The sequence below is a fragment of the Centrocercus urophasianus genome, unplaced genomic scaffold (assembly GCF_019232065.1).
Source record: "Centrocercus urophasianus isolate 14NV4802_14NV808 unplaced genomic scaffold, USGS_Curo_1.0 seq_15, whole genome shotgun sequence".
NCBI classification, from domain to species: domain Eukaryota; kingdom Metazoa; phylum Chordata; class Aves; order Galliformes; family Phasianidae; genus Centrocercus; species Centrocercus urophasianus.
The window spans coordinates 6,904,995-6,977,083 of record NW_024884697.1 but is presented as its reverse complement, the minus strand read 5'-3'; the positions used below and the strand labels follow the sequence as shown (position 1 = coordinate 6,977,083).

Genomic DNA, 72,089 nt, shown 5'->3' with positions numbered 1-72,089 from the left:
ACCATTTGCTTTCTGAGCTGCAAGAGCTCACTGCTGGCTCATGTTAAGCTTTTCATCTATCAAGACCCCCAGGTCCTTCTCTTCGGGGCTGCTCTCAAGGACCACTCCTTCCAGTCTGTAATATCCTCTAGATCTCTTCTAGTGTAACCATTTCTTCCCATCCTTGTCACAGAATCACAGAACTGTTGAGCTTGGCAGGGACATCTGATTCGAACTGGTCCATCCTCTGTTCAAGCAGGGTGCCTAGGACCATGTCCAGATGGATTCAGATCTGCAAGGAAGAGTCTTCACAGCCTCTCTGGGCAACCTGTGCCAGTGCTCTGTCACCAACACAGCACTTTCTGGTGTTCACAATGAGCCTCTTGTGTTCCTGTTTGTGCCCATGGCCTCTTGTCTTGCCACTGATCACCATGGAGAAAAGCCTGGCTCTATTGTGTCTCTTGTGTACTGAGATCAGATCTGGACACAGCACTCAAGAGGTGGCTTCACAAGTGCTGAGCAGAGGGAGGAAAGATCGCTTCTCTTGACCTGCCATTGATACTTTGCTCTGTGCAGCCAAGAATACCATTACCCTTCTTAGCAGCAGAGGCATACTGTTCATCTTGCTAGACGACTCTTCAGCCACAATTCCCCAGGTCTGTTCTTCTGTATGTGGCTGCTACGACCCAAGTGCAGACCTACCATTCTGTTTATCTAGATCTCAGTTCAGAGCCTTTCCTACCCTCAAGCAGATGAGCAGTCCTACACATCTTCAAACTTACTGTGGATACATTCAACTTCATCTAGATCTTTAATAAAAATATTAAACAAAACTGGCCGCAGTCCTGCTCTTCTTGTAAATTGGAATCATGTATTACTTGTAACATAATATCCAAATCTTTGATAAAGGAGTTGTTGAAAAGGAGGGAAGGGCAAGTGAGCTGTGACCTTCTCCATTCTCCCGAGGGATTTCTCTGTTCACATTTTTCATCCTGGATTTCCTCAGTTTTTCCTTTCCCTTATGAAATGCCACACATAAATGGTAAATCACTGTCAAAAAAGACAGAAGACCTAAAGGGAAAAGATCCTAATTTGATCAGTCCAAAGTTGTGCAAGAAGGGAAGAGATATGATCAACAACTTCAGGCCGTGCAGATAAGAATAATGCAGTAGGTGACTGGCAAAATAGGGCTAATATAGCTGAAATTTGCAAAGGTCTTATTGCAGAAAAGTAGAGATCATTAACTTGACTTTCTAAACAAAAGGAGATGAGGTGGGCTGTGGTCATCTATTCAAAAACTAGCACTACAAGTGGAGGAATTGTTTAACAGAAAATAAATTTGGTTTCTTAATTTTGAGGTGATATATGTACTTTTACAATGTATGTCTATGCTAGTGAATACAACAAAGACAAGGGATGAGCCCGAGTGCTAACCCACAACACACTCAAATCAGTGGTAGGAATAGTTGAAATTTTTCAGGTGGACCAAGTAACACTCTTGCAGACAATACCCAAGTATGATTCAGGAGTTTGCTTAGGCAAATACACCATTCTGTTGTGACCATATTGTAGATGGGGGAAGAGAGTTTAGCTGAAATGTCATATATCAGCTCATATTAGGATCACAGAATGGTTTGTGGCTTATTTTGCTTACTAGTAAATATGCAACCACAAAAGTTGGAGGTAATCCACCAAACTCCAGAGGGAGGTAATATTACAGACAACATACAGTTGTATTTCTAATACTTCCTGCTGCCTAGATCTCCCCAGAAACTACATTTACTCAGTTACTTTTCTGAAGCTTATTTTAATCTTTTTCTTTATTATTGCTGTTTCAAAGAAAACTTTGGTCTTTATAGAAGCAGGATGGATTCTATTCTGAGAGCAAATCTGAGCTCTTTTTGGTTCTAGCCTTAGTGTAATGCCAAGGAGGAATAAAAATAGGCAGGATATCATTGTACAGTAGAGTAAACAAACAGATTAGAGAGCAGAATATTTAATTGCTTTATATCCCTCCATTGTTACCTTTCTCAAACAAGTGGAAGCTGAGGACAGAAAGAAAAGCTCAAGATCAAAAAAAGAGAAACATTAAAATTAGCCATCCTAAACCTCAGCTAAACATGATGCTTATTGAAGAATTAGTAAAAAAATAAAAGAGATTTACCCATTTTCCTCTAGTCTGGATGAAAAATGGTAAGAAGGGATGTTAAGATGTGGTGGAGATGCCTCCGTAGTAAATTTAATTTCAGCTAATTTTGTCTTTGGTTTAAAATAACATTATAAATATAAATGTAAAAAAAAATGAAATATTTTGGACTTCTGTGGGAGGAGACAAGGTTTCATTTTTCACTTCCTATTATGGGAAATACCCATGTGAAATTACAACCTCTATATAAATCTACAGTAAAGTATCTGAGATCACTTTTAAATTTTAATTAAAAAAAAAAGTTGAAAGTTCAGTTTTCTGTGGTGAACTCATTAACTCCAGTGAGGATTTTTTTTCTTCAGGATTTAACAGAATCTAGTTCCTTGGGTCACCTCTGGGAATGGATAAACAGCAACTTTGGGACAATTATCTGTATGTGTTATCTGTATGTGACTAACAACTATTGTATGATGAAACCTTATGTCTCATATTTTAAAAAAGTGTACGTATAATCAGCAAAGCAAATCAATCTGCTGTAATTATGGAAATGAACTCTAGTTGATTTAGCAGTTCCAGCATTATGCATATCCCACTCTGGTTTGTAGAAGGAAAAAGTTCTTTTGCCATTAGATACTGGTCTTGTTCAATGAAAATCAAATACTAAACAGCTTGAATGTATCATGAAAAAAATATTGCCAAATATTAAGCACAAAAAGTCAGCCTATATAATAAAGAGGAGTTGTGGATTTAAATGTGGGTCTGTCACTTTCACTGAGGAATACCAAAAGAAGAAAAAAGAAAAATATATATTTCAGTTTTGTTCTCTAGCCACTAAGTATAGCATAAAATATCTTCAGGAAACTAACTCTTGAACCTGCAAACCTCCAGTCTTGTGTAATCAAATGGAAAAAAAATATACATCTGTGGTAGAAAGGCTATTACTTATGAGTGTGGATGAGCTAGCCAATAGGTTCTTTAACTGAAGAATGATAAGAGATGAGATGGGGAATTTTCAGTCTTTTACACTGAAGGTTTTTCTCCTTTTTGTTTAAATGATGGAAAAAATGTATTTGATATATTATCTAGAACCAACATTTTATTTATAAATTCCTCCCTAATTCCAACAAAGATTAAAAAAAAAAAAAATCAGTTGGAGAGAGGTGTTTCTATGATGCAAGTCACCTTTTCTGCTAAAACTGAGATTTCTCTTATCAAATGGTTCATGGAGGAGGTACTTCTGGAGGACAGAAAAAGCTCAGTGGCATAGATCCAGCTCTGAGATTTGGAAAAAATTAAAGTGGAATGAAGACTTGAGCCAAGCTTTGTTGTACAGTCAATCTTTTCAGAACTGCAGGGAGAAGCCAGCAGCTTGCATGCACCCATTATAATCTAAGATTTAGAAACCCAGTGTGTGACTCTAAAGCAACAATCTGGAGGAACTGTCATCTCTGAAATGCAAGGAGCACACTTGAGCAAGTTCTGCATTCTATTACACATTGCTTGTTTTAATTAACATACATCTTTTTAGAAGTGGGTAGAAAATGTAGTATGACAGTTTTATTGCATTTGGGATTATATCAAGGGTTTAGTACATGAAAGGCCAAATGCTATTAACTGTACATTTCCATTTTAGATAGCTTACAGGATAGATTTGTTCAGACATTTTGTCTTTGGGAAATGCCACCTGTTACCTACTCCAGGTACACAAGCTCTGTAGGGAGTGCTACTCATCCAACACTAGCTGATATGCATCACTGCTACAAAAACAGTTTGTGTAATAATCAATTGATGTAGAAAAATGTCATAGTTTCGCCAGATGACTCCTCTTATGTTATCCAAAGATAGAATATGTTGACTGTATCAGTGTTTTTAATTACGAGTCAATGGAAATTGCGTTATTTCATCTCCATATATTCTTTGCAGATCAGCTTGACTTTCCAAGGGCCTCTGATTATTCTTGCAATAGTGGTTCTTCCTTAGTGGGATAATCCGAGGTTTAGAATTTCTGTTGGATTTGGCATGATTTTTTACTTTGCACAGTCTAGCCAGAGCTACTATTTTGACTTTTCTGTACCTCTTTCAAACATTTATGTATTGTATATTACCCTTGGAAAAGCATGTGAAAATATCAAACATGCCTGTACTTTTATTTTTTGCTACATGCATTTCTTGTAATAGTGTAAAAGTTAATGATGACAAACTTATTATAAAATGGGGAAGTTAAGATATACTCATGTAATACAATTTGTAACATTGCTAACTGCCATTAACTGATTCGTTTGGCCCTCTTACAGTATTGAACATGCTTTTAAGAAGCTGGTTTTTTTTCTACATAGGAATTGTTTGGAAAGACATTCTGTGGTACAGCATGACTTGAATTCCTGTGTTGATTTCCTTTCTGGTCTTACTAAATTAAATGACTACCTGCATATTAACTTTACTGGAGCCAGGATTTCACTCTGAATCTTTTGCATAGGTAAGGGAATCATACAGCCTGGTACATGAGCCTGATGCTCCACTCATGCTGCCAAATCATATAGAGAGACTAAGTTACATTAGTAAACCTATATGAGTTGCTGTTTTCTTTTGCTTCTTCTAAGCATCTTGTCCAAATTTTCTAAAAATTATTAGAGAAGTTTTGGAGGAAGTTTTGGCAGTTTTGGAGGAATTTATCCCATAAATCATATAATGTGAACAGTTGCTTTTTTGAGATGATCTATCCACTTCATTGACTAAGAGAAAAGTGTAAATGAACAGTGCAGCACACCTAAATTTGAAGTGGGTAAAATTTGATAACAAAAAAAGTATGTTGTAGCCAATAGGGAAAATTTTCAGCATAAAAATTAACACAGTTGGCTTTGCATGACCTAGTAGCTGTATGTAGAGCCTTGTGAACCTTTAGTAAGCAATTATAACTACAAATGCACAAGACAGTGTTACTACTGCCTCTGAAGGACTCTGACACAGGTCTTTGTAAGGGCAATATATTAGTAAAAAACTGAAAGGAAGTATTGGCGCTGCATGAAGTCTTCATAGGATGGTGATTTTTATTTTTGTAATAATCCACTGCTGTCATAGACTATAACTCCAACACAGTAAGTTCTCCACATGCAAAATAAATAAATAAATAAATAAGCAGTCTCTAATTTCAAGACACAGGACATATCTAAGCCTCCTGAACCATCCATTTAGTTGCCAGTCTGGTCCGTTTACCTTCTTTACAGTTTACTTTGAGTGGAGGATAAAGGTGTTGTTGGCTGTATAGATTTTTCTGTAAGTTCATTCCCACTTGCTTTTTTATCATAGCATCACACCAAAATATGCTGTATCATTGGACCAAAATTCTAGCTTATCTTAGTGGGAGAAGTGAAAGAAAATGCAGCATTTTAATCACCCTGCATGCCCATCTACCACATTACTGCATTTGTGCCCATTAAAAGCACTTAATATGCCACACAAAAGAATCCTTTTTGAGTTAGGAGATAGCTGCATCATGGTAATTGTATTTCATTTATGTGAAAGATGAAGGACCTCAGATAAGTTGCTGTACCAAAAACTGTTCTGGTATTATAGAGCACGGTTTATAAAAAGAATTTGAAAATAATGTGAAGTTCATGGAAAAAGAGGAGAAATATGAAGGCCCTTGCCTGAAAGCAAAAAAGTAGTGAAGAAAATCACTGGATGAGTGCAGAGTTAACATTTAAGTATTAATGGAGGAAGAAGTCCATAAACCTGGAAAAGATCATGAAATTGAATACAAGCAGCTTCTGTTAAACTTGGTAAAGAAGGAAAACTTAGTGACAGGATGAAAAGGAAATGTTTACAGTAAAAGCATAGGAATGATGTGCAGTGTTCCGAACAGATCTCTGCACAGCAAGTTGCAAGTCTGCAGGCCAAAGGAAAGGATGTCGTAATAATCCAAACATCCAGTCCTTCATCTTAAGGGAATTCAAGCTGAATAAATGAATAGAAAAATCATATTTTAACCTTCACAAAGAGAATATAAGTGAATTTAAGACAAAAAACTTTGTATAAATTTTGGATTTGCTGCCTTAAAGATCAGTAGGACCAATGTGCTGGGCTGGTGCAAAGTGACTGAGGTCCACTGAATCTAAAAGTAAGGTAAGGTAGGGTAGGGTGGGGTAGGGTGGGGTAGGGTAGGGTAGTGTGGGGTAGTTCAGTTAGAAGATCATCAAGTTCAACTGCCTGAGCTCTTCAGGGCTAAACGAAAATTAAAACATATTATTAAGAATACTATCAAAATGCTTTGTGAACACTGACAGACCTGGGGAAGCCTGTTGCAGTGTTTGATCACCCACACAGCAAATACATTTTTCCTAATACCCACTTTTACTCTCCTGTGGCACAGCTGTTTTTACATGTTCAATCATCTGTTACCATCAAGAAGAGACAAGCACCTGAGTAATGAAGTCACACCTCAGCCTTCTTTCCTTCAAATTAGATAACCCAATTGTTTGCAGCCTCTCCTCACAGGACATGTCTTTTGACCTTTTAATGACATTGTTGCCATCCTCTGGTTGCATTCAACTTTTCAGATCTTTGGGGGAGGAAAGGGGGGACAGTGTGTGCGCCTGCTGAGGTACAGAGTGCATTTTTGTTCCCTGCTGTTTCTATTCTGCTCAAACAGGCTTGAAATTTGTAAAAGTAACAGTACCTTAACAAACTTTTCATATTCTGGAGCCCAGAACTGCTCACAATTTTGAGATGATGCTGCACCAACATCAAATGTAGGGGAATAATAACATCTTTTGACTGTCTGCCCATTCTGCATTTAATACACCCCAAAATGCAGTTTGTTCTCTTGGCTGCCGGGGCACACTGTTGGCTCATCCTGAGCTGCTGTCACCAGCACTCTCAGGTCCCTTCCTGCTGAGCTGCTCTCAGCTGCTCATCTTTAGTCTGTGCATGTGCCCAGTATTACTCCATATCAGATGCAGCACTCAGCATTTAACTTTGTTCAGCTCCATGCCGGTGATGATTGCCCAGGCCTCCAATTTGTCTAGATACTTCAGAAAGGATTAACAGGTATCCTTCCTGGTTATTAAAATCATCTCCCATTTTAGTATCATCAGAAAACTTGCTAAGGATGCATTCCTCTCCTGCATCCAGATTACTGATAAAAATATTGAACAGGATTGGCCCTAGAATTAAACCCTGGAGAACACCACTGTTGACTGGCTGCCAGCCTGATGTCTCATTTACTGCAACACTTTGAGCTCTGCCATTCATCCAGTTCATCATCCAGTGTAGAATGAGCCTGTTTATCACACACTGGGACAGTTTGCTATGAGAAACAGTATCAAAGACCTTACTGAAATCCAGAAATATTGCATCCACTACCTTCCCTTCATCCTGCAAATGTGCGATTTTATCACAGAAGATCAAATTACTAAGGCAGAACTTTCTCTTAATGAACCCATGTTGACTGTAAGTGATAACAATTTGTCCTTTAATTACCTGGTGATAACCCCAAACACCACATATGGGCTTGATTCATCTCAAGCTGTCTTACTCTTAGTAGACAGCAGAAAAAAGGAAAGGACCAAGAAAAATGCTGACCAGTAGAGATTCAAAACATATTAGGAAAGTCCTAAGGACTCTCCCTTCCCACTCAACCACCCCAAAATGTAGTTCAGCCCTTCATTTATCTGCTGGTTTCTCATCTACTTTGCTTTACACTCGCTTAATGTTAATCTCATTCACTCCATTGTTTTGCTGCACAGCCCTGTTTCACTTTCCTGATGGCTAAGGTTTACTTGAGCACATCCCTTGGGGGTTGGGAGAATCTGTTGAGTGAGAATTTAATTGTAAGGCAGAATTACATTGCTTCTTGTCAGTATTTTTTAGACTCAACATTGTAACTTCACAAGTTTAATGAGCTACTTTGAAGAAAACATAATGAAGAAATATGCATTTATGTCTCTGTTTTTTTTTGAAGGAACTTCAAAAGAGGAAGCAAAGGATGAAAAGGGAAAAGCAAGGACGATATTTTGAACAGGTAGGGCTTAACTTCTGATCAAAGCCCCTTTCCCAGTAAGCACTAAGTTATGCTAGTTTGTGTTGGACCTTTGTTAGTATATCCCCCTCACTTGCACTTCTGTGAAACTAGTCTTAGGTACACTTAAATTTCCTAGCAAATACTCTGCAAAAAGTAGCCCTTGATAAGCAGACATCTGAAGTGGCAGAGTAGTTGTTTCAACATGCCCTCCAAGCCTGCAAGTTTACTGGGAGAGGGCTCTTACAGAATGAATGAGAAAAGTGGATAGGAATGGTAGGAAGGGTATTCTTAACAGCAAGTGCTCCTTTTAATTCTCTTGACTACACAGTCTGGTCTGCAACTTCTTCATGTGTGCTCTATTCCTCCCACACCTGATGCTTCTTTTGCATTTTCTTGCAATGAATTGTTAATCCTTCGTTGCCAAACTACTTTCAGTGGAATTCTTTGGTATTTTTCTAAAATGTTCTCCTTCGAAGTTCCCTGCAAAAATGCAGAAATGGTAAGTTATCAACTCAAATACAGACCAGAAGACACTGCACCAGAAGGTCATTTCATTTATTATGATTTTATAAATTTAAACTGAAGAAATTAGAATGACTTACAAATAGAAATAGACAGACAGCAGCTCTGGATGTAGACAGAATCTAAGCCTGGATTTGGTAACTCATAGTCTGCCCACAGATATTGAAACTAAAATATTCCAAGCACTGAGGAAAATTCCTCTCTTCTGAAGCAAAATGAAAGTGTGGTGTTTTCTTTGTTTCGTTCTGTTTTGTTTTCATTTTCTCACAAGAAATTAAAGATGCTGAAAATAAAACTTTTCACACTGGGATGAAGGTAAGGAATGGTAAATAACTGCAGATATTTATATCTCACTGAAGGATAAGAGAAATGAGCTCAGATAGCTGAGTTTTCTACTGCAAAGGAAGAATTTGAATCCATATCTTTTAGACAATGGGTGTTTGCTGTAACCACTGACATCCTGGTAACTTGGAGACAAGCATGTCTGTTCCCAGTTTTGACCAAAATTTGTGGACTGCATCCAAGAAGACTTTTCTAACGAAAGATTTATCAGAACCAGCATGCTCCTTTGAAAAGCATTAATGAATTGGAATTTCCTGATGAAAACATTTCACCAAAAAACGATTTAAAAAATCCTGAACTAGCTATACTCTTCATTTCAGCTAGATTTGGATCTGATCCTTAATTACTAGAAAATATTTCCTTCCTCTGCAGAGTTAACTAACAGAAGTTCTTTCAGTGAGAAAAGACAGACAAGTCATTAATTTCTTTTTAAGGGAAAGATCTGTAGAAACTATAAAGAAAAATCCTGTGCAGACAAGTGAGACTAGAATTTTGACTGTCACATAAATAAGAATAGTAGCAATCAGATAACTAAATTAGATAATTTAAAAAAATAACAAAATATGCTTGTGAGTATGGATTGTGCAAATATTTTAAAATGAACAAGAAACTTGAGAAGTTTAATCACTGTTTTAATTTTATACTTGAGATCATTTCCAATATTGTTTTTCTTTTAAAGCAAGACTGATGTCATTTAAGAAACATGAAGGCTGCAAATGTTTGCAAATCTTAATTTTCACAGTATCATTTAAGGAAATGAAAACATCTCAAATTCATGAGGTGCTTTAAAAGACTTCATATGCATCAAAACTCTTGTAAAGAAAAATCTTGTTCTGAGGATTCATTGAATTCAGTTTGATTATTGAATCAGTTTGATTATCGTCTGTTTCTGAAAAACATGAAATAAATCTAATGAAGAATGTAGGAACCTACTAGCGTTTAACACAGTGATTGTCCTCAATTTTTTAATATCTTTCTAAGTATGAACCTAAAATCCAAAGCCTGGAATTTGTTCCGTACTACAGACGTGAACAGGCAGCAAGAAGTGACACAAAATCCCAATAGGAGAAATGGAGATATTAACAGAAAATGCAAACACAAGTGTTTCAGAGACTGTTTGCACTGTACCTCTCATGAACAGGGTGCTCTGGCCACAGAAAGAGAAATCTCCATCTAATCCAGTTTGGGAAATTCTCTGTTAAGCACAAGCACTTTCATGTGCTCCTTGCAAGGCTTCCTTTCTCAGATGACAAGCGATAGGACATGATGTAGGTGGATATCACAAAGAATTTCTTCACAAAATGTTATTTAGACATTGGGATAGTCTGCTCTTTATGCGATGGAGTCCTGGTGATATTTAAAACACATGGATGTGGTTTTAGGGACACTGGTTAATACCAGACTTTAGGTTGATGGTTGAACTTGATGATCTTAAAGATCCTTTCCATCTTAAATTATTCTGAGATTCTCTTGTATGATTTTATACTTCTGTGTTGGTGTGAGAATTTTTAGAGGTAATTGTATATTTCATTAAATAAATAGCATCTTAATAATTTTTTAAACTAGTATGACAATGTTATAAACTATGCTTTCCATTTCAAGATTAACTGCAGACAGTAAATAGTTTAGGGAATTCACAAAGTGTAGCTCAAGCAAGCCAAAAGGGTGGATGCTCATGCTGCAAGGTATTTGCCTGTTATCACACACCATTCTAAGAAAAATGAGCATTATAAAAATCAATATATAACATATTATGTAAATTAGGACCTTATGGTGGTTTAGTAGTGGTGGTGTACCTCAAGATACATTCATTAACTGGGAATAATCAAGTAGGCATTTTTCCAGAGAATCTTTTGGTGGTTCAGACTACATTTACATTCAATATTTATTATCAAATGCAGTGAAAACACCCAGTTCAATTTAGATTAAGTGAATGTTTTCTGAGATGCAGTGACTTGTGAAAATTGGGGGCTGTCACTGTGGATATGTAACTGATCATAATCCCAGTCTGATTGATGCCTATCAAAAATGAACATAATGGCAATCAAGGGAAATGAGTGGAAGGCTTGTACCTCAGTGTTTGACATGTTTGCCACTCTGGGGGTATTGGGTATTGTGAGAGACACTTGTAAGAGTGTCTCAGCCATAAGAAACAGGCTTAAACATGTGGAATGAGTTCAGAAAAGAGTCAGAAACGTAATTAAAAGTTTAAAAAAATATGTCTGAGAGTGACAGGATTAGACAAGTAAATGAAGTTATTTTATCTGGGAAAAAGAAAAAAAAGATAATTTGTCTGAAACACTGACATAGTGCACAGGAAAGTGATAACAATTCTATGAAGGTTTTTGATTATTTGTTTGTATTTTTTGGTCTAGTAGAAAAAAAATATATTGATATACTTTGTTGAGATATATCTATAATGCTAACAATAGGCAGCTGTGTGCTATTATCTGTTCCAGGAGGTCATATGCTTGAGACCATTGGATGCTGCACTGGATTCAGCATATCTATGGAAGAAGAAAATATTCATGATGATGGACAAGTTTTTATTTACTAACTTCATAGTTAGGCTGAATTTTGATGGAGTACCTGAATCAGTGTTCTGAAGATTCATCAAACTGCATTGCATGAAAAGTTTGTTCACAAAAACTCATGTTACAATTGATAGAGGCTTGAAGGTTATAGTGAATGCAAGACTGGTCTTGTAGCAAATGCATTTAATTCTTTCATGAAAGGGGCAATAAATTACAAGAATCTGAAAGGGAGCCTTGTAATTCTCCATGCGTGAAGGTTAGGAATGTTTCAAATTGAAAATGTAAAAATTCAAAAGCTGTTTGCACTGACCATTAGAGCATGCTATCAATCCCTGACCAGTGGCATGGAAAGGAAAAGAAATAGGTAAACACCAGATGGGTAATAGGGTTTTGGAAAAATACAGAATAATTGAACTGTCATTAATCTTGAAGTTCACAAACATTTTTTCTTGTTAATTTGCTTGTTTTCTGTTGTTGCTGTTGCTATTTCCTTTATCTCTTTCACCCCGGACCTAAATATGTAATTACTGAAATGAACGGTAGATTGGGAAAAATCTAAAAGTATGAATCAGAAGAGATATACATTGATCCAAATCTTGTCCTGGGAAACCCAGACATACAACTGGACAGAAGGCAGAGAAATGCTCAGAGCAGCCCAGAAATAAATAAATAAATAAATAAATAAATAAATAAATAAATAAACCCTGCCAGCTAGGGAAGAGGTAAGGTTAGACTAGTCTAAGACACTGATTCACAGCACCTCTCTGGAATCATTTTTCAGAAGACTCACAAAGTTTTTAAAGCTGTATTCCACTGTTAAATAGCCAGGGAATTGATGGTACCAATTCTGGACTTTGATCAACTCCAGGCAGTAGTGGATTTTGGGGTTTTCTTCCTCCCAGTTGGTGCAGACTGTAAAGCTTATTCCCAGAAGTCAAATAGGAGCTGTCACCTGCCATACAAACATCAGTGCAAAGAGCCCTGGACATGCAGAGTTCAACACAAAACAGATACTGTCAAGATCATCTTTGTACAGACAGGCAGGAAGGAAAAGCAAACACATTCTGCTTATACTAATTTACAAGTTATGTTTCTATAAGCTTTCTCCAAATATTATGTAGATGGAAAAGTAGACCTCATGCTGCTGTAAATCAGTAGTTGTGCTGTGGTGGCAGGAGAAAACAGTTAAGGGATTCAGTTTTCTTCCAAGAAAAATTATACTTTTCAAATTCGTCTGAATCAGAGCCAAAGGTATATTCCTTATCTGGCTGCAGTAAGAGTTCTTTCAAGCAAGGATATTTGACAGACACACTATGCTCAGACGAGGTCTACACCACCAGGAGGTGGAGGGGAAATGAATTACTGGAATGTAGGTGCCTAAATCACTTGGATTAAGAGACTCTAAGGGATGTAGGCACCCACTGTCTACTTCATTTTAATGTGATCTTGGCTTCTGCAGCCTTGCAACCTAGGAGTTCTCTGAAATTTCTCTTCATAAATTGCAGTTCATATTTTTATGAAGGAAACCACCAATGAACTTCACATCTGGGAATTCTACCACACATATCCTGAGTTGGAAACTACTGAGGAGAAATTAGGGTGTTTAATTCAAGATGCACTGCAAAAGTTGCTGCTACACAACAACATCGCTGTTGTAACATCAACAGTTATTGTATTTGCAATATTTGTGATTTTAAAAAAAGTTTCAGGAAAAAAAGACTTTTTTGTTTGTGCCAAACAAAACATATGCCTGAAATGAATGATGGCACAAATCAATGGACTAAGTTGTGCTTAGAACTTCTTTTACTTCTTTCTCACTAACTCCCAGAGTAAAGTGGTAACCAGAACAACTCCTCATCTCTGCTGCTTTCTCCCCTGAATGCTTCAGTTTTCACTGTTTCATGGAGTCTAGCTTTTGAACATGATGGTTCTACCTCAAACAAGCAGTGTTAAAAGCTACATATAGAATTTAAGCAGTATCTTCACCAGATCTCTGGCTATGAAAAGTGAAAATGCACTGAGCCTGAGTTAAGAAACACGATTATGTGTTGAAGAATCTTAACCCTTTCAGTGCAGATGCTTCATGACCATCTCTCAGATAATTATAGATATGTTCAGCTGAATTCTGGTGACAGTTCCCAATCCATGAAGATGCCTGCAATTAATTTCTGACTGTTCAGTTACACCTTGCTCTGATTTGATGCCTGGTATCTTCTTTAAAATGATACTATCCAGGCTTGTTAACTGCATATTGTAGCCTCTCACCATAAAAGAGAAGTTTTGTTGTTTGTTTTAACACAGGAGAAGTTGATTCTGTTGCCTATTGAAAACTCTTTGTGGGGACTTGAGTCCACATGTCTAATGGGATCTTAACTAGGAAGTATAAAGTATCTTGGTATGATGTTTGACAGATTCTCCTCTGAAAGATCACCCACTTTGCACAGACTTATTTTGTAAAAAGGAAAAGAGAGCAAGAGACAGAGAGGAATGTGCCCAGGACTCTGTAGTACCCAGGTAAGACAAACCCAAAAATCTCTTTCCGGGATCTACTCCAATGAATATTTAATCATTCTATGCAGAGTGTGAAAGATGGCACGAGAAAGATTTAGGCTTCCAGCCTAGAAAAATCTGGCACATTCCTACAATGTGGTAAATACTGAGCAATGAAATCTTTGAAGTCAGGTCTCCTCTCTCCCAGAGGAGTGTTTCAATTGCAAGGCTCCTGAAGAGAAGCAGAGTTCCTCTTCCTTACCTTCGTCATCCTGTAGAGAGAAAATAAAGAGGCTAAGTTTGCCTCACTGGAGCCCAAGAACAAGCTAAGTGTTCTCCTGCCTATCTTGTGAATCCTGGTGGGATTTTAGATAGAACTGAAAATCCCCAGAGTTCAGGCTAACAGGACATGTGCTGAGCAAAACACGCTTAGAGGACTAAAGACTTAACCTGTGGAAACTGGAATATATTGATATGATATTTGCTAACTGTATCAATTCTGTTGTTTGTAAGAAATACCTTTTTGTACACTCCCAGTGGAACACTAACAAACTTTGATCCTTCTGCATCCTGTTTATGGCATTTCAGATAATTCAATTTCTGCTCATTTTCTGTTTATTCCTCAAAAAAGTTCTGCTGAAATTCTTTTTGCTGACTAATTACTAGACCAAAGAAGGCTTGTTTACAAAATGGAAAGCTTCCCCGAAAACACTTTTGTTAGTGTTAATGCATGTATGCACTTTTAAACAAATAATCTTAAATTTTGGACAGTATACTCAGTGCTTATTTTGTCCCATTTTGTACTAGAGTTTTAATTAATTGCCTAAGATAGTATTTTTCTAAATTAAGAATATTTTTGGAGAATCATAATGTTAAAACTGAGGAAAAGATTAAAATTTGCATCGATTTCTTTTTTAACTACCAGAACAGCTGACTGCGGGAATGCAAAGGGAGTTAATAGGCATGCACATTCACGTTTTAGCTTTGAGAAAAACAAGGTATTGTTGTTACACTCCCAAGTTTGGTGGCTTTGGAAATTAAATGGAATTTAACAGCAAATATCTTCCCATCATTCTTAAATGCCGTTTAAGAATTGATTTTCCTTTTTGCTCCCAATAGGAAAAATATGCAATTATGGTATGTATAAAAACTGCTTGAGTAGGTTGGATACAAATATAATGAACTGAAGACATGAAAAAAAAGACAAGAAAAAACCTCCTTGGTATCAGCATGTGGAAGTTTATCTAAAAAAAATGTGACTGGTTACACTAGTCTTCTTCAGATCTTTAATAGAAAATGCGTACGCTTTCGATTAAGAAGTTCTGCTAAGTTACTTCCAGACTTTTTCTCATGATAATTTTAAATATTTCCTTATGGCCAAAGAGGGAAACAACTAGGAACTGGGAAACAGTGAATGTTATGTCATACACCTTTTCTGTCTCTGCTAAACAGTTCTAGAACTGGCTACAGTGGATTTCTTAGGGACAACAAGCAAACAAACACAAAACTCAATTTCTCATGTTTAATGTTAAAAAAAGAAAAGATATGCTTGTGTATTTTTGAAGTTCCTTGTGACATATTCAAGGGAGTCTCCTCTTGTAAGCCTAATACACATAGTATTTGTTTATAGTTGGGAACCAGAGCAGGCTGGAAGCACTTTCTCACTTTGAGATGATTACTTTGCACTCTAGATCTTCCAGCTATTGTAACTACAAATCCTCTTGAAGATTCCATACAAGATAACTGTAGCCCCAGCCAACCTCCCTGGGCAGGAGATGTATGAAGATACAGCGAGGTAAACTCAATCAAATCTCTTTTTGACTGGAAGAACAATTCATGTCTTCTCAAATCATGGACTGGGCTTATGGACAACATCTCTAAATTCTCTTTCTACGTGTTTTAAGTCTTCTTTATTTGAGGACCAAACACTCAATGTGAATTAGTCTATTCTACTAATGCTTAAATCTCAGTGGTGCAAAGTTCAGTTACTCAATGTAGGCATCCAACACAAATGAGCAGTCCCAAGATATCATAGATATTTGTTTGCACAGGGCCAACAAGCATAAAACAGGAGTTATGGAAGATACGTAACATTCTAGAGTAACATTTGCAGGTTAATAGAAGTATCTCACAATGCCTTAAAGTTATATCAGTTTCTTATTCAGTGTAATTGAATCAAACTGAATGTATGAAGAGTCTATTGTGCTGAAGACACAGTTCAACCTATCTTTAAATAAACAGTGTGAAACAACCAGGGATTTTTCCTTCAACTACTCTCATGTCAAGTGCTTCTAATTTATTGAATGTGAAGTCAGAATATATAATTAACAATATGTACAAACCCATGCAATTCATATTCGGTCCCGATAGTTCAGTGAAGGAGAAAGAGTGAAGCTCTGCCTAAATTAGACCACTATAATCACATACTTAGATCCACATTTTTAAATTGAAAACATGTGCATGGATAATCAGAATGATGAAAAAGGAAATATAAACAGTGAGCACTGCTGTCCTGCGAGAACACATTTTTTGGACAAAATCTCGTCTATTGCTATAAGACACTGAAACATAATATATTTTAAATTTTTACCATCAAGCATAACTTCAAATTTTACTCATGTCAGTTGGAATCCCAAACATGGCTATGTGTTTTTGGTTTAAATAGGCTTACTAACTTCACTAAGAATAGCTCATCTTTAGTGGCAAATGAAGATGTAATCTTGCCAAAGCACAGGTGCTAAGCATCCCTGAATGCTGAGCAATTTGACTTTGTGTTCAAACATTGCAGGAGGCCAAGCCATAGTTCTGAGAAGTGGAAAGATGCCAGAAAGAGGCCAAAGATTTCAAGTCTGTTATTGGACCTTGGCAAATGAGCTTATAACAATACAGTGTACACAGTATACATAGGTCTGGAATAATATTTTCCTCTGTTGTTCATCTGTGTTACAGCTCTATGCAAAAGTTACAGCAAGGGTGAGAAAGGAATGATTGCTCCTCAGCTGCTGTTTGCAATGTAAATGTTTAGGTCAGATGATTAATTGCAGAATGACTCCTAAATTAAAACATCATAACTGAAGTCTTTTATTGTTCAATAAAAATTCCTCAGAGTCTGGTTGGCCTAATTCTAATTTCCCTTTATGTGTCACCTGTGTGTCACTTTCTGCTTGGGTTTGTAATTTGGAGAGCAGTGACAATCAACTGTGCTTTCTGTCTGCAATGTGTGAGTGCACTTCTGCTGGTTGGAGCAGTTGAGAAACCCAGTTCCTCTGCTTAGATACATTTCCTCTTCATGGAGAAAATGGGGAACAAAGGACACTAATGTGTCACAGGACCTTCACCTCTGAGCCTGTGGAGCAAATATTAAGGAAACTATTAAAATTTCATCATAATCATTGCAAAACTGGTTTAAACAGCATTTCTCTGGCAGACATCCTTATTGTCAAACTTAATTGTTCTGATTACATATATGTGCACACATGTGTGTATATATTTATAGATGCATGTATATATTTATATACACACAGAGTAAAAATCTGTCTTTTCATATGTCATTGCTGAAAGGCAGAATCATCCTAAGACAGTGAACATCATCCTTGAGATTCTCTACCTAAATCCTAAGCATTGATCCTATATACTTATCTGACAGAACAAAATGAATAGTAACATATGGTAACTGTCACCTCTATATCAAAGAGAATGTGTATAGGAAACAGATATTTCTACATCTTGGAAAAAATTGAAGCAACTGTAAAATGTCCCAAGGAACATAATGTACAAATAATGGCACGAACTGTTAAAGCTTGCAGTGAAAAACTTTCAAAGAAATGACTTGGAAGTAACAGTAAAAAAATATCTTAGGAATCTTACCATCTTAGGAATACACTCTCCTTAGGATCTTTATATATGTATATATATAAAGATATATAAGTATCTTTATATATATAAATATATATATATACATATATGTATATATAAGATATATATATATAAATATATATATATATGTATATGTATATATATATATATATATCTTTACATAGGAGTCTAGAGACAATTAATCCAAGATCTCCATTACCCTTCCAGGCATTTCTCTCTTTTATCTATCGAAGAAACTTAGAGCAACTATACGCAGCACTAACTGCTACATTCATGCAGTGACATATGGATACAGTGAATCTGGCCTTAGGAAACTACAGAAGTCATTTTCACCTCAGATATAAATTCAGTCTTTGAACTGAGTCAATTAAATATATGATGTTTAACACTTCCAAGCAGGGCACTATGGCTTGCCAACAACATCTCAATACTTTACAAGATAATAATATATTTTATGAATACCAAGGAAAGCATTTTAAGGAAAAGTTCCTAGCTCAAGCACAGCTATTTCCTTAATTTCTTTCTCTTCTTAATTTACAGGCTGTGACAGTAACTAGTTCACAACTTGCTGGTTGATTTGCTGAGTGTTAAAGCATATAGTAAGTCAGATAAAGCCATTTCAGAGATCCAGACTGTGGGGCACAGCAGATCTGTGCCAAGTTGTCCAGGAAACCTACATGAAAGAGGGTTAAGTCATCAGCAAGAGATAAGTACAGGGATTTATTAATTTGGCTACGATTTATTAATTTAAACATTGGGCTCCAAACTTTGAAATCTGCTACTCTGGAATCATTCACAAGGGTATTAATAATTTTCATAATTGCAAAAGAAGAGAATTTCAAGCTATCAAAATGCATTACTGCATTATTTTTAGCTAATGAATTTTAGTGATTATCAGCAGCTCCAAAAGAAATATACATATATATGATATATATATATATACATCAGTGTATATATATCTCCTAAAACCAGAAAAAAAAAAAAAAAAAAAAAACCAAAAAAAAACAAAAAAAAACTTTAGAACTTCAGCCTACTTTTTTTTCAAGATTTAGCCTCATGTAATCTTGGACTCACTACTTCAGATCTCATCATATTTCAAAATGTATCTACGTATTTATTCACTCAATGAGATTTCAAAAGCACCTCATGTACAAGTCTCATTGATTTCTGGTAAGAATTAGAACATTTCTTATGATTTGTAGAATTGTAGAATGGTTTGTATTGGAAGACCAGGTGGTTCCAATCCCCCTGTCGTGGGCAAGACTACTTGCTGCTAGAAAATGTTGCCCAAAATCCTATCCAAACTGTCCTTGAACATCATCACCCCTTGTCCTATCCTCCCTGATAGAGTCCCTCCCCATCTTTCCTGTAGGCTCTGTTTAGGTAATGGAAGGCAGTTAGGTCACCCAGGAGACTCGACTGCTCTCCTCTCCTTTCCTCTCCTCTCCACAACCCCAAATTTCTCTGCTTGTCTTCAGTTCCAGCCTTATGATCATCTCCACAGCCCTCCACTAGGCCTTCTCTTGCAGACCTCTCCCTACTTCTGAGTCCTCTAGTACTACTAATGGGTCTCACAAGAGCAGAGCAGGGGAGTGGAATCACCTCCTATGATCAGCTAGCTACACTTCTTTTGTTTGTATACCTTCAAAGTCCCTACCTTAATTCTTAAATAAACAGTTCTTAAACTAGAAGTAGCTTCCTAGAGTCATATGCATTTCAGAAATGTGTTTCTACTGCTTCTTGTGTCTCTGTAAATGGACCTGAAACTGACTGAAACACACGATCTGTGTCCTTTCAACATGGTCAAGGTCAAAATCTAATACTCTCTTCTAGTAGCTGAGCCTGACTTTTTTGCCAGGTCACAGGGGAAACAAACAGACCAGACAGAATAATGGCTATAGCAGTGTATCATATATTTGCATTCATTAGTACAAATTATTTTGAGAGCCTGAGGTGCACAAACTCAATCCAGTGCAACATTTCAAAAGTTTTCTCCTGAATATTTACTTCTGTCTCTTCATTTTCTGTGCTGTCACCTACAGCACTGAGCTGGATGGGCAGTAGCAAGGTGTTAGTCATCAGCACAGTGACTGTTAAAGTTTCAACTTCATTAGAGTAGTGTGCTGTAATTCTGCTTCTCTGAAATAAATGCTGCATGCTAAAGTAAATAAAGAAGCATTGTTCTAATTGGAAGAAGATGGCTATTAGCCTGATAAATCATAGAATCATAAAATGGTTATGGTTGAAAGGGACCTTTAAGATCATCTAGTTCCAACCCCCCTGCCATTAGCAGGGACATCTCTCACAAGACCAGTTTAATCCAGCCTGCCCTTGAATGCATCCAGGGAGTGGCATGCACAATCTCTCTGGGCAACCTATTCCAGTGTCCTACCACAGTATATAAATACATCCTAATATCTGGTCTAAATCTACCCTCTTCCAGTTTAAAGACATTTCTCCTGATCCTGTTTCTACATGCTCTATAAAAAAAAGACCCTCCCCAGCTTTCCTGTTGGCCCCCTTCAGTTACTGGAAGGCTGCTAGGAGGTCTTCCCCCCCAGAGACTTCCATTCTCCAGGCTAAAGATCCCCAGCTCTCTCCCCGTCCTGGTAGGGGAGGTCATTTCTTTTTACATTTAACTTGAAAGCTACTCTAAACATTAATTTTTTTGCTCAGAGACCATCTTTCTCACATTTAGTGTGTAAGAAGAAGACCAAGACAACCTTGGGAGTCCGGAGGTACAGAACTAGGTATCTGTCTTGTTTGAATCTGTGAGTTGGAACACAGTTGTATACACTCTGCTGGCATCTCAACCTTGTTGCAAGCAAGAAACCATGGCAGCCACCCACTGAACACTTCCCATACATTCCCACAGCATCACAGAATGTCAGAACATGGTCTGAAGATAGGAAAGATCCTCACTAAAATTGACAAGATTAAAGTAGAAACTAATTTTACTACAACACAAGGAACATAGAAAATCATAGAAAGATACCTACAATGTGAGCAAAACAATAAAATTTTCGGAGTACATCTATATTATAGCAAGAGCAACTTGATTAAAAAGCTAACTATGACCTAACTGGCTCATGTCTTTGCAAAAGTCTGCATTGGTTGTGTTAATTTGCCTTACTTCTCAAAGATATTTTGCAACATGCAATTAGGGGTCTACTTACTAGTGAAACATGGTATCCTCACAGTGATGTAGGTTAGGAACAATCATTACTCAGGTTTAAAATATCAACAGTTCTGATGAAATGAGAGTGAAAGAAAATTTGCAATAAAGAACAAACTTGCATATAATCATTTAGAATGATGGACAAAAGATTTAAAAAAAAAAAAAAAAAAAAAAAAAAAGAAAGCAATTCTTACATATTTTAACCTGGAAAAATGTCAGTTCAGAAGATTCAGTTGTCTTCTTTTTTTAGATCTTTTTCCATTTGTTTTTGAATGCGTGTACATAAAGCATCTCAGAACAAAGAGAGCTGAGAAAGAATAATAATGTGCAAACTGCTCTTTGATGTTGAATGGGTCACACATCAAGAAGTCCTGTTTGTCCAGAATCCAACTTTAACAGCAGCCTGACTGAATTCACATGTAATTAAAATGTCACCTGGGTGTATTACTGACTGCTGAGGGATTGGTCAAGGCAGAAAACTTCTTACCTATTTTGTCAGCAACATATTGTTGTCTATCTGTTCAATTGTTTCTTAACAGCACCATGTGCAGTTGCCACAAGAATGTCAGAAATAAGTGAAGTGAAAACAGTGCTCTTTGCAATTTTTATTACACTTCTGCTTTTGAAATCACACTGGATTTTTGCCAATCAGATGCAAAGTAAGCTTTGAGAAATCAAAGAATACCTATCACTCTAGTAGCATGATCTAAATATGCTTGGAGGTTCACAGCCTACATCTGTTGGCAAATAGTGGATATTACACATAAATATCCTTTATAAGAAATGTATCTTTGTTTAAAACTTGACTCTCATAAATAAAATATTCCAGCAAAGTAATGTCAAATTGGTAACAGTGATAAGAAGCAGTTTCCATATGCCACTTATTCATATTTCCATGAAAAAAAAAAAAAAAGAAATTGTTGACAGAGCTAAAACATGTTTGGCTTCTAAAGAAGAAACCATATTGGATCTTTCAGCTACTTCCTTTTCAAGAACATTAAAGTCAACTCTAAAACATTAATGGAACATCTAAGGAAAAGGAATTGTAAGAGAAGATTTGTGAAAAGAAATGATAATAGTTGTGGAGATCTTTAAGTTAGATAATCTTTTCATTATATAGCTGGCTTGAAGACATTAGCCTTACTGTTGCCTGTAGCAATGTAATACTTGCAATCATCCTTTGTACAAATGATATCAGGCTATTTTACTCTCTCATTTAAAAAGTGCATGTATCTTTCACACCAAAAGTTGTTGTTAACAAAGAAAGGAAATACTGGCAACAGATTTTGAAGTTAACTTCAAAGTCTTCATGTGGCTGATAAGACTTCTCTCTCAACATTTTTCTCCCACCCTTCGTTTTGGCTCTTAAACTTATTTTTTAACTATTTGTCTTTTTGAGGTTTATTAGATTTTCTCCTTTCCTGCTGCTAGAATTCCTCCTGACTATTAGCACAGAAATCCTTTTGAAGATTCTCTCTTTTTCAAAACTTCTTTTCTCTTTATTAGTCCATTAGTCCATGGTCACAGTCACGGTCCTTCTACTCATCCACCTGCTTGTATTAGAAAACAAACATCCTATTTCTCTGAACTGGAAATTGTCTAGAGAAAATATATTACTAAATGCAGAGAAACTGCTGTATACTTGATGATATATTTGAACTGTAAAAGAATGACTGCTCTTTTTTAATGCTTGACTGAGCAACAGGAAAATCACTATATTTGAAACAAGCAAACAAACAAAAGCTTTTTATTCTACTAGGCTGATATACACTAAGAACATTGTTTTATCTTTTTAAATTTTTATGAACCTTCAGTTTCTGTAGCTCAGATCAAAGAAAATTTGAGAGCATTTGATTTTACTTTTCAACAGAGAAAGAATTAAGTTAGATTCTTTTTCCATTGGAATGGAAAGTTTGTGCTAATGTGGATTATGTTGAGAGGGAAATCTGGACAGGAGGGGAAACAAACCATCAGGCAAAGGGAGAGGCATGTCCTGGGGGTCAGCCTCTTCTCTCTTGTCATTAGTGATAGGACCAGAGGGAATGGTTTCAAGCTACAGCAGGGGAGATTCAGGCTGGACATTAGGAAGTATTACTTTTCAGAAAGGGTGGTCAGGCACTGGAATGGACTGCCCAGAGAGGTGGTGGAGTCACTGACCCTTGGGGTGTTCAAGGAAAGACTGGATGTTGAGTTGAGGGACATGGTTTAGTGGGAGCTATTGGTAATAGGTGAATGGTTGGACTGGATGATTTTAGGTCTTTTCCAACCTTGGTGATTCTATGATTCTATGTTAGACTTGTGAGGAATAACCATCTGCAGCCTCTTCAATTCAGTCACTTTTGGAGATACTTATGTATTCATAGTATATAAATATATTTACATTTACTTATAAGTGTTCTCCAGACATCTAACTAAGCTGCCTAGCAAGGCCCTGAACTAGAGGACAAGGCCTTACAGTCATTCCGGGTCAAGTATGACAAGAAAGAAATATTCCAGATCACAGTAACTTCAGATGTTCTCTGGAGGAAAAAAACTCTGAGTTCCAGAAGTTCTTAAAAGGTAGATTCTCTAATGCCTATGGCAAGAATTGCAATGATTTAGGAACATCAGTTCATAATGACCCAAATGATTATCTCAGACATGTTTTGATTTTTTGTAACCTAGTTAAAATCCAATAACTTTCAGACATCCAAACCAACCATCTCTCCAGGACTATTGTCAGCAATTTATTCCATGCCAGCTGGCAAAGCATAGGCTACACACCTCAGTCTATCTGTCCCTTTCCTTTCTCTTGAGCAACATTTCTCATGTAGTATGGGGAAACCAGACTAGTTTTTAAGGACAAATCCAACTTAATCAAAGTAAACACACTAAAATTTCCAATGACCTCAGTGGAACTTGGACAACCCTTTACCTTCCTCTGTCTTTGAAATATGAGTGATGAAGTTCTCCATGGCTTTGTGTATCTTTTCTGCCTCTAAGTCTTGTGCTTTTTTAAGGGTTTACAGACATCCTGGTGATTTGCTGCTTCTCATTCCGTTGTTTTATTGATGTGGTTTTATTAATCTATTAATCTTTTAGATGATTGCTTAGCACACTTAATTTGTTTCCCATTACTATATGAATGTATGAAAATACATGGCAGTCTGGAGCTATCCCTGTGGAATTTACACCTTAACTCAACAGTCAAGCATTGCTTGCTCCAGTTCCTGGGGAAAACAAGTGAGTGAAAAGTCTATACAAACTACATACAGATTCTTCACTGGGAAAAAAAAAAAAAAAAAAAAAAAAAAAGTAATTAAAAAGAAATGCTTATATTTCATGCTTTTGTTTAAATTGCACTGAAATAATCTTGGAATACCCATGGAAACATAATATTTTCAGACTTAAACCATAAGAAAGCTGTAAATGGCTATGTGAATGCAAAACAAATGTTTAATTCCTTCAAGCAGGAAAGTCACAAAAATTAAGCTTCAACAGACATGGAGTCAATAAAGATCCATGACTACACATATCCCTAACTTGATATTTCTGATATTACATCAAATGAGGCAGTGTTGCCTGCCCCATTCCCTACATCCCTCATCAAGACACTATGGATGTAATCTATCAAAGTGCATTGATTTTCCCTTAAAATGTCTGTAAATGCAACAGGAAAAATACTGCTAAATTTTACAGTCTTTTAGCAGCTGTTGCATGATGACCTTGTTCAGGTTTGCATTTCTCTTTGCCTGAGTACAGACATCTGTCCCTGCTGTAATTCTGATGTGATAATATAACTGAGGACTGATCAGCTATCAAAGGTATCTGAATAGACCTAATGGAAAAAGTATTCAGACTGCTTAGTGGAGTAGGCACTTCCATCATGTAACTGTTTTTCTTATCTGTCCATAATACCTGTTCAGGCTACATCCAGCACTTCTGCTGAGTGGTGACCTCCCTCCTTCAGTATCTGGACAGGTTTTTGTGCAGTTTGGTTTTCCAATTTGTTCTTATTTGACTCACCTAGCTTGGGAGGAAATTATATTAAATCATTTTCTAAATTGTATTAAGTAGTGTGTATCTCACATTTCCTCCCTGCACAATGACATCCTTTGGTTTTATTTGGGTTCACAGATATGCTGATCAACCAAATCCCTATCAACTGATATCCCTAACCGAAGTCACAAACAAGTGATTCTTCTAAGGAGACTCAAGGCATTAACGAGGTGCAGTGGCTGACTATTAGTGCACCCTTATCCCCAGTAAATGCAGTTAAGTGAAATGTTCAGTCTTATGCACGACCACTGAAACGGATATTCATCATTTACCGCACCAAAATACTTCTTTCATTTCCTTTTTTAAATGTTTAGGGGCAAGGCTTTTCTCTATTCATATTGATTATATTGTAATAAGCATAGTAAGCTTCTGATCTTATTACTCGATACTATTACAAGAGTGTATGGGAACTGCTGAGTCACGGCCTGAACCTCTGATTAATCACCTGAGGCAAGCCATGAGTCAGCCAGAGGAGCACAGGTGAAGGCAATTCAGCGGTGCTGCCGGAAGGGGTGGAGCCAGGCTGCACCCCTCCTAGACCTATTTAAGAGCTGGCTACCAGAGGGGAAGGATCTCTTCTGGAGATCACGTCTCTTGGTGTCTTCTGGTGAGCTCAGCCGAAGGGTAAGCTCTTCCACTTATTCTCTTTTGTGATTGTTGTTTACTTTGCCTAATTCTCTTGATTATATTGTGGCTATAACATCTTGATTATACACAAGAGTAACTTCAGAAAAGTGGCATTGTTAGAGTATTACTATTTGTGATAAAAATCTTTAATATAATATACTAGAAAAAGACCAAGACCTGCTTCAGAACAGCCATTCTCCAAATTTTAAGTCACTGGATTGTCAACTGAAAAAAAAATTCTATAGAATATCATATTCTTTTATTTGCCCTCTTAGCTACAAATATTATGAAACAAAGAAACAAAAAAACCTATTAAATACTCTTCCTGTCTTGAGTTCCAGACCACAGAGCACTGAATCTTGGGCTGCAGTTCATAAAATACTGCCCATCAGTGTTTGAATTTTTTCAGGAATTGGCAATGCAGGACTTTGAAAAAGAGGATTTTAGTCATCTCATATAGTTCTTAAAGAGTCCGTTTCTTGAAGAAGATCATTGTGTGAGTGAAAGAAGAAATTATTATCCTCCCATTGCCAGTAAGTGTTACTAACTAAAATGTGATGTGGTTTTAAGTTCTAAGACATGTACATTACTCTCCAAAAGCAATAAAAAAATCACAAAAATAAAGCAGAGGGCATGAGGTGAAATAATTGACATTTTTGTATAGGTGGGATAGAATTGAGGTACTTTGACCTTTGCTTAACAACTTGATTTATTAATCATTTAGCCCCTAAAAAATTATGATTCTGAAGAATTTTCATGTTGCTTTGAGGTGAAGGAATAAATTTAGACTTTGAGCCTGTGAAAACTACTCAGAAATTTTCTATATATTTCCCAATAAAACCACCTAAGTGATTTGAGCCAGTTCTGAAAATGAAGCACTGATATATGTATCTTACAGACATTAAATATTACTTAGGGTCTAAGTAATGCATCAACTTATTTTTATTCTTTCTCCCAGGTTCCACAAGTTGATATTCTGAGATATGTTTTCTAAGAAAGGTTTAATAGCTTACTGTAATGTCAAAATTCTTCTAAAAAGATATCAGTAATGGTACCATCTGCAAGCTGTTCCATGTGTATTCAACATAAGAAAATGGTGTGAGAGATAAGGATACTGTTATAAAGAATGGACAACTTATATCACGTGTACATTACAGATAAGAAGTTACTAGACAGAAACACAAAGAATGGAAGGAAAGATTCTAATAACTGGACTCAGCGGGGCTTCTTTACTGTGGACATTTTAGAACATATGCCTTAATGGACATAATTCTTGGCTGAACTGTACATATAACCAGACAATATGAATTCATTCTGTAGTTTGACCTTTACACTCGACATTAGCAGAAGTGTATATAAAATTTTTGCCAACAAATCAATGCTAGAACAAAATCACAGTTCTCACTTCTCTCAATGCTATTGTTAGAATCTTAACGAGCAACTGTTTGATATTACTTTTTTATAGATATCAGTATTATTTTATTATGCTATATTATGTATGAAAAGAAATTCCCTAAAAGAATTCCAGGTCTGGGGTGTATCTGGTACTTAGTTTATCTTCTTTGAAAGTCTTCTCAAGGGCTGTGCCTGATTGATAGGTTGCCGCCCATAATGAACTGAGCATAAGACACATCATCATCCCTGCACACATTCTCTTCTTTCAACATGTGCTTGGTCTGGGATAGTTATTTGGCAAGAATAAAACAGATAAAATGAAAGAATGACTTGTAAAAATTTTGAAGCTCCAACTTAACGCTTTTTGTTAAAAACAATTGAAAATGACAAAAACTGTTCAAACTCACTGGAACATCAAGTAGAAGAATGAGAAGAATCACTACCAATCATTGTTGATCTGTATCATCATATGCTGATGAGGTTAATCCAATGTAAACTAATGAAACTTGCATGACAGCAAGGTTTGGGAAAAGGTTCTTAATTAAACAAATTTCAAGAAAATCTTGCAACCAGCAGTGTTATTTTTGAGCAATAAATCATATTTACCCAAAAAGACAAGCATCATGTGTTGTCCAAGAAAATTTCTCTGAAAGTAATCTGAAATAATTAGAATTGAAAATAACTAATTATATGTATTGAAATACATCCAAAGCTCCCCTTTCATTCCCCCAATCCAAATAAATAAAGAATAGCTAAATTTGAAGAAGTGAAAAACTGAAATTTTACAGGAAAGAATAACAAACTGTCTACTTGTCTGTTAAGTTTAATCAAATTGTTTTTCATATATGTCATAACTTTCACACTCTTTTTGGACATTCCTTATCTTTGGGCCGCTTTCACTTTGGCAAGCTATTTCAGGTATGGAAATGTAAGGGCAAGGTAAGGCACAGAACTGATGAGCACAACACGATTCTTATTAGATAGAGCATGTAGGCATGAGCTGGGTCAAGTATGTTATTAAGAAAAAACTATGGCTTACCCCCAAGATATAGACTAAGATACACTCACAGATACCAGTACAGTCAGTATCCAAAGGGGGACTTCAAGAAAGAAAGGAACAGACTCTTCAGTAGGGTCTGTTGTGATAGGACAAGGGGAAATGTTTTTAAAGTTGAAGAGATGAGATAGACCAAATAGACCAGATATAAAGAAAAAGTTTTTTTACATTAAGAATACTGAAGCACAGAAACAGGTTGTCCACAAAGGTGATGGATATCTCATCCCTTGAGACATTCAAGGTCAGGCCAGATGGGACTCTGAGCAACCTCCTCATTGCAGGGGAGCTCAACTAGACAGTACTTAAAGATCCCTTCCAGCTCAAACTATTATGTGATACTAAAATTCTACTAGCGTCTGTAGGCCTGATCTCAATTGGTGAAGTGCAGAAGTGTTTATGTTCTGCTGTTCCTTCAGACAATTGATCTTGAAAATTGCTTATTTACCATGCTCTGACATGACTTTTTATTTCCACTCATATTTTCATGCTGGTATTTTTCTTCTGAATCATTAACTATTAATTAATAACTCAGTGATCTCATTTATTTATTTATTTTTAACTATGCACAATTAATTATCTCATGTAACCTGTCACAGATTACAAATAACAGCTGCTACTCAGTGCTAGCTGTACCTAGATCACACAGCTGAGCCTTCCAAAAGCTTCTAGGTCACATTACTGCTTATGTAAGCCTAATGATACTTGGAAGTGGAAAATATCAGTCTACAGTTGACCAAGACTCTTTGTTCACCCAAAACAGATGTATTCAATACCTGCATGTTTGATGTCCAAAATTTTTATTTAGAGATGAAATCATATTCTAGCCATACACATTAACCCCATACTGATCTCCTTCAGCAGAGGTCATGTCCTGGTTTCAGAATTTATTGACTTTATTGTGATTATAACCACAGCAATCACTACCTGCTGACAACATCAAACTATTCATCAGCAGTGAAATATTCCTGCTCAGCTGTCCAGATATGCTGCACAGCTGTTTAAGGAGCAATAACTCAGAATGTGTCAACTATGAGTACATTTGGCTTTTTAGCTACCAAACTTGAAACAGAGGACAAATTTTTAGGCATTTCACTACAAAACCCTGAGTTTGTGCCACATTTCCTTACAAAAATACACTTCTATTACTAAATCAAACTTGTCTTTCCAAGGAGGACTGTGAATCTTTATAAACAACCTGATGATATTAATCTACTGCTCAGTTCAATGTTTTTAAGCTTAAATAACTCTCCAGCTACAAAGATTGAAATACTTAAAGCTTGATTTTATCCCAGATGTTAACTCCTTAGCTTCAATAAAAGTTTGTACATTTTATGAAGTTCTGACATGCCAGGAAAGGGAAGCGTCTCAGTGGAATGGAGATGATAGACTTTTTTGATTCCCACTGTTTTTTCCATTAGGACTGGAATGCCTCAAAAATAAGAAGGAAAGATCAACTAACTGTCAACATCTATTTAAAGACTCCTTCTGCATGGACCTTTTGTAGAACCATTATAGCAGGTTTGTCATTTATCAGAAGTACTGCCTAACATGAGTCCTTCTAGCTCAGATTTTGCTCCCTTACGGCTTCCCTTTGGATTGTTCAAAAATCACACAAACACAGTATGACTGAATTCAACAGGAAAAAAACAAAATACCTAAATGTAGAATCTGAAAAGAGGAAAGGAAAATCACATCTGACTTTTCTTTCAGTACTTCTATAAGTAAGACCCTCAAATGAAATTTTGGCTCCAAAAAACAATTTCCTCCTTTGCTGTGGATGTTCTCCATCCACATTTTAGTTTTCCTTATTTATGTCCAAATACTCCTAGTATGAAGCATTTTCATTTTCCCTATTTTGTCTTCCTGGAAGTGACTGAAAACCTGCTGCATTTATTTTCTATTTTTTTAAAGGTTCAGTTTCCTTAAAAACCCAACAAGTCATCCGAGGAATTTTAATTATCTCCTAAAAAAAAAAAAAAAAAAAAAAAAACAACCAAACAAACAAAAAAACAAAAAACAAAACAACAACAAAAAAAACACACACACAAAAAAACAGAAGTGTTCTTCTAACTGCACTTTTGCTTTTGATCAGAACAGTGATATCTCTGCACTACTGTTTACAGTTGTATTTATTAGCTTTGTTTATTTTTCTCTAAGTTAATTCTGATGGATATAATCATAAATTTTTCAAACACTGTGCTATTAAATGCAACTTCAATGAAGCAACAGAAAGCAGAAGAGAAGCTTGTGTAGTTTTCATCCTTTCATCCTTTCTTACGGATTTCTCTTTAAGGATCTCTGTACTTGAAATATTTGTTGTAATTGTAAAAAAAAAAAAAAAAAAAAAAATAATAAAGAAAAAAAAATTTTTTTTTTTTTTTTTTTTTATAAAAAAAAAAAATATTTTCTTTTGATAAGTCCATTAATAAGGTCATCAGGTCATCTACCTTCCTTGTATTCTGCTTAAATCATGCATGGAAAAAATAGGTGACAAATTACACTTGTTTTGCAATAAGGCAATTTTGTCATTGTTTAGATGCAGGGGGTAGCTTTGTTGTTGTTGTTTTGTTTGTGTTTTTAAAATATTTTTATGAAGATCTGTGGATTTGTATGTCATGTAAATCTCCACTGAAAATCATTCAAAATGTTACTTTCAGTTGGAGAAGTTTTGACCCCAGTGCAAGTCTTAAATTCATCAAGATATCTCTAATAATTATGTTAAAACTTATTCAGAAGTTTAGCAGTTGTTCCCATAGACTCATACTTTGCTCTTATTCTATTTAGAATACTTTGTTAGAAAGATCTGAAAGGTTTGTTTAAATGAACATTCTGTGAGTTGTGTTGAGTTAAAAGTATTAACATGATGAATGCCTCTTTCTCCCCCTTCATGACTTCTTATTTCATAAGAAAAAAAGTGTTCTATCTCCACACAGTACAGATTCATCAGATATTGATATGTCAGTTTTTTGTTTGTTTGAGCAGAGGAAATATAAGGCTTTTAGAGAAGTTTTGACACCTCTACATTTTGTTTTCGATTTGAACCTGTGGACATAGTTTGCCACCTTGTGGCAAAAATGCTTTTCAGAACTGCAGTGAATAGAACTACTGCTGTAAGTCTTATCTGATTGGAATTGTCTCTAATATAGGACTGTAGGGAAGACAAGAGTCTTTAAAACATGGACTGTCTTGTCTAGGAACAAAAATATATGAAAATTTTACTTTTAAAAGAATGTCTCCATTTGACTAGCTGAAATATTCTGCTAATATCTGTAGCCCAGACAAAAGCATTTAAAAATTCTTCACACTAACCTTGGAAGTCATATAGTTCATTCAGGCTATTGAAAGCTAAGTAACTAAGGCAAAATCTTTCATGTATACAGATACAATCTTATTAAGGGAAAAGGTTTTTTTTATTTCTTAAAGACAGTGGTTATGAAGACCAAGGTATTATAAGCAGCTAATGTTTTAGTTTGGTGGTGAAATCATAAATAAACATTGAAAAACTGGATTGCATCAACCAGAAAAAAAATTACAGAATTATTTTATGTTCTTTACCATAGGTATTTTAAGCAAAATCAATAACTTGGATAGAATTCCACATGTTCAACTAAAAATGTAGCAGTAAAAGTCCTTTCTATCTAACTCAGAACTACAATTAGAGTCAACATGTGCATCTAATTGTTAGGCAACAGAATTTACTTCCTTTTTCTGGGATGTTCTCTAGAAGGTTGAGCAAAAATCTGAATTGTGGTTATTGTGAACTGAAAGAAAGAGCCTCTAAATTTCAGTGTACCCAGAGAAGTGCTTTAAAAAGGAAGTGTGCATATAGGTCACTCTGAAATAAATGTCTCATTGATTTCCATGGAAATTACAACAGATACAAAGAGCACAATAGTATTTTTTGAAAGAGCAACTTCTCAACTACAAAACAATATTTTTCAACGGTGACCACCGTTAGCTATGTATTTCCACCAGCAATGAACAAGAATGCATGCTACACTCATAAAAATTTGCACTATTTGAGGTGGCCCACTGTCGTTGTTACTACCTATTACCTCACTGTGCTGATGTCCATAGTTTGATCTCCATAAATGTTTAGCAACCATTCATTAATTCACTGGGTCCAATTCCTCCTGTGTGGAGGGATTTGATGACGCACACTTTTGCTTCATACTTAATTCCATGTCAGACACCATTTTGTCATATTACCCTCTGCTGCCATCTGTCACAAGGCAACAAAAATGTAATAGGATATTGGTGGAAAGGTTGAATGTCTACTGCTGTACCACAAGCATCCAGCTTTGATGTTGTGGACCAACATAATAAAATAGGAGTCCTTACTTTTGGATCATCCCATGTACCTCTACATTATTTTACTTAATCATCCCATAGCATCAGTCCTGTCCCCCAGTTTTTTATCTTCCTATTGATATTTCCTTCCATCAGGGCAGTTACCTGAAATGCTTTTCTCTTAATTAACTAGTAATTAGTAAGAAAGAAAAACTAGTCTTAATTGGATCAGACAGTTTGTAGTTTATTTCAAAGAATCAACAGGCTCAGTTAGCTTATGGAAATGTTAATTTCTCAGGTTTAATTGGAATCGGCAGCCTAAGGAAGTGGTGGAGTCACTGCCCCTGGAGATCTTCAAGAAACCTGGAGTTGTGACAGTGAGGGACATGGTTTATTGGGCATGGTGGTGATGGGTTGACAGTTGGACTAGATTATGTTAGTGGTCTTTTATAACGTTAACTATTCTAAAAATGAAAGTTTCAGATTGCCTTGCCTTATATTTTTTTAAAATGTAAATTCGGTTTTGTCTAGAACTTTTCCTTTCTTCAGAAAATGTGGACCAAAAGACTGCATCCAGGTAGTCTTTCACTGTGTGTGTGTTTTATTGCTTTTGCACCGAGGTTCTCAGACATGAAGTAGATGTGAAAGAAAAATTCATGTGACTGAGGTTAATTTTAATTGCCAACAGGTTCTTACTGTCCTAATAGATTAGTCACCTAACACCAGCTACGGAAGAGAATAACCAACTCTTTTTTGTATACAGCCATTCACACAAAAAGAAGAGCAATACTTTAAGGAAATGATTTTTCTCATCTGCAAATGCTGTGTTTTCCATCAAGTTTTTACTTTTAAACTGTGGAAGAGAGTTTATAAACTACCAAAAAAAAAAAAAAAAACAGCAATTAATGTAATTACTCTGATGTGGAAGAGTTCTGCAATGAATTGCCAAGTCCTACTGTGGCATCTAAGTCCATTTTCAGATATAAAACGTGGCTCTCACGATGACTTTTTCTCCATGTAGTAAGGAAAGTTTCTCTGTCTGTTGGAATTGAATAATGAATTCAGACCACACAGTTATTGCTCAGAGAGATATATCTTACAGTCTTACTCCTGTGAATGGGTCTTTCCTGTCTCCTCACCCTTTCTGTCTGAAGATATATATCATTTACATGGCTGATCTTTTCTTGTAGATTGAAACTATATTAACATATTATCCTGTTCAGTCTTGCTTTATAGGATGACGTTGCTATGCCAAGACTTATTTGTGGTTTTCCTGCTTTAGAATGCATATGCAAGCCCCCCCTTTACACTTTGAGAAACAATTAATGCAATCCAAAATGAGAGGAAACTAGATGGTTTTATTCAGACTAATCTCCCCTTATCTATATGCTGGATCATATGCTGGACTTATTTTACCTGATAAAATTAAAGAAACCTTAAGATTTTTTTTCACTTGCTGCAGCCATTTTGAAAATCAGGTATAAGAAAAGCAAGTGGTTAACCCATCATTTGTCATTTTGCTATGTTCAAACTGTAAGAAGAATTCTATTTCTTTAACACTGATAATATTGAAAATCAATTCAGAGTGGATTGATTCCTTTCCTCCCTTTGATTCCAGAAATCTTTTTGTTCCTTAGTGTCCCTTGTGGTTGGCTGTCATGCAGAGGACAGAAAACTTGATTTTTATCATATGGAATGCTTCAGGCTTAGGAGCTTCCTGATGTATGAATTAAATGAACTTAGTCCATCAGCAGATCAGTCAGTCATACACTGATGCATGCTATTCTTCTTAAACATATCCTTCTTAAACATGTAACAGTAGCCATGTACCTAGGAGCACAAAATAATAACTTTTCAGATCTTAGCATCCAAAAAAAAAAATCAGCATAACATACAGAAGATTAATATTCTAGTACTTGATAGTCTGCAATGACTGCCAACCTGTGCTTTTAAACAAATCAATTGTAGAAAAAACTCAAGTTTTTTTTTTTATTTTTGGGAGATAAAAGCTACAATTTCATGTAAACTTGACTTCCAATGCTTTGAAGAAAAATAGAGAAACACCACTAAACATTATGAGCTTTCAGTAAAATTATGGGTGCCATCTAAGTTAGAAGTGCAGTAACTGATTGTATTTTTTTTTTCTCCCTAAGTTACTAGCCTTTAAACTAATATAAAAGATGCTCAGCTTTTGTATGGATAAATTAGTCATCAGAAATAACTGCCTAATTAGGAAGAAGTGTTCCTAGCAGCTGAAGTATGAACAGCTGCAGATAATGTTACTGTGTACTTCAGGTGGTTTAACCAATTTATTCTTCCCTTCACGCTTTAGCACAGTATAGAAAATACTTTGAGGAGAATAACAGATAATGTAGATAAATACTGTATAAATTTTTATCATTCAAAAGTTTTGTCTCTAAGCAAATTATCTTTGAAATCTCTAAACAATACTATGTTAATGAATTTAAAATACATTCCTTAGCAATTATTTGATTGCCAAACAAAATTAACAACAAGTATTCCAGACCATATAAAATCTTCAAAAAAATATATGGTATTAACAGTTGTAAGAGTTTGCATACATAACTGAAGTTTTTTCAAAATCTTTTTAACTAAAACACATTCTCACTTTTCTAAGATTCAGTAGAGTCAATGAACGCCAATGGAGTGGGGTAGATGTTAAATTACTTCAGGAGGCAGCCCAAAGACTAATTTAAACTGTTTTTTTTTTTTAATTAAGGGAAAAAAGAAAAACATCATTCTTTCACCAAGCATTGACTGAGACTTTCATCTAAAGGTTTAGACTCAAATCTTCTATTAATTTTGTTAAACACCCCTTGTCTGCATTCCAGAAATTCCTACGAATTTTTGCCTTAAGCTAAATGACAAGTATTTGAAAATGTTCGATTTCGTGAAGATTTTTTTTCTTGGTAACTTTAAAGCCAAAATTCTGATTACTTTTAAGCATAAAATGTAGACTGGGATCTAGATAAATACACATAGGTGGCCATTTTATCTCTATAACAAATCAAACCCCAAATCTCAGGTATAAGCACTTTTAGGGAGTTCTGATTCATGTCTGAATCCAAATGCTGTGGCTTACACTCACTTCAACAGGTACAGAAGTGCTAATAGGAAATTAGAGGTTTCATCTCATGCTGTTTGGAGGGAGCCTTTGAGTGATGTGTCATAATCTCTTTCTATATTGGGGAATAACAGATGTTAAAAATCACCCAACAAGTATATTAAGGCATTTCATGTTTTGTGGGTTTCCTTATTACAGAATTTTTCAAGAACGCTTGGAATGAAATCAACAGTCTCATGTATGTAAATAAAATTGGTGTATTTGACATCCGTGTGTGAGGGTCTTGACTTGACAAAGCAGCAAACCTCATGAAACTTCTGCCGTTAGTGTGCCCATCCACGTGTTTTCCTAATTTTGCTCTTCCATTCTCTTCCCAATGAAAATGATACTTTATTAAAAGAATTCAGCAAGGGAGTAGAAGTATCAAAAATAAATAAGTTCCTATATCTTTTGTGAAAATGGACAAGCAAGGGAACAAACCTACATGTTATGTCTCTTGGAGGAAAAAAGATGATGTCCGTGTTCATGCCTCTCCCCCACAGGAAGAGGTTTTAAGCAGATCCCAGACAAAGGGAAGCTTTCAAAAGTTTTGAAAGTCAGTAAAGCATGAAGCAGAAATATATGGAGAGCAAGTTTTCCTTATTTCCTGTGGTTGTAGAACTCCTCATTTAAGTAATTAGTCTTCATGACAATATACAAATAGCTTATATTAAAAGAATGCTTCTGCTATGGTCATTTTTTATGAGAGAGCAGATGAAACAACAGTTGGGCAAGAGATTTCCCTTTATAAATTAGCCTAACAACTGCAGGGTCAAATACATCTTATACTCCCATACAGCTGTCTGTTCCTAGCTGTGTTCTTGTTGCCTGGAAGGTATAAGAGTACGTGTTAGGTACACTGTTTTAATTAGCATTCTTGCATGAACTTATATGTAATTAATGTTAGATTTAGTGCACAATGAATCAGCTTGAAAACTGTTAGAAGGAAGGCAGCTGGATGAGATTTTTGTTTTGATCTCTTATATACCTTGAATCTACCAGGAAACTGTCTGACTTCCTTCTGATGGACACTGCCTTGTGTCTTAAGCACAGCTCATTGCTTTTCAGTCTCATTTCCTAAAAGAAGTCCTCGCTGAGCAATACATGTCGCTGGTCCTGACATGGAAAAACAATTATGATTATTTCTAGAATTTCTGAAACATGTTCCGTGAGTGATATGCTTTCTCAGAAATGCCTGAGCAATACTTGGGCTTTTCAACCCTGCAATGATTCTACAGTATCTCATAGTTTGCCCTAGAGTCATACAAGGTGTCCTTGCTGAAAGATTTTTTGTGATGCTATGTCACTCTGCAATATTGTCTTTTCACTGTGAAAACTTGAAGTCTGCATAAGCTGATTGAAAAGTAATAAATTGATCTTTTTCTCAATGTATCACTAAATAGCATCTCTGAGACGTGGGTTGCAATTAACTGTCTACAGAGACATTTTCACATGGATAAACTGTGGAAAATTTATAAATAAAAGCAACCAAAGTACTATCATGCAACTTGTTTGCAGTGTAGGTTACTGGAGAGTTAATTTGCCAGTGAGTCTGTCTATTAACACAAGTCCTAAATATTTATTCTGGAAGAAAAAGCAATAAAAATAATCTAGGGGAAGAAAAATAAATGAAAATCTTTTTTCCCACAGTATATTTCTAATGGTGAGTTTCATCCTAGAATATCTACATTACTAATCCACATGGAATAAAACATTAGCACATTTCATCATAATAACAATTTCCTGAAAGAGTACCTCAACACACCTTCAAATCTAGAAAAAGAGAAAGAGAAAGGGAAGAAGAAAAGAAGAGAAAAGAAAAGAAAAAGAGAAGAAAAGAGAAAGAAGAGAAAAGAAAAAAAAGAAAAAAAGAAAAGAAAAGAAAAAAAGAAAAGAAAAGAAAAGAAAAGAAAAGAAAAGAAAAGAAAGCAAAAAGGCTTTCTCCTGTAATGTTTCCTTCCTATCTGCTAACAGAAGACAGTGCTTTCATCTGAGCAATGGGAACTATTTTAAAGAACATTAACGGGATTTTTCTGAAAGCATGTATTATTATCCCACTACTGGTGCTTTTAGTCTCATTATCAGCAAGACAAATCATTTTTATTTAACTCTATTTATACATGTGGTTGACCAAGAGAAAATGTTTTTTAAAAGACTCAATGAGGTGTTACTTAAATGTGGTTTTCAGCTTTAAGTGATTTATTATCTATAAATTGAAAGATTTAATTCCAGAAGGCTGTGGGACGCTGCACTCTTTCTTCTCAGTACAAGCTGTGTTTTAGCTAAGATTACAGCAGGTGAAAGTTCTAATATCTGTTCACCAGGCCTTATAAAATACTAGTATTCAGGATCCATTTGGTTCTCATTAGATCCAAGACTGAAGGAACAAAAACTTTTGAAGGAAGGAAATCTCCCTTCCCCAAGTAACACACCACACCACACTCCCACAGATATATCTTATAGGCAAGTTCTTTCTTTCCTCAAAATATGAATAGTAGGCACAGAAACCAAACTTCACGGACCTACCACTGTTCTAAAATCCCCTGATGTTTTAATCTCATGGTGCATTACTAATTAATGATGTGTCTTATTCTTCTTTTGCCTTCCAGTGTTTTTCCTTCCACTATATTTTATAGCTCTGAATTTGTGTGGTTTCTGCTTCCTCTTTTTTCTCCATTATGTCTCCAACTATTCCTTCAAGCAGAGCTATGGCTCTCTGGCTTATTAAACTAAAGAATTATTTTCTCTAGTTTGAGAAGTCACTTCAGAGGAGGCAGAAAGTAAATACTCTCACATTTATGACTCCTGTTTTCATTTGCTTGCTGTTTTATGTAAATGAATGTATTCAGAAATTCTCCTGCTCAGAAATTCATCATAATTCAGACCTAGGAGATTCTGTCACAATCTTCTCAATATAGCAGGCATCAGAGAGCTGACTCAGAACTTCACTATTTCCCCCTCCAAAATACAATTTTCCATTTCTTTCTCCAGGCCTTTATATGTTTTTCTGTGACCAGAGATGTTGTCTGAGTGTGAAAGGAAAAGGAAACTGTCAGCAACTCAGGCTAGGTGAATAATTGGCAGCAAAACATTGTGCTTCTCAAGTCCAGAACTTCTTTTTGCCATTATACATGAGAAGTGTATACTTTCTGTCACCTCAATTTGTGTCTGGAATGGCAGCCTTAGGAAGGCCTTAAGGTTGAGCAGCTACTGAGATTTTTTTAATTTATCAGATAATTAATTAAGAAGGAGCCGTGGGAGTTGATGAAGAAATTGTACTGAGTATGTATCTGCACGTTCAGGTGCCAAACTCAGTTCAGTCCATCCTGCTGGTTCTTAATAAACTTTGAAGCATCTTTAAAAATTTCTTGAAGACTGACATAAGAGAGTTATTGCAATGTTCTGGAATGTATTCATCAGATTAACATCAAGGACAGAACACAGGAATATCTTTCTTTGATTATTAACTCAGTAATTTTTCAGTGGGCCTATAATATGTAAAAAGGGGGAGCAAATTTGTTTGCTAGAATGCCAAGTCATTGCAATGATTCGTCCTACATAATCACTATTTTAATTGCTGTAGTTCCAGAGTAGATGCATCTCAGAAATATCTCAGATGGTTTTAGTTACAAGTACCCAAGCACAATTATAGTGAAAGTCATGTAAAAGCACAATTAACAGTAGACCATGAGATGTAGATCAGTCCAGTATAAAAATAAATTCAAGCCATCACATTTATATCCTACCATCAAAAAGATAGGTAGCAGCTGTTGAAAAACGTTAATATATATCTCAGGGATATCAAGGGTGGTTTCCTTCCATCAAAAAACACATGAGCATTTCTGTGCTTGTTTGACTTATCCATTTTTTTGACCTAATATGGTTTTCTGCTTCTTATGGTGCCTTGGCTGTAGAGATTTGAGAGATGAGACAATCTCCCATGCTGCAGAAACAGCTGCAGCTGTGCCACATAAGTATTTTCAATCTTACCAGGTTACAGAAATCTGTCTACCTAAACTATTTGATCAGTATAATCCTTCATCTAGAAGTTGGAATCTTTTGAGTTAAATAATAGTTTTCCACGTCTTGTTTTATCCTCTATTGGTTTATGTTTCATTCCTTAAACAGAGACAAGTGTAGCTGACAGGCTGAGGGAGCTGGGCTTGTTCAGTCTGGAGAAAAGAAGGCTGCAGAATGACCTCATTGCAGCCTTCCAGTACCTAAAGGGAGCCTACAAACAGGAGGGGAATCAACTCTTTGAAAGGGTAGATAAGAGCAGGACAAAGGGAAATGGTTTAAAGTTGAAGGAGGGAAGATTTAGGCTGGATGTCAGGGGGAAGTGAGAGTGGTGAGGTTCTGGAACAGGCTGCCAAAGAGGTTGTGGATGCCCTGTCCCTAGAGGTGTTCAAGGCCAGGTTGGATGGGGCCTGGGCAGCCTGCTCTGGTATTAAATGGGGAGTTTGTCAGCACTGCCTGCAGTAGGGATGTTGGAGGTTCATAGTCCTTGAAGTCCCTTCCAACCCGGACCATTCTATGATTCTATGATTCTATGTATTTAAATAGAATAGAAAGTGCAGGATCCTGTCATACAACCCACTCCATGTAGCTTAAGGGAGCTTTGGGGCTATTCATTGTTTATGGGATAAGATGATTGACTTATAGTCACTTTTTAGTACATGCTTGATTGACCCTCATTTGTTGAACCAGGTGTCTACCATTAGCTCTTTCAGCACTCAGCTTGAGAAAGATTTGTGGTGGCTATCTGAGTCAGGCCTGAGTTGTAACCAGCAGTGTGCTCATTATCTGCCTTAGTAAGGCCTTGTGTTTAACAGCCAGGCTGAAGGAGGAAGCGGAGGGGCGGGTAAAGCACACTGTCACAGCGTGGCAAATCTTTACCCTGACAGCCCAGGCACAATCATATCTGTGAGCCTAACATATTTTCAGTGCTCTGTTGATACTTTTCCTACATGGAGCTCTCCTACATGTGTTTCTATCTGTACAATATTGAACACCATCAGTCACTGAATATACATTTATTACTATATGGTGTAAGTAGCATTTTATTGAGGTTATTTGAGGTTTATTGAGGTTAAACTGTCTGGAAAAGGCATGTCTTAACGACATGCCTATTATTATTACGATTATCATCATCATTTATTTTCTCCCTGTAAAATCACAAAAACCTTATCAGGGTTATCAGTCAGAAGCTCAAGCGAAGGATAGAACCTAGACATCTGTCATGAAGGAGTGAATGGTACTGATGGACTCTTGAATAAATAACAGAGGCTCTTGTAATCCCTAGCTAACCTGTGAGTTCCACGTGTTCAGTTCTGATCTGGTTTCAGTCTCTGAGTAGAAGTCTTAGCAAGCACATTACTTGTTCTGAGGACTCCAACTTTTTATCAGATCTGTGATGATTTTTTCTAAGAGATCAACTGAATCAAGAGATCCAGACCTTTTTGCAGATGTGCTCCTCCAAATATTGCTGTAAATCTTCCACACGACTTCCTTTCCAAAACTTCCCATATCTGCCTGGTGAATGGCATAAGACTTTAAAAACTGGAAAATAAATTTACTTCTTAATTAGGTTATTGTATATTTATGGTATCAAGGTATGTAACTGCAACATCTCGTTTCTACGGACCACAGTGATAGCAAAAAAACCCTATTTAATACTTTGCTCAGAAAGCTAATTCAATAAATATTTTCCAAACTGGCTACAGACAGGAGCAGCAAGAACATCACTGATGTCAGACTGGAGACCAGAGAGTAGAGTGAAAGCTAGCAAGAACACAGGGAGAGTCAGCACCGTGGCTGGGTTGTTTCTTCCTGAGCAAGATAAGGCCATAGCCAAAAAGAGATTCATGCTGACGTACAGAGGCATTTTTTTTCCTGTGAGAGTGACAGATTCCAAAAATTTTTTTTTTTTTTTTTTTGCTTTTTGAATGGAGATAAAATTCCAAATGTTCACAGTGCAGTAAATACCAATGAAATTAAATAAGGTTATTTTTGAGAGCTCGGAATGTGTTGCTTAACCGTACTATAGTGCTTTGTTTTGTATCTGATCTTTAGGACAGAGTAAAATATCATTAACAAACAAAGTTTTGGACCAAATAGTTGAAGTTTTAGGGGGGACAAGAAGGATTTCTTGTTTCACAGTATTAAAATACTTTCAGTTACAATTACTTTTTATAAGATATCCAGTTCTATGCTAACTAAATAACATTTTTTACAGTCACAGACAAAGGATTCTTGTTATGCTCTATCCAGAGATACAAAAAAAAAATGTGAGGAGCTTTACCAGTTCCGATAAATCCTTCATTAGATCCAAAGCCCTGTTTATTACTGTAATACTCAGACACATGCAAACTCTTGCAATACTTTATGCTATAAATAGCTTTTTAAAATGTGATCCTGAAGATGGAATATTGTGAAGGAAACAAATTCATAGCTGCATATGTTTTTAGAAGTGCACATTTTTGAGACACTGAAGCCATACTTTCTGTGAGGTCGGATATGGTATCATATATGATTCAAGGAACAGCCAAGAACTTTACACAAGAGATACTTGTGCAATCACTTAAAGTTCTTTTCTGGTCTTTCAAGCCAAAGTATTTGTACATTTTTTTTTCCTCAGCCTTCCTTTTTATTTAGAACATCATGTTTTGTCTCCATGAGCCAATTCTAAAATCTGACAGATGCTGAAATACAAAAATTAAGAAAGCCACTTACAGATATACTTACCAGAATCACAGAATCACAGAATAGCCAGGGTTGGAAGGGACTTCAAGGATCGTGAATCTCCAACCCCCCTGCCACATGCAGGGCCACCGACCTCCCCAATTAATACTAGACCAGGCTGCCCAGGGCCCCATCCAACCTGGCCTTGAACACCTCCAGGGACGGGGCATCCACAACCTCTCTGGGCAGCCTGTTCCAGTACCTCACCACTCTCTGGGTAAACATATGTACCTGAAGAGCAGTGAGATGTGTGAATGTGAATGTGTATCTGGTTCATGCTGCCTTGGTCATTTTGTTTGAGGATAGTTTGTATTTTTCTGGAATGCATTGCAGGAATTAGAAATCTGAATCAACTCTGAAGTGTAAGTTCTGAGCTGAACCAAAAGTCCTTGGCTTAGTGTAAGCACAACTCAGCAACAATAAAACATCAGTGTGTTATCAACATTATTTTCATCCTAGACCTTAAAGGTGGCACTGTACCATCGTGCATAATAAAAATTAACTGTCCCAGGTGGAAGACACAAAGATGTTAAGAAACACAGATGTCCTTTCAATCAGGAGTAGTCAAGATAGAGACATATGAAACATCCTGATGAACTGTGTGATGGGCTTAATAAAATTTATAGATATTTGCATTTATCAATGAAACATTATTTGCTTAATAGGTGATATGGAAATTTTAAGTTTTACAATAATAATGATTTTTTAAAAAAATTATTTCTACCACTGTATTTTTTAACACTATGATTTTGAAGGAGGCAGCTAACAAGACAGACAGCAGTGGGCAATATTATGAACATCCTAATTTTATATACATTATAGTACTTTCAGAAATCCTTTTAATGCTGAGTGTATGATCTTTCTCCCCCTCCCTCCTTCCATTTTACTTTTCATAGGAAAATGAAGAAAAAATAAATGAAAAAGAAAAAAAAAATGTTTGAAGTAGAAGTTTGAATTAGAGACTGATGACAGATTCAGAACATAAAAACCTTTTATGCAGAGGTTAAATACTAAAGTTAGAAAAATTCATCTCAAGACTGAATTGCGTATTGATGATCACTTGCCACCCTATTAGTTCTGGTTATTTTTGGCACAAAGTCAAACTGAACAGATTGTCTGCTTTACTGCAGGAATGCAGTCTTGCTACCATCTAGTGGCTAAAATAAATCTATGCTGAATATTCAGGTGATAGAGGCTGCGAGAAGCCCATATCTGAGTAGAAAAGTATGACTTCTTAATTATGGCGTATAGCATAAAAGGAAAACTATCTTAGACCTCTACAGATTTCTAAACAAAAGCCTGTGTGTCATTTTACATTGACACTTTCTAACTTATCTTCAAAGACAGACATAGTGGCTTACTCTGATATGAGTAACGAGAATCAATATCTAATGGGCAATAACAAAAAACAAACAAACAAACAACAACAACAACAACAAAACCCTTATATTGGATGTTGGACATGAAGATAGATATTGTCCAAAGATTCTTTATTTAATCCAGAGTTTAACAGGTGGATAAGAGTAATTAAATAAAAATAGAAGAAACCACTCAGGACGTGATAACACAACAGACAGCCATAAAATAACTGTATATAGCTTGTATAAAATAACACTGTAAATAGCTTGATCACAGTTCATAGCTCTCTTCACTCTTGTTGCTTCTACATAGTCAAATGCATTGTCCTTTCCATGAGAAAATACACTTGTTTCTTATTCCTAGGTAGGTGATGTCTTTTCTTGTGGATTTTTACTAAAAGTTACAGCAGTGGTTCAGCCATCCAGTGACATGTCTACAAATATAGAATAAAAATTGAATTCAGGAATGCTGAATGATTTGGAAGTTCTGGTAACTCTGAGAGGAGTCCTGTTATTATGAACCTTTTTTTTTTATTATTGTTTCGTTCTCTGACTTAATCTATGCATATTGAAAACAAGGCATAGTATTATTTTTGAGACATCTCTGGAATATGGAAAATATTAACTTATTAATTTGACGTAATGCAAAATAGTCTGTTTGCAGTATCTCAAGGTCATGATTGGGATCAGCACCTCACTGCAGCTTTCCTTATGTTAATAGTGAGGGACTAGAAACTTTCCTAAGCGAGTTTTCTAAGCAAGCCAAAATAAACCTGGCAATAACTAAAATTATTTGTTTTTATCAGCAGGGAAATCAGGGCACATAATATTTCACAAGAATTCTGATTCGGTTCAGCATAGAGAACAATATTGGCGATTTCCACAGCCACAGGCTCATACAGTAATCCATAGTTTATTTCAAAATTGCTTTCTTGTGTTAGTAAAGTCTTTTAGGTTAAAGCCTTACTTTTTCATTGCCAAAATATTTATTTCAAAAGTATTTCTATGATCTCTTTGGATTCCTGAATATTAAAAGTGTTAATTTATTTTCTTACATGTTCCATACAGTGAAACCTTTGCTTCTTTTCTTAGTCTTAGGAAAAAGTCCGTCCTAAAGGTAATATCTATCTGGAAGTAAATACTGTAAGTAAAAGAAAAGGTAAATTAAGAAATACCACCAGAATAGGTGAAGGAGAAGTAAATGCAAACCAAAACCAGACATAGAATGAAGAGTGCTCTTGAAAAGTTTGGAAATTAAAGTCTTTTCCTTGCCAAGTTTTAAATGTTTGACCTTTTGCAAGTGTTGCTTTCAGCTCATAAGAGCTGAACAGACTAGAAATTTCAATTAAAATGTGAACATGAAAGTAGGAACCAACACATCTGTAGCTTTTGGCAAGCTAAAATGTACAACCTGCATATGTTCAGTCTCCCTCTTCTATTGCTGAGCCAGTAGCTGAGGCAATGTCAATTGTATGAAGTCATAAAGCAAGAGTCCTTGTGGAATTGAACTTGTTCCAGGGAATGTATTGCACAGCACAGTTCCTGGCTTAGAAAGCTCACATCATGTCTGCAGGCTCAGAGCTTCTCCTGCCTAGCATGTTCAATGTGTTTTCACGAACATGAGGACAGATGGATAAATAGTCGACATGTACCTAGCTACTCAATGAACAAAAATGTTAGCTTCATCAAGAAGCTGATAGAAGCTGATTTATTGCAGGACTAACTAAGAAACTAAGAAACACTAAGACAATTTGGTAATTCATTGCATAGAAGGTGCTTTGAGAAAGGGGTTACAAATTTGGATCCAGAAGCCTTAGCAAGGACACAATTTTTCAGTGAAAGTCTTCATATTCTGGTTTCTGAGGGTCAAGCTACAAGATAGACCATATCGGGTAGGCCAGTTATCACAGGTCAGTAAGCAACAAGAGGTTTGGTGGCAAATTTGGTGTAATAATTACAGAAAGCTTTTGTGGTCTGGATCTCTATGTTAGTCTGTGCCTTCTCCTGATGACAGGGTCAAGTTCAATTTCATCATCTGTAACAGATGATTGTGTTGAATCTCACAGAAGCTTCTGTGATAGTATTTGTAGTCTCCTCAGGAAACTTTTTCTAGTGTTTTGCATTTCAATTATTTTCTGTAGTACAATCTCAGTTATTATGTCAGTTATTAGCAGAGAAAGAAGAGCTTCCCATTTTTCATTTTTTTTTTTTTAAATTCTTCCTGCACGTATTTATTTAATGTTTGAATGTTAATAAGTCACCCTGTAATTTTCTCTTTGTTCACTGAGCAACTCAAATTTCAATAGAAAAAAAAGTCAATTTTTCTCAAGGTCTAAAAGCATAGTGAGATAGCAAACTGATCTGAATGCTTTTATTTCTGAAGAGGGGCATTTGTAGGTTGTTACAAATACAAAACTGGGTCACTAGCTGTCATACTTTCAGTGAAAGCAGGTTTACCAATTTTGTGTTACTTTCTGATAGAAATCTGCACATCTCTATGGAGTTGCTTATTCCCATAATAAAACCACAATAAGTACTGCAATAACTAAGGAGAAATAATTTCAGAATTGTTTGTGTATATATATATATGTATGTATGTATGTATTAATGGAATGGAAAAATTCTGAGGGAATCTTAAGTGAACATGAATGAATGTAATTCATATCTTCCCATCTTAACAGCTCTGCATTATCAGAGTTTATACCTCATCTACTATAAGCAGAGTCACATGAATGTGTAAATTTGACTGTGCTTACACTTTTTGTAAATCTTCTCTTCCAATGCTTATTTTGGACTTCCCAGAGAACAACTGTCTTGTTTCAGGTTGTGTTCTGCCTCTGTCAAAACTCTGAGTTTTAGGTGCCACTTTGATCTGAAAACTGAAAATACTCTCCCACAGCATCTCATAAAAAAGCATCCTTTTGGGATGCCTCTGTTGCAGAAGTCTCGGAGTTTACTGACACCAACTACATACACTCCAGAAGTCGCGAACTGCTATAATAGCCCGAATTTGTAAAAGTATATCTTCACTTCATCTCTGAGCACATCTGATACCATGACCCTGGCCCACCAATGAACTTTCATGTCAGCCACATTTATTTTTTGACCTGGACAGGCTGAATAGCTGGGCTGAAGCCAATGGGATGAGGTTCAACAAGGCCAAATGCCGGGTCCTACATTTTGACCACAACAACCCCAGGCAATATTACGGGCTTGGATCAGAGTGGCTGGAAGACTGTGTAGAGGCAATGGACCTGGAGTGTTGATAGATGCTTGGCTGAGCGTGAGCCAGCAGTGTGCCCAGGTGGCCAAGAAGGCCAATGGCATCCTGGCTTGCATCAGAAACAGTGCTGCCAGCAGGAACAGGGAAGTGATTGTCTCCCTGTACTCAGCTCTGGTGAGGCAGCACCTTCAGTACTGTGTTCAGTTTTGGGCCCCTCACTGCAAGAAAGACACTAAGGCCCTGGAGCGGGCTCAAAGAAGGGCAACAAAGCTGGTGAGGGGTCTGGAACGGCTGAAGGAGCTGGGATTCTCGTGTAACTAGCAATAGAAGTAGAGGGAATGGCTTCAAGCTATGCCAGGGGAGATTTAGGCTGGACATTAGGAAATACTACTTTTCTGAAAGAGTGGTCAGGCCAATGGAATGGGGTGCCCAGGGAGGTGGTGGAGTCATCGACCCTGGAGGTGTTCAAGGAGAGTTTGGATTTTGTGTTGAGGGGTATGGTTTAGTGAGTACTATTGGTGATCAGTGGATGGTTGGACTGGATGATCTTGTAGGTCTTTTCCAACCCTGGTGTTTCTGTGATTTCTGATTTCTGATTTTCCAAAGCCTGAATCCAAAAGCATGTAAGACTGGATTCTCTGTTTAGTGGTCACAGAATCACAGAATCACACAGAATCACAGAATCACCCGGGTTGGAAGGGACCTCAAGGATCATGTAGTTCCAACCCCCCTGCCTAGCAGGGCCACCAAACACACACATTCAGATCAGGTTGCCCAGGACCCCGTCCAACCTGGCCTTAAACACATCCAAGGACGGGGCATCCACAACCTCCCTGGGCAGCCCGTTCCAGGGCCTAACCACTCTCCTTGTATAGAACTTCCCCCTAACATCCAACCTAAATCTTCCCTCCTTCAACTTCGATCCATTTCCCCTAGTCCTGCTGTTGTCAGCCCTTTTGAAGAGTTTACTCCCCTCGTGGGTGTAGGTTCCCTTCAGGTATTGATAGGCTGCAATGAGGTCACCCCGCAGTCTTCTCTTCTCCAGGCTGAACAAGCCCAACTCCCTCAGCCTGTCCTCATAGGGGAGGTGCTCCAGCCCCCTGATCATCTTAGTCGCCCTCCTCTGGACCCTTTCCAAAATCTCAATGTCTTTCTTGTACTGAGGGCTCCACACCTGGACACAGTACTCCAGATGGGGCCTCACAAGAGCCGAGTAGAGAGGGACAATCACCTCCCTGTCCCTGCTGACCACCCCTCTCCTGATGGAGCCCAGGATCCCATTTGCCTTTCGAGCTGCCAGAGCACACTGCTGGCTCATGTTCAGTCTCTCGTCCATCAGGACCCCCAGGTCCTTTTCTGCCGAGCTGCTCTCAAGGACCATTCCTCCCAGCCTGTACGGGTGCCTGGGGTTCTTCCGGCCCAAATGCAAAACCTTGTACTTTGCCATGTTGAACCTCATTAGGTTCACCCGAGCCCAGCCCTCCAGCCTGTCGAGGTCCCTCTGAATGGCATCCCTTCCTTCCACCGTATCAACTGCACCACTCAGCTTGGTGTCGTCAGCAAACTTGCTGAGGGTGCACTCAATTCCCTCATCGATGTCATTAATAAAGATGTTAAAGAGCACCGGTCCCAAGACAGACCCTTGGGGGACACCACTTGTTACCGGCCTCCACCTGGACATAGAGCCATTGACCACCACCCTCTGTCTGTGGCCTTTCAACCAATTGCTTATCCATCGGGTCGTCCACCCATCAAATCCACTTCCCTCCAATTTGGAGATGAGGATGTGGTGGGGGACCATGTCAAAGGCCTTGCTCAGGTCCAGGTAAATGACATCGGTCGCCTTCCCTTCGTCCACCAATGCCGTCACTCCATCATAGAAGGCCACAAGATTAGTGAGGCATGACCTTCCTTTGGTGAAGCCGTGCTGGCTGTCTCGGATCACATGCTCATTCTTTATGTGATCGAGCATGTTGTCCAGGAGGATCTGTTCCATGATCTTCCCAGGCACGGAGGTAAGACTCACCGGCCTGTAGTTCCCCGGGTCCTCCCTGCTCCCCTTCTTGTATATGGGAGTGACGTGACCCTTCCTCCAGTCATCCGGGACCTCACCTGACAGCCATGACTTCTCAAATATGATGGAGAGCGGCTCGGCAACCACCTCAGCCAGCTCCTTCAGGACCCTGGGATGCACGCCATCTGGCCCCATAGACTTGTATTCATTCAGTCTAAGGAGGCACTCTCGGACTTGCTCTGTCCTTACAGTGGGGAGGGATTTACCTCCTTGGTCCCCACATAGAGGTTTGGGGATGCAGGGTTCAGGGACGTGAAAAAGACTAGAATCCTGGCCACCAGTGAAGACCGAGGTGAAGAACTCATTCAGCACCTCAGCTTTCTCTTCATCTGTTGAAGCCAGTTCTCCTTTTAAATTTACCAAAGTAGGTATGCCCGTTTTGGCCTGTCTCTTCTGGCCAATGTACCTGTAGAAGGTTTTCTTATTGTTTTTCACATCCCTTGCCAAGTTCAGTTCTGCCTGCGCCTTGGCTTCCCTGATCCCACGTCTGCAAGTCCAGACAGCATTCCTGTATTCTTCCCAGGTGACATAGCCTTGTTTCCAGAGCTTGTACACCCCTTTCTTCGCCCTCAGTTCTCTCAGCAGGTCGTTGCTGAGCCATGCCGGTTTCCTACCTCGCCTGCCCACTTTCTTATTCAGAGGAATGGAGACCTCTTGTGCTTCCAGGAGGGCATCTTTGAAGAGCCGCCAGCTCTCCTCAACATCCTTGTCTTTGAGGGCAGCGTCCCAGGGGATCTTGGCCAGCAATCCATTGAGTAGTTTGAAGTCTGCTTTTCTAAAGTTCAGTGTCCTGATCCTGCTCTTTGCCAGGCCCACATCACTTGAGATCACAAACTCAACCAGGGCGTGGTCGCTGGAGCCCAGGCAGCCTCCGACCTTGACGCCTTTGATGATCTCCTCGGCGTTGGTGAGCAGCAGGTCTAGCAACGCTTCACCTCTGGTCGGTCTGTCCAATACATGAACCAGAAAGCTATCATCAATGGATTCCAAGAGCCTTCTGGAGCTCTTGCAGCTCGCCGTGTGGTTTTCCCAGCAGATGTCCGGATGGTTGAAGTCCCCCACCAGGACAAGAGCCCGTGAGCCAGACATCTCACGCATCTGGAGCAAGAAAGCCTCGTCAACAGCCTCCCCTTGATCAGGTGGTCTGTAGTATACCCCTAACACCAGCTGACCTATATTAGTCCCATCTCTAATCCTAACCCACAGGCTCTCAACCTGTTCCTGACTGTTTCTCGTAGGGAGCTCCTCACAGTTTATCCAATCCCTGACATAGAGAGCAACTCCCCCACCCCTCCTACCTCGCCTATCTCTCCTAAAGAGTCTATAGCCGTCGATGGCAGTATCCCAATTGTGGGAGTCATCCCACCATGTTTCTGTGATAGCGACAAGGTCATAACTTTCCGAGTGCATCACAGTTTCCAGTTCCTCCTGCTTGTTACTCAGGCTGCGTGCATTGGTATAAAGGCACTTCAGCCGGGCTATCCGTCTCGCCACCTTTATATGGGATCTAGGATCCCCTAGAACAGCAGCATCCCCAGCATCCCCCTGCCCTACTCCTTCCCTATGCACTCTGCCGTCATTGCCCATGGAGTTTGGTACAAGCCCTCGAATGACCCGTTCAACCCCAGTAGCCCTTATTTTGTCCCCTTCCCCCTTCATTCCTAGTTTAAAGACCTGTCAATGAGTCCCGTGGTCATGCATGAGAAGCCAAGAGTTCAAAATAGACTAAATAACTTTCCTTTCTCAGTGACACTATCCTGCAGAATTGAGGTGCTCTATCTGAGTCTCAACAGAAAATACTTCACAGATTCTGTAGATCTTTGTTACCTCATGGATGGTGCTATTGCACCATAGCAATGCTTGTCTTCCTTCAAATTGTTCTGGCTGCTCCTGCTACATTAATACAAGGTCTTTTAAAATAAAAATACTGGCAGGTGGCATTTCTTTTATTAATCCTCCACTGTAGTTCTCTTTTAATTATAGTAGCATATTATGGTTTTAGGCATGAACAGAATCTTAATTAACTGATAAAGCTGTCCGTATCTGTCATTGACAGCTTGAGTTTTGCATTGCCAGAGAAATTTTTTTAGTCTTACCTAAATTATGGGATAGAGAAGAAAACAAACCAGGCTTCCTCCTTCCAAATGTTACAATAGAAGCGTTACTGAAATAATATAATGATTATAGGCTGAAGGGAAATTCAAGATTTTCAGTTCTTGCTAATAATTTTCACAGATAAAAAATATCCACTCCAAGGCACTCTGTTTGTCAAGCACAACTTTTTTGTCATACTTTTCATACTGTACCCAAGGATTCAAAGATGCATAGATTTACAATCTTTAAACAGGGTCAGGGACTACAGTAAAATTCTTGTGTGTGTTTGTGTTAAAAATGAATCCTTAAGCATCTATTTGTCTTTACTGCATTTAAGTAAAAATATTCCTAAAGAGTAGATAATGCTTTTCTGCTCTAATGGAAGTAAATCTGGAAGATTAAGAAAAAAATGCGAAGGGTACTTAGATATCAAATTTAAACTGAAAGTCTCAAGGTCTGTGCCTTAAATATCTTTTATATATTTATCTGTTGAGCTCAAATTACTACACAGGCAATCCAGAGATCTCACTGTTTTTATGTCCAACCTAAATTATTGATTCTGCATTAATATCTTTGTATTTCATGCATTAAAAAAAGACAAGGACATAAAACATTGGATCTGTCCAGAAAAATTAAAAGGAATAACAGTCTTTCTTGTTTTTCTCTTAAAAATTACAAAGATCCAGAGTCACTTAAACTTAGAAACCATTTTAGTTTCCTTTTTTTTTTTTTTTTTTTTTTTTTTTTTTTGTAATTGCTATGATAAATTTTCTTTCAGAAAGACAACCAACAAAGTAAAGTTGGCAAAAGCAACTTCCTGGATTCCAGTTAATACTTTTTTTCCCAATGAGGACGTAACACTTGGGCAAAGTTTGTTCTTTTCATAGCATATTCTTCTATAACACATCTCTATAAATTAAAGAAATATCATACCAAGAGACAACACAGCTTAGAGGATCTATGGGAAATGAATAGACCTTTTGTCTATCTTTGATTAGCAGGTGGGAGAGAAATGAAGGATGATTAGGAAGTTGAAGAGAGATGATGGTTGAATTTATACTGAATCAAAATTAAACATAATATTTGACCAGCACATTTCCAATAATTAGAATAGGAGAGTATTTTTCTGTTCAAAGACCTTCTTTTATTCAAGAAAGATAACACATACATTACATAAAGACTCTTAGATTGAAAAGAAGCAAGTAAATACAGGATATCTGGTACTGAACTATGAAATACTTTGCATCCCAAGCCCTAAGATTTTATAACTTCGTATCTCTCCCCACTTCAGTCTTTGATTCTTTGTTCTATGAACTACTTGTTGCCCACCCTTATTTGTCCAAAAAGCAAAAAACCAAAGCCAAATGCGCAAAAAGACCCCCAACTACAGCAAGAAAATAAATAATGAAAGAACAGTGACTTGAAAGCTGGTGGCACAATTTCAAAGTTATGTCTCTGGGTTTACATCAATTTTAGTTCATAAATGGAAATTAGCAGTTTCAGTAATTAAGATCAATATGTCTCTACACAGATAAGCAAAATTTAGCAGGTTAATGAAGTAAGCAACTAGAATGAAATTTTGATAAAAGTTCAAGTCATGTAATTAGAAAATCTTAGTGTGGCATTTACCTTAGCATCATTGCTTTAATAACATTTCATAGTCTCCCATTAAAACAAACAAACAAACAAAAAACAACAAAACAAGTTCGTGAATAAAACATGAATAAATTTGAAGATGTACTGCCATGGAGCTGTGAAACTCTCTTTCATTTTGATGGATTAAGAACTGGTTGGCTGGTCACAGCCAAAGGGCTGTGATTAACAGTTCTGTGTCTGGTTGGAAGCCAGTCACAAGTGATATCCCCCAGGACTTGGTCTTGGGACTGATGCTCTTCAACATTTTTGTCAATGACATAGATAACATAGACTCGACATAGAATCGAGTGCACCCTCATCCAGGACTGGGGCCTCCAGTAATAGAAAGGTGCAGAGCTTTTGGATCGGGTCCAGAGGAGGGCCACTAGGATGATCAGAGAGCTGGAGCACCTTTCTGAAGAAAGGTTGAGAGAGCTGGGATTGTTTAACTTGAAGAAGAGAAGGCTCTGGGTAGACCTCATTGTGGCCTTCCAGTACTTGAAGGGAACTGATAAGCAGGGGGGTGAACGACTGTTTACAGGGGTTGATAGGACAAAGAGGAATGGTTTTAAATTAAGATGGGGAGATATAGATTAGATATTAGGAGGCAATTTTTCACACAGAGGGTGGTGACACACTGGAACAGGTTGCCCAGAGAGATTGTGGATGCCCCATCCCTGGAGGCATTCAAGGCCAGGCTCTGGGCAGCCTGGTCTAGTGATTTGCGCCCAAAGCAGGGTTGTTGAAACTAGATGATCTTTGAGGTTCTTTTTAACACAGGCCATTCTATGATTCCGCAATGCTATGATTTCATGGGACAGCTGTCCATGGTACTGGTTTGAGCCCCATGTATTCACATGGATTGTGTGAAATATCAGTGTCTGCTGGGATGCATAAATAAAGAAAGAAAGAAACAGACACATTTTTATCAGCTCTTTCTGTTCTCTGTTATTTTTTATCACATTCCAGAGAGAGAGAAAAATCAGGAAATAAAAACGTAAACAGACACACTGGAAACAAACAAATAAAAATCTCATTCACAAAGCTAGTTTTCTGCCATGTAGACCTATGACATAAGGCAAAAGAAAGATGATAAGCCAGTAGCAGAACATGTGAACCCACAGCTATTTGAGCTACTCCATTCTACAGTAGGGTAGGAGCTGTCCTTCTATTACAAGATATCAGACAGTATTGAAAAAGAATCAGGAACAATACAAAGATCAAAACTTTCCTGAATTTAATTTGTGTTAGTCATGTTTGGAGATTGTATAAAACTTATTGCATGGTACTGCAAATGAATTGTGGGAATGTATGAGACTTACAGGATATTTGGGAAAGGATGAAAGGCAGGGAAGAGAATAGTCAAGGTGAATTGGTAAGGAACATCTATGGAAAAAATGGAGGTGAAATGGGACTAAAGAAGCAGCTCAGATGTAAACAAGTCTTTTGTTTTTATGCTTGTCAGTCTGAATCTTTCATTTCATCATCCCAATCTGTCCCATTTTCTCATTAAACTCTGATTCTAATTATCTTCTTTGTGGGTTTTCTCTCTACTGAGTGAGTACATGTGAAAGCTAGCAAAATTCAAGCTGGACTAGCCAGCAAGTAGTATTAAAAGTACTAGCTACAGGATATACATTTATATTTTACTGAATCTGCATCCTGATCAGGCAGAAAGCAGGAAAAGGATTCAAGCAGCCGCACGATTCATGTGTGTGTGACTGTGCATTTCTGTGGGTGCTGGCAATGCAACGCTATCTGTCTGGGTTGATCCTAGAATGTGTGTGTGCATGCGCATGTGTGTCTTGTGAATACATACTCAGCCTTGCTATTGGCTGAGCTTTGGGACACACAGCCACATTGATCTAGGTACTGCTTTCTGCTGCCTCTAGCAAGGAATATGCTTACCCTTGTGCAGCAAGGTGAGACAAGCCTCCATCTTAGAAGTGATAATCCAGTTACTAAAAATGCTATTTTCTCTTGCAGATGTCCACACTATTAGGGGGGAAGCTGTGAGTTTATTTTTGGAAAGAGGAGGTGTTTAGCTTACCTTTTAATAGCAGTTTATACATGGCACTGTAAAAAAATTCTCAAAGCAAGAGTGGCAACATTTCTATTAACAAGTTAGGAATATCCAGAAAGAGTGGTAGAGTAGTATTGGAAGCGGTAATATTGCTTGGAAACATACAGTTGTATTCTTATTCTTGATCTTAATATATCAATACAATAGCAATAGTTCTAATATCATACAAAATACAGTAGATTATATAATATTTATATATTATATTATATTTATTACTTATAAACAAGAGGGCAATACTGGACTCTGATGTGATTCACATTGATTCTTTAATATAAAAAATATTACATTTTGGGGTTGAAAGATACAATAAAAATATCAGTCTTGCAAGAAGGAAGCTAAATTTGCTGGCTCTGATATTATAGCTCACAATTTTACATCGTGTCTTTGGAAACACAGTTCTCTGCAGTAATTCCATCATGCTAAGCAATTTTGGAAGCTCACAACAAATGTGTCTGTAGCATAAGTACTGGAAGAGAACATTTCCCTCCGTAAGAATTATTTATTGTTCTGTTTCATATGGCTTTCCCAGGTAATATTTCAGGTCTTAGACAAGTCAGAAAACAGTAGTAATTTATGATACTAAATGTATTGTAGCTTGGAAGGTCAAAACTGTATAAATTGGCAAATCATACAAGCAAATCTGAAGAAACTACCACTCACTCTTTTATGTTGAGGGAAAAAAAAAAAAAAAAAGGCTGAAATCTTCTAGGACATGGTAACAAATTTACTGTTATTTCAAATAATCATATCAATCTTCTCAAAAAACTGACATTGATTATCCCAAGAAACATTACAGATTCTTTTTCTCCTGCAAAATTGATATTTCTTCAGTGCATTCATTGGATTAAAAAAGTAATAAATAAATAAAAAAAAAGTAATGATCAGAATTCCCCTCGTTTTCATAAGAAATTACTCTTCAAATAATGGCATAATGGCATCAGTATTGTCCTCTAACATGCATGGGGCTTTTGTACTTTTTTTTTCTTTTTTTCTTTTTTTTTTTGGTGGTTGCTCATGCTTATTCAACGGTTGCAACCCCTCTTAGCTGCTATTCTTTTAAAAACAAATAATACACAACCAAGCAAACAAAAACACAAAAAACAACCAACCAACCAAAAGAAAAAAAAAAAAAATCTGGGTCTGCACAGATCTTCACAGCTTGTACAGACAGTGACTGAAAAGCTCTTCCTCAGCTCCATGGATTGCAGTTCTTGCCTCAAATAATTTTTAAGCTAGCTCATACACGGCTATTATGCTCAGTGTTCCTCACCTCAGCCTTACAGTCCTGCATTACATCAGTTCTAGTAAAAGAGAAAAAGGCTACACAGTTCCGTAAGTACTGATTTACGGAATGTTGAGTTATATTATCTCAGTGTCCTACAGCAATGCAAAATTTAGTAAGAAGTATTTGATTGGTTTTGAAAGTCTGTTGTTCTACTGCAGTGCTTAAATTAAACTAATGTACGGGGAAGTATTTCAAGACACCTACTGGTAGAGGTTTGGTTTGGATGAGAGTCTAAAGACTGTTTCAGGTGTTAACAGTGCTGAACTCCTGACAAACGCAAGCAACATTCTTGAAAATGCTGCAGATAGACTCCAGGCAACATGAGAAGCTTTCTGTGTTTAAATGGAATTGATGTTCCACAAGCTTCATTCTACCCCTCGTACAAAATAACTGAGGTAGAAGAGTGTAATTTGTTGTCAGTGTAGATTATGGAATGAGATCTTTCACAACCATTTTGTTTGAGATGGATCTGTTTGCACACTGCACTAATGGTTATATTCTTCTTTCTTTGGTAAGACCAAGAACATGCAGGTATGGAACTTAAGAATTCCATTTCCCCTTGACAGCTTCACATTTCCACAGGGACAGAGATGCTATCTTCATCTTCAGTCCTTAATGATGTTGTCTGTTTCCTTCATTTTGTGAGTAATAGTTTCCAAAGTGATTTTGGAATCGAGAAAACAAGCATCTAACCACTGGCTATTCAACAATATCCAGTACATAGTAATACAGACCATGGGATGAAATAGGGCTTCTGAGACTGTTATATGAATTAATCTTTCCATATACTCTTATTAATAAAGTTATACAAATTTCATTTATAAAATATATAAATATGTATTTCTGGCCTTCTAGAAGGCAGTTGGGAAATCTCACTTATCTACTGGTAAGACCTAAAATTACCAGGGATTCTGAGAGCCCTGCTTCACATCCCTCTTTGGGGAATTTTTTACTGACTGCAGTAAAATCAAGTTGCAGCTTTTACGGCAACTTCAACTCAGAGTTCAGTGTTACATGTCATTATTACTGCTGTATGGGGTTTTCTTTTGATTATTTTTATCCTTCATGCTTTCGCATAATGCAATAATAATATAATAATAAAATAATGATTGCTATCAGCATTGCCAGTAAATCCTAGCCTGAATATCTAGCTCAACCGAAATACCAGTTTAGTTTGTAAGCAGATGCATCTCCTATTTTAATGTCTGCAGACCTTGATTTCCCTCCCTTCACATATGATTTTGCTACCTGCAGCTGCAGCTTATGTTTAAGGACTAAGCTCTTCCTTATAAGGAGTTACCTGGTGTTCATTAACCAAAGCTGGCTCCTCTAAGGCCTGTTGACCTGTCATTTGGCAAGGCACACTTTATCCAGGTAGAAAGAGTTCTTACGCTGAGCAGAAGTGCAGAGGACTTGGACAATTTTAGTGACTGGTAAAACTGCACATATCCCCATAGCAAAATATTCATCTCTTGAATATTGACAATTTAATTTTGATTACAGAGCTTTTTGGGTAGACTGTTATTGAAACTTTACACTGTATTTGACTGTATTTAAATTAATGGACTTATTTGGACTGGGGAGTAAAATGCCCCAAAAATCCATATGTGTTTTGGTGGGACATAGGTCAGATGGTATGGCTTTTTCCAAAGTGATGAATAGTTTAGTCTTGCCTATTACAAATGTAAACTCAGTGCTTAACGCTTGTCCTACAAGAGTCACTTAAAATGCACAATTTTACTATTTCTGCCAAAATCAAACCAAATCAGACAAAATATATTCAGAACAATTGACAGTGATATACAGCAGTAATTGAGGAATACTTTAGTAACGTATGTTTCTACTTGAGGTGCCTTTATATTACTATCCACCTTTCCCAACTGACTTCTTTAAAGAAAGGGTTGTTAAGCACTGGAATAGGCTTCCCAGAGAGGTGGTTGAGTCACCATCCCTGGATGTGTTTAAAAACCTTTTGGATGTGGTGCTCAAGGACATGATTTAGCGGAGGGTTGTTATTTAGGGTAGTACGATAAGTCTACCATACTACTATGAATATTACTACTATAGAATCACAGAATTCTGTGATTCTAAGGAAAAAATATTTTTGCATTCACAGAATGACAGAATCATGGAATCACCAAGGTTGGAAAAGACGTCTAAGATCACCTAGTTCAATCATTCACCTACCACCAATATTTCTCTACTAAACCATGTCCCTTAGTACAACATCCAGTCATTTCTTGAACAGGTCCTGGGATGATGAATCAACCACCACCCTGGGCAACCCATTCTATTGCCTGACCAAAAAACAATTTTTATTCAAATAAAAAGAATAACCATGACCACAGTTATAACTGTGGCTATAGAAATCCAGATTAGTATCACTGCTTTGGAAAAATCCTACAAATAGAATAAAGGGAAAACTTTAAGGACTTGACAGGTTTACCATCGCACTCATCCCACTCATCCTTAAGCCACTTCTCACACACTATTGTTTTTATCTTTGTGTGTGTGTGTATCTGTTATATTAACTTGTAACTGATGTGAATGACTCCCATTGATATAAAAAACAGGGTTTTATATAAAAAGCTGTTTGTTTTTTTAATTTTATAACATCCTCAAGACTCAAAAAAATCTGTTTTACTAGACTACCAAATCAACTACCCCTAGATATCAATATCTTAGATGTTGGAGGTCTTTAAGAAAATGAATTCCTGCTTCTGCCATGAAATCTGGTGTCTGTTGAAATGAAAGAGTGTAACTCACAGAGTTTTTTGGAAAACAATTGCTCATTTTGTTTGATAATTTTACGTGCTTAACAGTGTCTTCACAAGCTGTTAAAAGCACATCACATTAGTATAAATACAGGTATAAGTTTATTATTTGTTATGTGCTTGAACTTTTTCTGCTTTTCTTTTGTGCTCATCTCACACTTTAGAACTAATTAAAGAAGAATGAAATAATAATTTAAGCGATGAGAGGCTAAGCTCCCTGTAGCCTCTCTCTCCAGATGGACATAGGAGGAAAAGAGACTTTTTAAACCTCTGCTACAGAGGCATAATTCTCTGAACATCTGCATTCATTACGTCAACTCCTTTCAACCAGGTCAAACATTACGTGTAATGCTGGAAGATGAAAGAAGGAACAGCAGTTCTTCGCTTTGTCATCTTTTACTTGATATTTTGTTATTTGGGCCAATGCAAAACATTCAGGAACTGCAATTGCTCAGTATAGCAACAATTAGCTCAGTTGAAGGAATTCGAAGCTGTCATTTAGCTTAGGTAAAATGTGGCAAAAGGTGTTAAAAAATATTTTCGTTGTAATAATTCTCAGCTCCTCAAGGAGGCGCTTGTGTGCAAGCTACAGACCTGGGTTTCAGCAACCAAAATACTACAGTTGCATTAGCGGTGTTATTGCAGCATTCAGCCTCTCACTATTCTCAACAGCTTAAAACTTTTCATTTGGCAAAAGAAAACGAACAGCCAATTCATACATATTTTGATCTACATATAGTAGACACATACAGTATGGAAACTTTCCTATTTTTTTTTAATCCATCATCCCAAGATTTAGTCAGAAAACCACAACTGCTGTAGTGGCTGAGAGTGAGTACCTGATATATTGTTCCACTGCTGACAATGACTTTGAGAAAAATCTTCTGTTGAAATCAGAATTTTGCAATGGGGGTGCATGTCCATTATACTCCCAAATAAGTTTTTAAAAAAATATTTCTGCTTTTAATACGTCAATAAACAAACAAACAGGCAAACGAACAAACAAATAAAGGAGGGAAAATGGAAAATATGAAGAAGACTGCTCCTTTATATTGTTTACATTACACACATGATTCATAAAATACAATTTTTTGAGTTTAAGGAACTGTCTTAGGCATTTAGTTGCTGATCAAATATTTCCTGTTTTTTCATTCACCTGCATTTACAAAATAACAGCTAAGCCTGTCTTATACATAGGCAGCCAAATCTTTCACACAATAACTGTTAAAAATCATTATTCTAATCTGTCAAAATAAATATCTGAGAAATGTTTACTTGTTCTCATTTTTTGCATTATTCAACATCCAAGACAGATGATTCACAAAGCAAAAGATCTTTGTCTGAGACTGTAAGAGAAATGAACTTTATCTAATTCACTACCTTTCCATGGAACTTTCATTTCCCTCTGCCCATGTTCTGAGCATAGTATTGAACAGATTTGCAGATATTTTCCATATAAATTCAGCCTCAGGCAAACACTTGGTGTTAAAATTTCTAGCTGACCAGTTAAAGTTTAGGAAAAGACTGTGAATACAAACAGGATTTTAAAGTAGAAAATGGAAGGCAGTTTAATAAGCTTTACTACCAGCTCCACCTTTAGTCTGCAAGTAGTTAAGTGCCTGATACAGAAAAACATGTAGCATAGTTCTTTAAGTTCATATGATTAATAAAATCCATGCATCAAATTGCTTATGTCAGCTCTTAACATGAGTTTTCAATTGTCAGATCAAATACGGACAGAACAAAGAGTTGGATCACGGCTGCCCTACTATCATACACTGTCAAATCTGAAGAATTTTATGGTGTTTTGCTGAGATGTCAGTAGTTCCAGAATGTACATAATTTTGCATACCCAGATGTTGGCTTGCACAGAAAACACATCACAGTTCTCGCTATTATCACTTTTCCCATGTAAGGAATTTCTACAGCAGATGCTGAGCTGCTACGAATGAAGAGGAGGAATGCTGTGAAACATGAAGTTGTTGTCAACACTGAAGAAATCTGATAAACTGTACACTGAGAAATATATGGCAAAGAAGTTATGCGCTGGCAAGGATAGGGAGCATTTGATTTCATATGCATCAATATATAAACTGGTGCCAGATCTTTGCTATGAAAAAGAATGCTCAAATTATTATTTATTACTACTAGTAGTAGTATAAATTATTTGAAATTTATTCTTGCATTCTCAAATAGAGTGAGTTAGATATATAGCAGCTAGAACTTGTGAGGAAAGTAGTTACCAAACAGTATGAGGTAATATATAGCACATGTAATTCCAAGTAAGATCTTTAGGGATTTGTACACACATTTAAATATTTTTGGGAATATTTTTCTAGAAGTCAGACAAAGAATAATGAAAATTATTTTTAAAAAGTGCATTTCAGAACTAACTAAAATCCTTGGAAGCAAATGAATACATCACATGTTGAAAAACAGGTCCAGGTTGATGTAGGTAGTCATGCTGAGATTCATCATGTGTCATATGCTCCAAACTTACATTAAAAGTCTTATCTCCCTAGTTCAAAATGAGATGTGCATAAGCATTGAGATTTTTAAAAGCCCAACATATGTTGGAAAGTCTAAATGAAGTTTACATTAGGAAAGTATGGTTTAAATTACTTGAAATGTAAAGGAAAAAGGAACAAAAAAATATCCTGTGTAATACTGATGAGTTCCAATAACTATACCTTAGAAAATATGTATTGTTATCTAAATGCAATTGAAATCTTTTCCTTCCTTTTCTTTCCCTTCAATTCCTTTTCCCTCTTTCATTGTAATTTGCCTCTAGACTATATACATTTACATTTCTGAAATGTATCATTGCTTGTTGTAAAGGCTAGAATCCAAAATATATTTCCTAGTGAAGTGTTTGTTTGATGTAAATTTTTGTATACCTTTCCCAGCCATTCTCTGTGATTTTGAGTTTGTAGAACTCTCTTGGCACATATATTGATTTTGGCAAAGAACGGGAAATCTTTATAGCTTTTAACTGTTGAACACTGAAATGAGAACTAACTCAGATCCCCAAAAGCATCTAAAGTCACTAACATGCCTTTGGATAACTCACTCACAGAAGAATCTGTATTAAAGGCTGTGGAAACTAACAAAAAAATTTCTTCTGACTTAATTTAAATCTTGGTCCAAAATCAGCGTAAGCCGATGGGCCAACTCATGCAGATGATGTGAGTTCAGTTCATATAGGAAATTTTTATTATTTATTACAAAAATGATGTAAATAGCTTTATTTTTAAGTCTCAAAATAGTAATGAAGGGTGTAGGAGTATTTAAAATCTTTCACCGAGGCCAAAAATGTAGAAGCAATATTATTTTGCACTATACAACAGAGAAAATTTAGTATTTAATTTCATTTTGTTCAGGTATAAGCCAATTCCAATTACAAAAATTCATTTCCAATGCACAAAGACAGCCAAGATGTTGTCAGCTCATAAGACTTGGTCCTAGTTCAGAAATGCAAGACAAGTTCCCATGTGAAAGATTCAGTAGGTTGAATGGGAGAGAGATACTACCTCCTGAGTCATTTATGCTTTGTTTCTGTTTATCTGCCAAACATAGTTCTACACTAAAATTTGCAGCAGAGCATGTGTTGAGCAAGCAGTTGTTATGAGCTCAAAATAATCCAGATTTGTCAGTAGAAGAGACAATTTCCATTAGCAGGCATACACTGAGCTCACTTTGCATCTGGAGCATATCAGGCTTCGCAAGAATGTTATGTATCATATCTAACCTACAAGATAGTGATTGATCTTCATAGTTGAAATCTCAGGGGAGAGTTTTGTGAAATGTGACTCTATGCAAGTCCAGCTTTTCTTTTGCAGGAATCTAAGTGAAAAATAATTTCAATAGATCTTAACTAATGAATTGCGATATTCTGAAGCAATCTATCAAGTCTATCAGCAAATCTTTATTTTGCTGTAAAAACTGCACAATCTCATCTGGAATTTATGTTCCTTGGAAAGAAAAGGTGAAGAATTATTACTATAATTGTGATAGCTTACAGTGGCAGAACACAGAAATGCACAGAAACAAAAATCTCCTCCGGGTTTTCAGCAAATTACTCTCTCTAGTAACATTTGGGAAAAGCTACTAGAACTGTTTAAACATTTGAAATTGATAATTTCCTCATCCACAGAGATGTGAGAGTTGTGATGGTAAATACCGTCTCACCTCTTTCTTTATGCCACATCAGAATGGATACAAAGTCCAGACCTCTCAGTTTTGTGTCTTCTTCCGCATGAGTGTTAAACCTTGATGCAGTTGTCATGAATAAGTTCTACAGTGACATGCTGAGGGATCTTTGCAGATGGATGTCACATTCTGTTGAAAATAGATTGATGATTTGTTTGTTGAGAAATCCTCTGATCTTCTTTTCCGGTTACATGGATTTCTGTGACTCAGAACTGAAGTCGTGGATGTAATTTTCCTTTTCTTTTATCTTTGTTCTTCTGTAAGAAAAACAGATTAAAAAGTGAAGGTAATGTTTAAAAGGTACTGTTAAGGATACTGTCCAATCAAAGGACAGAAATGACCAGAGTGTGAAAAGAAATGTTCATGAGTTTCAAGAAACCAAGCTAACCTTTCCTTCGTATAGTAAGGTGCAATAATGTATACACATTTGATTTCTTGTTTCTTCCTTAAGAGTCCTAAAAATGGATGAAATTTCAGATTATAAAATATCTTTTCACAAAATAAATATATCCTCAATCTAGAAGATTCACATTTGATATTGTTCTTCAGAAAAATCCCAGACTTCTTTTATTCCAATTTTAATTAGCTTCCCATAATTAAAAAGTCCATATGTTTTCGTTTTCATCTCTTCCTGTATTTGTTAAAGTATGGGATTCATTCGACTTTCACATCTTTTTTAATTGCTTCTAGAGATCATTATATTTTCTACAGTTGAAAAAATGGAGATTCCAAGTGGTGCTAGGACAACGGCAGGTCCCTCAAGCTATGACAAAACAGGTTACTTGCTTTTGGCATTTAGTATTGCACCATGCACAGAATGATTTTCTAATTGTTGAAATTCTTACTGAAATTAATAGAGCTATCCTTCAGGAAGTCACCAGCATCAGCGTATGTAGTGATTTTTTTCTGTTTGTCTCTATCAGATTTTTTGTTTTGTGTTTTTTTTTGTTTTGTTTGTTTGTTTGTTTGCAAAGAACTCTAAGTATAATTAGAGAGGATATAAACATAATACAAGAGATGACTGACCTTTCAAACTGATCAAGGTCAGTGATCAAAAATATGTTAGGCATGTGGCTATTTTTATAAAATTTTGATTTAAAAAAAAGGAGCAAAGTATGGGAAATGCAACTAGCAAGATAAATTATGGAGGTTTGGCTAGAGTGCTCACATGAACATTGACTCACATAGACGCATGATTAGGCATTGCTGTGGTGACATTCATTGGATTACTGAGTAACATTACTGCTATTCGCTTGGGAATTTGCATTTTATATTTACCAAATGGAAAGATTTCTGTATTTATGTGGTTAATATTGTGAGCAGAAAACACCTGAGCCACCCCTTAGAACATGTTGTGGAAGCCCATTCAGTACTCATGCGTGTTCATTGTGTTTCAGAGATATAGAAGGGAGGTTAGAATTTGTCAATAAATCAGTGACATCTAACCTGAGAGTATAACGATATTAGATTGAACCTGTGATGCTTTGAGTTTTTTACCAGATCCTCCTCCTCCTTCATTCCAAACATACAAATTAGGCATGCGTACTTTCTGTGGTTTGGCAGCAATTTCAGTCTGAATCTGATCCAGGAACATAAATCGTGCTTAAGACACTTCCATATGCCACTGGTTACACGGCTTGTTTCCATCTGAACTACAGCCAAGAAGCTATTGAAGTAGGTTTGGGGAATTAAGGTATCCCGCCTTGGTGTCTGTGTGGTGCACAGGACTGATGTTAATCCTTAAGTGTAAATTTAATTCAGATATAATTAGCAACAAAACTACCAATGTGTCACTGAGGTAAAGTTTACTAAGCTGACTCTGATGAGTAATAGATAAGAATGCATCACTTTCCATTTTGAGTTGTTGCTATATCATTATATATTATATATTATATCATAAGGAAGTAGTTCAAGGTTGAGGAGCATTAATTAGATTTTTAATTGTTCTTTATATTCTCTAAGGTGACTTAAAATGAAATAAATTCTTCCTTAAAACATCATAAATATTAATATCATTTTATGTACTTTATCATTGTTGATAGTAATAGAAAACTAGAAAAGATGAAGTATGAAGAGATGCTTTACCTTTTAGTGAACTCCACTTCATCAGCTTCAGTTTTCCCTAGGCCTACTTCAATACAGACAAGTGAAGTAATATTACTAGATAGCTATAAACCTTAGGGAAATCCTCTATCAAGGCAATGATGGTCCTTAGGGGAATACTAGGCTTTATTGTTTTTCTCTTTCTTTGAACACCATGTTCTTGAATTTTGAAGTGGCATTATCACGCAGGATTTTGCTCTCTAAACTGAGATGGGCTAGACAATTTGATTATTTTCAAGATATATATTATAATTTGTTATAATATGAATTCTGCTGAATTTCCATTTCTGCTTCAAAACTAGTCCGATGGGAAAGGAGAAACATTTTCGAATGCTGAAACCATAAGGAATAAGATGCAGACTTAGAGCCTTTACAGCCAAAGCTTCTATTCTTTTTTTTCTTTGTTCTGCCTTTGCCTTGTTTCAAAATTAGACTTGTTTCAAAATTTAAAAAAAAAAAAAAAAAGGAAGGCTTCATTCAGAGTAAAATTTTGAAAGGCACAATAAGGAGATGCATTAGAAGTTTCTTTCATATAAAATGTGAACAATTATTTTCTCTGACTGCCCGGGTTCACCAAGGTCTCCAGTTTGTCCATGAATGACAACATGCTCATTTGGAGGATCATTAATATGTATTTTTAATTTACTCTAATTGAACTTCTATCTTACCCAATTTTCTCCACATAAACTCAATAATACATGGTTTACACCCCAGAGTACCAATTTTATAGTGTATATTTGCTGTAAAATCAAATTTATTTAAATACATACTTCATAGACTCAACATAAAAAAGGAGTTGATGACTTGCAGACATGTTTCTGAAGATCTGTATCAGAGGTGATCTGCTACTGCTGTCACCACTGCTGAAACAAACAATGCATAGCTTCACTGTGCTATCATTCACTGTTTGGTCTTCACAAACATTCAGCAAGCATCAACGAATGTCAATGGGTGCAATTTTTTTTCTGCATAGAGAAATTCGATTGCATACTTCTGCTTCATATACACGTCCATTTCAGATGCCATTTTGTCAGACTTCCACTCTGCTGCCATCTGTCCCATGGCAACAAAATATAATGGAATATTAGTGAGAAGGTTCAACCTCTACTACCATACCATCAACATCTGCCTCTGATGTTGTGGACCAACATAATAAAATAAGAGAAATTGCTTTTGAAGCAACACTTGTATTTGCCCCACACCCCAAAAGGTGCAGGTTGCATTGCAGACAGAAAGCAGAGCTGGCTGTCACTGCTCTCCAGCTTACAAATCCAAGCAGAGACACAGAGGTGACACGTAAGGGGAAATTAGGGTTGGGCAAACTAGACTCTTTGAGGCATTTTTACTGTACAGTAAAGAACTCCAGTTATGATGCTTTAATTTAGGAATCATTTTTCTATTAATCATTATATCCAAGCATTTACACTGCGAAGAGAAGCTGAAGAGTCATCTTTCCTTTCTCTCCCTTGCTATAACTTTTGCTGTAGCACACATGAGCAGGAGAGGAAAATATTATTCCAGACCTATGTATACTGTGTACACTCTATTTTTGTAAGATTGTTTGTCAAGGTCCAATAACAGACTTGAAATCTTTGGCCATTGGAGCAGCCCTCGTGCATTTCATGAAGTGGTGGGTAAATGTGAGTGCAGCAGGGAAATTTCATGGAATCATAGAATCATTAAGGTTAGAAAAGGCCTCTGAGGTCATTTAGTTCAACCATCTACCTACTATCAATCTTGCCCACTAAACCATGTCATTCAACCTGTGTCAGGAACAACTGCATTACAATAAATTTTACATGGACCTGCCCTGCCTTCCATCATTCATTTCTTCAACCCTATTTGCTGAACAGGGCTTTAGAGAAGAGTGGAAAAGCCTAATCATGCAAGGAATGAAAATTAAACCTGTTTTTGTACATCTCACATTCCATCTGTTAGCGTCTTGGGTTATCAACAGGTCTTAATGCCCCTGATCATCTGCCCAAATCGGCCTTTCTCCCAAGACCCCATTCCACTCCCTGAGGCCATCTGCTCTTGCCTCATTGCTCATTGAGGCTGTAAGACACTTTGTCAACCAAGTCCTGCCATAGAACACTGGCTACAGCACTGTCTTGCCCAGCCATTGGGCCCACTGGGACAGGTCCACCCTCAGGCCAACATCCTGCCTGGCTTGGCCTTGGCCTGATCCTATCTTCATGGAAGTGCCTGATGCAAAGAGCTAGCCGGGGCTGGTCCTTTGATCTGCCTGCTGGCAGCCTTGGAGGAGACAGGCCCTGGCTGCCATGTCCTTCTGGCCCCTCCAGAGAGCTTCTAACCCCAGGCCCAAGGAGTTATAAGGCATTCACATTGGAGCAACACCATATGACTGAGCACGAAAAGTTCTATTGCTAATTTAGAAAGAGAAAATTGACAACTGAAAGCTGGCATTTGGGAGTTACAGTTAGTCAAGATAAGCAAATTAGTTTTACAAACTCTTTTGAATATAACAGAAGAACCAGAGAGGTGCTGCCACTACATGATTGCCTTGATTTGTTCTCTAACAGCAGATAGGCATTTTTCTTGTAGTACATTCCCCTGTGAAGTAACATACCATATTAAACCATATAATTTCTTCTGAGCTTAAAACTGGATTTATGACTTGGCTTATATTTCTATTTTTTATAAAAATTTTCTCTAGTTCCCTTCTAATGTTTGATTTAGAAGGGAGTTTTCTAAATTTTTGTCCCAACTTGTGCTATGTAGCCTATTATTGTGGCTTTTCAGAATGACTGCAAGTAATAGCCACATTTCCTCCCTTTTCTGAAAGATTACTCACAAGTTTGAAGGGCATTTGGCTAAACTTTTTGATTAGGAAATTTCAAAATGAGCATCACTGTTAAAACTATCTGCCTTCACTGGGGACCAAGCTGCAGGCTGGCTTTGAGGTTTCCTGCAATAAAATGTGCAATAAACCTATTGCCCCTGTCTGCCAACAGCCAGTGTGAGGCCCTTGGCATCATGATGATATCAAAACTCCAAATAAAAAGCAATTCTCCTAGCAGACTGTAGCTTCCGGGAATGTACATAGCTGGTTACAGTCATTAGTTTTTATGCAGTTTTAGAGCAAACGTTTTACTAGGAACCCAATTTCCTTCTCACAGAAGAGACTATTAGGCACCCCAAGCATGACAACTGTCAAGAGCTCCTTCCAACTGAAACATGCTGTTGATTGAAAGTGGTTTACCATCAAAGCTATGTCTATATACTTCATTTGCTTGATTTGAGCATTTAAAAAAAATAGTATCTTCTCTCTTATGATCTCCTCTACTGACTATGGTTAATATCTATCTGAAAAGTTTGCAAAATTTGCCTCTTCAGTAGTATTCAGAAGACGCTTTGATTTTTAAATAGGTAACAGCCTTGAGTTTTGCATTATGCAAGGACAGCTGGCAAAGCATGTGGGCTGTGAAATAAGCGGGAGGCTTGATAAAATCCATCCTGAAAGAGAAAACAAGGTTAGGAGCAATGAGCTGTGACTGACTAGAGCTGTGGGAGCTTGGATACCTTCCCTCCAAATGCAAATGCTTATCATTACTTATCTAAATTGTCTGTTGAAAGACACTGCATTCTGTGACAAGATGAAATGTGGGCAAGATGAAACTCAGTCCTTACTTCTGATGTTCTGCAACACCCAACATCCATTTCAAAAGGAAGTACTCAATTTGGAATAAGCTACTTCATTTCTATTGGAGAGACATATATTATGTAGGAATATCAATTAAACTGTATGCACTTTTAATTTTAAAATATTCTCTATAGAGGAATTTTTTTTCTAATCTATTATCATACACAAAAGCGACATGAATGGCTCCATGACACTGATCAAGAATTTCTCATTTCCTTTTATCTTACTCATTAACTGCATAAATTATATCCTAGAGACAAAGCATACAACACCTACAGTATTTAAAAGAAAACAAAACCCACATAAAAGAATAGATGGCAGGGATACATAAATACAAATGTATTGATTTGAGTTTGGACGAATGTATAAAAATTATTAAATCTTTAATGTTTTAAAAATTTCTAGTAAGCAGACAGAAAACAAGCAATCTAGAGACTTTTTTTTACAGATTCTATTGATCACTTCAGTTGACTTTAGTCTGTTTGCACTGCTTATATATAGCACTGGTATTTTCACTAAAAAAAAATGTGTTAACAGGCAGACAAGCTAACCTCATAATAAATTAGGTGAAATGGACAAAAATATAATACACTTGAAATGAAAATGAGACCTGACTGATGGCAAACCAGCAATAAACATGAAACAAAATTAATGTAATTAACCTTCAAGCTGTAGTAAAAAGCAGACAGATTTCTGATGGCTAATGGTGTGTTACTTTATTAAGCTCTAACACTGTTTGATAAGTAACCACTTAGATGAACTATCCTATAGAAGCCAGGAATATATATATTTTTAATATTAGTCTAATTCAGATAATCATAATAAAGTTTATTTTACAACTTATACAATTAGTTTCAAAGTTACTTCTCAAGGCACACTATAAATAAATTATCTTTCAGTGGCTGTTGCACTCTAATTCACTGTTCATAGCAAGACAAATCATCGGAAAATTAATCTTGAATTTGACTTTGCTTTGTAGCCTTTGACTTGCATGGAGCACTTGTAGAGAGTGCTATACCTGCTTCTCTTCTGTATTTGTATGGATGCTGTGAAAATAGTCAAGATGACTAGACAAATCAGGCAGTTACAATACAAATGCTAAAGATACATGCATGTAAGTAAGTATGCAGGAACATAGCAAAGTCAAAAGCCTGAAGAATGAAGAACTGACAATAGTTCTTCAGGTGTACATCAAGAGCTGTAGCTTTAGGCTTCTAACCCAACTAAATACTGAACTTGATTTGAGGCAGGAGCTACTGCTTCAAATAGAAAGGTGAACAGTGTGGAAATCAATAGCATTTTCTTTGTCTCATGAAATAATATCTTCTGTTCTTTGCTGAGTTCGTCAGTGCATTTCAAGTCTGTGTTGGCTTTATGCCATAAATCTCTGAAAATATACTATGTTTTTAAGAGTTGTTTTAAAATTTATTCTATTTTATATGGATGCTTGTAGGAAACTGGGTTTTTTTTACTATGATTCTACCAGAGCAGAACAGAAGTGATAGATAAGGACAACATTAAAAAATAAAACTTAGTCTCCAAAGAAGCATTTCATGGTTCAAAAACAAAGGCAATTCCTAAGTAATTTCCTATTTCCTGTACAGAAATAGCAGAAGGGCATGAACTAAAGAGATCAGACTTGATTAGATTATGTGATTTTGGAGTATATAAAGTACATTTGGAAAATGTAAATGCATAAATTTTGATAAACCGACTTGTACTTATTAGTTAGGATAAAAGCTAGTCTATAATAAATCTGCCCTAATCTGTGTATTTTAATTGGAAGAAAAAAATAAAATATTCCTACAATACAGGGATGTGTATTTAAAGAAGTCTTGGAATTTCAATGAATAGTTTTTGCTTGATTTTACAGTATGGCTAAAGCTTATTTTTTCTCTTAAATGCAGTTCCCATAGGTCCATGTGCACGTTCCCAAAAGCAAATTCTGACATTTAGAATTTGTGTCTTTCTGCTAATATCTTAGGATATCACATATCAGTTTATTTCTCTACCACCTGACAAAGGGGCATATTTTTTACCACTCATTATTACTCATTATTATTACCACTCACCATTTGCCATAAATAAAACAAGCATAGCTGTCTTCAATAAATCAGCATATCAATCAGTAAAACAGCATATGTACCAGAGAAAGTGTGAATGTCCACTTTTCACTGCATAATGTGGAAGCATCAGTTAGTACAACCTGTACTGAAAGAAGATCTAACATCTGTCCAAGCCATGGACTTTCAGTTTCTCCAGGAGAATAGTGTGGAAGACAGTGTAGAAGGCTTTATTTAAGTCTAGGAAGACTACTTCAACAGCCTTTCCCTCATCCACCAGGCAAGTCACTCAACCAAAGAAGATCAGGCTGAACAAGCAGAATCTGTCTTTCATGAATCCATGATGGCTAGGTCGTGAGCTATGGAAGCTGAGGAGAACCTCTCTTAAATACTGCTTTGGGAATAATTAAACAGTTAATGAGCAAAATTTATTTCTGGATACTATTGCGATAGAAAACTAAAAACTGCAGCTACAGAAACATATGGCCAACAATTCTATCAATAATCATAGGAGTATGTTGGAGTGCTTTAAATGTGGTGTTGGAATTTTCATTATTTAATTTCTCAAAGGTAGGAATAATGTAATTCTCTCCTAGAATTTGATCTTTTTTTAAAGCCCTTACATTCTGTGCCTTTTCCTCTCACAATATCTTTTTGATAAAAAGGGGTTTTTGTTTCCAGATTCCATGAACTATTTACAGTTTGTACCACTTGTGAAATTGATGTTCTAACAAGTAGAGACTCTCATTTAAGATTATTTATTCTACCTATGACTCCACCTATTTCTTTGTACATTACTCTTCCTAGTCCTTTATTCATGAAGATTCCCTTTTCACAATGTCAGATCAGTAAATGTGAAAACGATCATCGGCTTTAGTAGATAAATAGTTGATGAACGATGTTTCAGCCTTTGCCTCCAGAGGAAAGTCACTTATAAAAATATTTTGAACTTCCTCTTGGGACAGCTTTTAAAATCACAGCCCACTGTGATTCACCCATCCCTTGTGGCATGCTGGTCTGTTGATTGTCCTGCACTGTCACAACAGCAGGGAAATAAGTAGCTAGCAGTTTATTTCCTTCTTAGGACAAAAGCAATTTTCTGCTCAAACAGTGAACTCTACTAGTATGCCACCAGCTTTATTTTCAGTGTGATGGAAGCAATTTAA

At 36.7% G+C, this 72,089-nt stretch overlaps 1 long non-coding RNA gene across 1 annotated transcript; it reads left to right on the top strand.

Annotated features, from left to right (window-relative positions):
• Nucleotides 1-25,708: 25,708 nt before the first annotated feature.
• LOC122158921 lies at nucleotides 25,709-35,830 on the top strand. Its single transcript, XR_006168348.1, has 4 exons — nucleotides 25,709-25,748; nucleotides 26,161-26,284; nucleotides 29,622-29,721; nucleotides 32,792-35,830. It is a non-coding gene; the product is annotated as an uncharacterized LOC122158921 (long non-coding RNA).
• Nucleotides 35,831-72,089: the final 36,259 nt, after the last annotated feature.